This window comes from Cornus florida, unplaced genomic scaffold, assembly GCF_030987335.1.
Source record: "Cornus florida cultivar Cherokee Brave unplaced genomic scaffold, ASM3098733v1 CherokeeBrave_3.0.0_Hap2_Chr04, whole genome shotgun sequence".
Lineage (NCBI taxonomy): Eukaryota > Viridiplantae > Streptophyta > Magnoliopsida > Cornales > Cornaceae > Cornus > Cornus florida.
This window is the reverse complement of record NW_026775574.1, coordinates 88,021,962-88,082,909: the sequence shown is the minus strand read 5'-3', so window position 1 is coordinate 88,082,909 and position 60,948 is coordinate 88,021,962. Positions and strand designations below refer to the sequence as shown.

Here is a 60,948-nt window from a genome sequence, read left to right as displayed (position 1 = left end):
CCTTATGGACGCCACGTTGAGGGGCTGGAGTGCAACTTGTGGGCGCTGTCCACTAATATGGAACGATATGAAAATTTGGGAGAGATATTTGATTTTATACGTATATTTCAAAGCAAATCAACTTCATCACGCTATATTTTAGGAACTTGAACAGGGTTGTATTAACCTTTCTTCCATGATTGGCTCATACACACAGATATAAACTCTAGAGACAGATCATTGAATTTTCACCTTTTTTTAATTAATCCTTTTTTAATTAATCCATTAATCTTGAGAAGCTTGCTTTACTTACCAACCAAACTGCCTAGAGCTATGGAATCCCCGTAAAATCAGTAATCACGAAGCAGCTATGGACCCCACATGCTTAGTTCAATCACGCCATTTCGCACGCTTTTTTCCCCTTTATAAACCCCCATTACTTATTTCATTTCTCCCCATGCATACCCTCTCTTCTCCCCCTCTCCCTCTTAAAGTTTCTCTCACTACCCCACCCTCCCGGGAGAAAGAGAGCCAACAATGGCAGGTCCTTCACTCTCTCTCATCCTCCTCTTCTCTGTCCTCACTCCAATCCTCATTGCCTCCTCACCAGTTCATGACCCTGAACTAGTAGTACAAGAAGTACACAAGTAAGTGGATCCACCTCTTAGCTAGCTACTTCATATATATATATATATATATATATATATTTGGTGAATATGGTGGTGAGTACAAGCAGTGTGCCTGTGTAAAAATGCACGGGACAATTTTTACTTGTATACCTCACATTCCATAATTTTTTTTATAACGTGCCATATCTTTTTCTATGCAGGAGTATTATTAATGCCACTAGGAGGAATTTGGGCTATCTCTCTTGTGGGTCCGGCAATCCGATCGACGACTGCTGGCGGTGCGACCCCAATTGGGAGCAGAACCGCCAGCGGCTAGCCGACTGTGCAATCGGGTTCGGGAAGGGTGCCATTGGTGGGAAAGGTGGTAAATTTTACGTGATCACGGACTCCGGCGATGACAACCCGGTGAACCCTAAGCCGGGGACTCTCCGCCACGCCGTGATCCAGGATGAGCCATTGTGGATCGTTTTCGCTCGTGACATGGTGATCAAACTCAAGGAGGAGCTGATCATGAACTCGTTCAAGACGATCGACGGCAGGGGAGCTAGCGTCCACATTGCTGGAGGTCCATGCATCACCATACAGTTCGTGACTAACATCATCATACATGGGATCAACATACACGATTGCAAGCAAGGAGGGAATGCTATGGTGAGGGACTCCCCGGGGCACTTCGGGTGGAGGACCATATCGGACGGCGATGGGGTGTCCATCTTCGGAGGGAGCCATGTTTGGGTGGACCATTGCTCCTTGTCAAACTGCCATGATGGGTTGATTGATGCCATTCATGGGTCCACTGCCATCACCATTTCAAACAATTACATGACCCACCATGATAAGGTCATGCTTTTGGGCCACAGTGATTCCTACACTCAGGACAAGAACATGCAAGTCACTATTGCCTTTAATCACTTTGGTGAAGGCCTTGTTCAAAGAATGCCAAGGTAAAGTAGCTCTGACACACACACACGATTATTACTAGCATTCCTCAGTCTAACGAACTTGCATTTTTCCTACCCAAGTTTTAACTTACTAGCATTTCTTAGATTAGGTTTATATAGTCAATTTTGAAACTTGACACGTAAAGCGATTGTTACTAGCATTCCTTTAAAATGTAACGTGTAGACGACTGATACTTGCATTCCCTTTACTAAAGTTTTAGCATTACTCTGAAACGTATGTAATGAATTGGTAAGGTGGGAACATTTATTGTTTGATTTGATTGAGATTGTTGTTTTTCACTTTGTGCAGGTGTAGACATGGTTACTTCCATGTGGTGAACAATGACTACACCCATTGGGAAATGTATGCCATTGGAGGAAGTGCTAACCCCACCATCAACAGCCAAGGCAACAGATTTCTTGCACCAGATAACAGATTCAGCAAAGAGGTGAAAACCCTATTATAACCCTAGCTCCTTTACTTGTTCATACAAGTACATATCTATCTGTACATATAAATTTGCGTGTGATTAATATATATTTTTATTACCTATGCAGGTGACCAAACATGAGGTTGCACCAGAAAGTCAATGGAAGAATTGGAATTGGAGGTCTGAGGGGGACTTGATGTTGAATGGTGCATATTTCAGAACATCTGGTGCTGCATCCTCATCAAGCTATGCCAGGGCTTCAAGCTTGGGTGCAAGACCATCTTCTCTAGTGGGTCCTCTCACGATGAGCGCCGGTACACTCAATTGCAGAAAGGGTTCTCGTTGCTGATCAAGCCCTAAGTTTACTCAATTTACCGTCCAATTTAATTAATATGCCACAATATAGGTAATTAAGCAGAAAAATTAGAAAACAAATATATGAGGGTGAGAAAAGTACTCGAAGTAGGGTACAAGAAGTCAAGATTATGTATTTCTAGGACTTACTTTTATTGGGTTTGTTTTTATTTTTTACTTTTACTTTTGTGTTTTTATTTTTTGACTTGTTTGTAAACTACAACCTCGGCCTGTTTCTCTGACAAAACCATTGGAAATATTTGTGTTTGTTAGTCCCAATGGTTATAGAGAAAGCAAGTGCAGAAGTGTTGATACTATATTATCTATATTTAAGTTAAAGTTACACTTATTTGAATTAAAAGTTCTTTCTGTGTATAATATATATGTGTGTCTATATATATATATTGTCTCTATTGTCATAAGTATGGGATGTGAACAAAGCTCTACAGAGAAAAGAAACTGAGAATTCAAGTGAAGACAAATGTGTAAAGGCTTAAAAAACTACTATTCTTTTAATTCAAGTGAATACGTGAGGTTGGACTGCTACACAAGTCTATAACTGGTGAGAAAAGAACAAAAGTTCAATAGATCAACATTGGACAGTTTTTGGGAAATATATATATATATATATATATATATATAAAAGGGAATCAAATTCTAATGAATCGACCAAGGTGAATAGTCCATATATAAAGATTGGTCCATGTTACTACTTGGACCACGTTTCAATCTCTAATCATTTCTAACCATAGAATATTGAATGCTCTTTAACCAATACGCAGTGAAAAGACACAAAATAGACTACCAAATAGGCCAATTGACCATTTTGGGGTTCAGTCTCTTTTATGGTGGTCCAACTTTAGTGGATTAAGGTCTCATACAAGGTATAAAACTTTCAATAAAATCCCATTCCAAAGTACTCGAACCTAATTAGCTTTCAAAACTTTGAAATAAGATTGAATTTGGGTTGAAAAAATAGATCCAATTTGAAAATCTGTTTAAACAGGGTGGGACATGATGGATACCCATCGGAGTAAAGTAAATTGTCATTTCTAGAGTCAGCAAAATTTAAGTTGATAAGAGCATCTCCAATAGTCTCTCAAATGAACTCTTAAACTCAAAATATAACAAAGTAAATTGTCATTTCTAGAGTCAGCAAAATTTAAGTTGATAAGAGCATCTCCAATGGTCTCTCAAATGAACTCTTAAACTCAAAATATAACAGGTGGATGAAAATAAGACACTTCAATGACCTCTTAAAAGACCTCTCATATTTTAAGATTCTTAAATGTATTCTTAAATATAACAGCTCTCAAATGGCCTCCCAAACTCAAAATATAACAAGTGGATGAAAATAAGGACTCTAATGGACTCTCTCAAAAGACCTCTCATATTTTGAGATTGTCAAAAATTATTAAAATGAAAAATAAGTCAATCCAATAAGCTCTCAAAATATGAAATGATTGTTATGTCAAAAAATAGCATTTTGGATGAAATGCACCATTAGAGTAGAATTAAAAAAAATAGCATTTTGACACTGTACCTCCTCTCAAAATATAGATTTAACATGGAAATATAGCATTTTGTATTGAAAATGCTCTAAGATCAATTCGAGTTAGAGTTAAAATTGGTGTTAACCCAAATTTAATCGAGTTTAAAAATAAAATCGTCGTCATCATCATTGTCTTTATTCTGCACTAACTGAATAGACATATGATAATTTATTTGTAATTAACTTTCATCTTACACCCATCTGTTCTAATTAAGTTTTCTGCAAATATTGGGTTGGAATTAATACTTCTTTGATGCTTTATGCCTGTAATCAAGGAATAAGTTCTTAGACTACATTCTTTTTAGTCAAAAATCTAAATTAAATTAACATTTTAGGAAACACCTTTCCTTGGTCCCATCAAACCTATTGAAAGAATAATTCTGAAGGAATGACTGTCACTAAAAATCAGTTTTTTTTTTTTTTTTTTTAACCTTCTATACAAGTCAAATTTTCTTTCTCACCTCCCTATCTAGGAGACAGTTTATAAAAAAACTAACCAAATCGTCATAGATAAATAAAGTTGGATTCGTTTAACTGTCCAAGTGAGAACGCTAGTATCATTAATTTGTAACAAGTCAAAGACTGATTCGACAGTGTGGGGGGTTGCCACATGGTAGGCCCCACAAATTTTTTTTTCTTCTTAAACCACTTTCGCAACCGGCAACCAGCCATATGGCAATCCCTTCACAAATTTTTCTTGCTTATGTTTTTTTTTTTTTTTGTGTTATTTAACAGTTTGTTGTTATTGTTTTATTATTTTTATTTTTAACGGTCCATATGATTACTTAACGTAACTCTCTGTATTGACAAATGTAGAGAGGAATAAAGTGTTCATACCGGATGCTCTTACAGACAACGGACCGAAAATCTGGTAATTAGGCTTTGATGGGACGAAAGGGAAAAGTACATACCCATTAGTGTTCTTTTAACATAGCCCCCATATGTGGACTGGAATTAGTTACAACGCACAACATCTTTGATAAAGTTGCATCAACGTGATACTCTTTCTGGTCCATACCTCACACACCACATCTTCTAGCATACCCGGACAATAAAAAGGCTAAAATGGGGTTGTCATATATCTATATCTATATCTATATCTAGAGAGAGAAAGAGCGACCCTAGCCCTAAACAATGCCTGTATGCATGTTCATGTACAGTACTGAGCTTTGCAAGTGCAATGATCTCTTGTTTGAATCCTTGTGATTCATGTGAGTGCCTTGTTGGCTAATTTTGACCATGAACCACCTTTTGCTTAACTCAGCTCGCATTAATAGTACACACAAAATTGAGATAGAGTAGAAATGACTACCGTGTCTTAAACATGTGTTGTTTGTGAATTATTTGGAATCATTTCATTTCAAAAAAAAAAGTCCGATATTAAGTGCCCAAAATTGATGAATTGGTCTCACTATAATGAGATATATTTCGAATCTTCTATTAGAGGGTTGATATTTGGAATAATAATTAACCATGAATTAGTGGGGCTAATTAAATTGTTCTCACTGTCATGACATTGACATTTAAGGATCCAACCATGTGCTAGACAACTACACATTGACAAAAATCCATGATCACTGAGTCACAACTATGACCAATGGATCATCGATGAACCCATTGCCCACAAAACATGACTCGATCACGTGCATACACCGATCATTAGTCCGGACCATTAAAATCTTTCCAAGGGATTGAATTACGATCAACTCTAACAATATCAATTAGGCTTGTCACGAGTGAAAGCCTATTTTTAATTAGATTTTTTTCACTCGTTACATCCCGATATGGTCAACAGAATAGAGGTCTTGTCCTACATCAGTAGAATAGGAACGACAAGTTCTTGAACTTCTACGGTAACTCCATCTAACAATTTAAAATTTTGAAGTAGATACAAATATTTAATTTTTCCAAGTGGTATCATAGTAGCTTCAATACTTAGACACCAAACACTCACACGAAAGTGATCGACCTTGTTTGGGGCTCCTTGCCGGTAAGACAGATGGGTCTGCTAACAAAAATGTTGCATGTTCGGATAGAAGAGAATGTTAAAGGGTTTTGTCCCATGTATGAGATGGACAGGGAAGGTCTTGGTCTATGCAATGTCATGTCAAGTGTATTTCCACATGAAAGTATTACATCCGAGTCCTGCCTTTGGTAGAGTGGACAGGAATATTACTAACAAGGGCGTTGTGAGTTCTGGTAATTAAAAATGTCAAAAAAAATTTGTCTCACGGGATTTAAAAGGGCAGGTAGAGAACTCGACCTATGTTCCTAGATCACCTTCTCATATGTAGTCCTAAATGTATCACCCTATCCAACTTTCGGCTTTGTAGAAAATTGAACATAAACCAGTTCCTAACAATGTATAACTGTTCGCTTAACCATATTTTCATAGTCCAGCCTTTTTAATTGACCTAAAGAAGCAAAACAAACCATTTTTCCAGCATCAATAGTCATATTTCCAAATAGAGGATGCTATTAAAAGTGAATATATTAGAACTTAATTGTTGACAAATCTGTACTCAACTAAGATTAAAATTGCTTTGTTTTTCAATTTTAGGGGTTGTTCTATAGGCAAACCAATTATATTGTCTGCCTGTGCAACGTCTCATTCATTTTTTGTAGTATGCAAACATTACAAAGGTCAAATCTAATCAATGTCATGATCACATAATACATGTCTTAGCTTATAGAATCATTACTTCCTACAATGAGATTTCCATTTTTGACTTAATTAGCTAATCAACTATCCATCTGTGATTTATAATTAACTTGTGTCATTTGTAATGCATGCCTGCTAAAGCTATTTAAGTAGCTTGTCTAGTATCAAAACTATATTCTAGTTTGATGAACTGGCAATAATCAAATTGGTACAAGCCCACCTCCCCAAAGGGAGGTCGGGTTCAAGGCCTTGATGGTCCGCTTGGATATGTGAGTTTGCTTAACCTTCCCAATATATATATATATATATAAAGAGAGCAATAAAGTCCATATCAAAGCTACAAAAGACGTCAGTGTTGCACGACTGCTACATATGTGATGTAGTTTGTAGTATATATAATATATTGCATGTGTATTGCATGAATTACGTTGCAAGAGTGATTCATTTGTGATGCAGTTTGTAGTAGTGTTGTTACATGAGTTTTGCACATGTAATATAGTTTGTAGTAGTGTTGATTTAACGGTCACGATATGCTTTATATGTGTTATCGACCTCTACGAACGTATGATTCGATGTAAATGTATTGCATAATTAATTGTTACGTCACTGTTGCATGAGTGTTGCATGTGTGATGTAGTTTGTGGTAGTACTGATTTAATAGTAAATATGATGAACACATGATATGCTTTATATGTGTTATCGACCTCTATGAGCGCGCATAGGATTCGATGCAGATATGTTGTATAAATGTTACCTCACTGTTACACCAGTGCTACATATGTAATATAGTTTGTAGTAGTGCTACATATGTAATATAGTTTCTAATGATGTTGATTTAACAGTGCATATGATGAACTCACGATATGCTTCATATATGTTATCGACCGAGCATAGGATTCTATACTTCTCAACAAAGCTACAACATCATTTGATATTTAAACATGACAAGCCCAGTAATAATCTGTCTCCAAATCAAGATGGAAGAAGATTTGGATGTCCAATGAATCAATAATGTTATCAGTGATGTGACCAAATGGGCAATCCTTGATCGCCAAGGAGGATATTGCATAGAGTATCTCTACTGCAAAAACATATATAGTGCACACTCATAAGATGATAATAAATAATAAAAAAAAGTAGGGAAGAAGAGAAAAACCTAAATAAAAAAGTAATTTTAATGAAATGGAACCCGATAACACAAGGAATCAACATAATTTGGTTGAAACTGTTGATGCAAAAATCTGCACACTTCGAAGCCGGTGGCGATTCCTGTAAGACAAGAGAGAAGTGATGACTGGCGTGGTGCCAGCCGGGAGTACTCCGACGGTCAAGTTAGTACTCGACAATTGAATATCCGATAAAAGATTAAATATAGAATTTATGGCGTCCCTTTTTAGATTGCTTGATGACTTCTTTTATAGAAGTATTAATGGTAGTAGTCTTTTATCATGAAACAAGCTTACTTTCCTTGTCCATTACCGATTTAAGAGTCATAAGAAAGGGTAATAGTTGTTATTTCTATCTCCTTAAGTTTATTCATGCCCTTTGAATCTCTATGTCACTTGGAATTCTTATCTAATTGAATATTCCATATCAGTAACCCCCATTCCCGAAATCTGGCTTGTCAAGAATGAAAAGTCCTTCCAAGCTAAGCATACTTGATAATTACTTTCTTACCCCTTTTAATAAGGGAGTGGATTTGCTCAAATTTTGTGAGCTCATCCTTTAATAAGGGAATAGTTAACCCCTCGTCTCTTTATCGAGGGAAGAAGATGAAGTTGATCATTCGTTCCTTTACAGGGGAAAGAGGTGTAGTCTTAATGAGGGTAACCCTTTTAATATGAGAGGTAGTCGTCTTGTATCGCTAGTAAATGAAGGAAACTTTAATTATCTCACTCTTCTGTGTAGAGGGAGTAGTCGTTTTCTTGTTCCTTTAATGATAGAAGAAGGTGTTGTCAATCTCTCGTCCCTTTAATAAGGGAAGAAGGTGTAGTCGGTTTCTTGTCCTTTTAATGAAGGAATGAGGTGTAGTCGGCTTTTCATCCTTTTAATAAGGGGGCCTTTTAATACAAGACACATTGACTTGATCCCTTTTAGTACGGTGAAAGACAATTGCGAGCTCCATTCAGCTTGGACCCTTATAGTATGGGGCAATTTGATTTCGACCCCTTTTAATACGGAGGACCTTGCACTTTTATTTCAACCCCTTTTAATATGGGGGACGACGATTGTGAGCTTCATTCAGCTCGCCCCTTTAATAAGGAGGTTCGTAGTAATTCTGAGCTCGCCCTTTTAATAAGGAGGTTCATAGTCACCCTTTTATTTAGGGGTTGTCTCGAGTCTCACATTTTTTTTTTTTGATCGAGTCTTAACGTGACTGGCTAATAATATCCTCGTCGAATGGCATTGTACGCTAGGTATTGCTTCCTGGATGACTTTATGCTTCAAAAGTGTGCTCGTGAGTCGTGCTCAAGAAGTGAGCAAAGATGGACCAACCTTATAGTAATGTTTATATGTGTTGAAAATAATGTGCAGTAAATGATTTTTTCTTTTTTCTTTTTTCTTTTTCAAAAATCTTACTATTTTAAGAAACTAAGTAGGGACACAACATAGCCATAGAGTCTCTTGTGTTGTGTTGAATGTGAGAATCTCAAACCATATTACTTTTACTGAAGAACATTCAAATGCTCACTCTCATTAAACTATATATACTCCAGTCAGAAAGCATCTTTAAATGCTAAAGAGGATTTTCAAGTGCATGTAAGAATAATGCTCTCACTCTAATTAGTTAAATCATAAAAAGTAGTGATATGTACCATAACTCATGTCTATTAATGAGTATATTTAAATTTATAAATATAAACATGTCTATTAATGAGTATATTTAAATTTAAATTCTATATATGTATGAATATGTATATATGTACCATAACTCATGTCTATTAATGAGTATATTTAAATTTATAAATATAAACATGTTTACTTTACTTGCCATACTATAGACCTGAGTGATCTCACTGCTATATGCAATACATATGTCGCTCAAAGCATGCAACAAGCTATTGGACATATATTCTTGAAAATTTATTTTATATATAATAATCCCAAGACCCCAAGGTCTTGGACTTTGTGATCATATTAAAATTACAATGAATCGTAACCACTTCAAGACAACAAGAAGACAAGAACGGTTACCATTGGAAACATGTTTCTAATGTTCTTACTCATAGTTAGACAGTCGTGGTAATTTTCTTAGTCGGGCAACTCATGTCTCCAAGGTTCTTCAGTTTTATTGAATTAGCTAGTCAACTTCAAGAAAATTCATTCTCTTCTCTTCTTTTTTTTTTTTTTTCACAATTTTACAAGAGGGCAAGAATTACTTACACTAAAAATATATAAAGCTGTATATGACCTATCAATGGACATATGCAACAGTAATGTATCAATGGCGAAACAGTTTAAAGAAGCTAAAAGAATACACGTAAATATACGTCATATAAACAACTGTTACATTTGATGCACAATTTATATTGTTTCAGTTTTTTTTTTTTTTGGCCTCTGTAAAAAGATCTTCAGTGAGATGTACATTATCATATATTCTTGTCTCATCGATTTAATCTGATTTCCCTCTTCACATTTAAAGATTAATAGTAAATGTGTATTTAGAATCAGACAATCTTATTGTCTAAGAAGAACAAGAATACTTTTGAGATTGCGATTCATAGATTACATACTTAGAGATCGGTCGGTGAAATTTGTAGACCAGTCTGACTTTGCTGGTTACTTTGGATCAGCTTTAATGTTTTTAACAATGCAACTCCTAGATTTTCTATATGTTCCACTGATTTGTGGATAAAGATCTCATACCATGCCATGCCTTTGAAGATACTTACTGTTTACTATGATCTAATCTAACTCATGCTCATAGAAAGAAAAATGATCTATATATGCTCATCTATGTAGTATAAAATATATAGGGTATATATTTATACAAGATATGTAACAGAGCATATATGAGAAAATTGGATTTATCGAGTATGAATCAACCACAAATTTGATAAAAGTAATAGACATGGGTAGAGTTGACAGCACGTCCCCAATTTCTTGGTTGTAGATATCGATGGAGACAGAGACCTGTTCGTCACAAAACCCATGGTATTTTATTTATTTATTTATTTATTTTTGTGATCGATAATGAATGAAACATTGGAGGTGGCTAGTGACGACGACAAGGGCCAAGAACACGAACACCATTATAGATCAATAATTTCTACGTCGTAATTTGTTGGGACTAACACACGTTTCCAACAGACGGCGCCAACTGGCGTGGTGCTAGCCGGGAGCACTCCGATGGTCAAGTTAGTACTCGACGATTGAATATCTGATAAAGAATTAAATATAGAATTTATGGCGTCCCTTTTTAGGTTGACTGATGACTTCTTTTATAGAAGCATTATTGATAGTAGTCTTCTATTATGAAACAAATTTACTTTCCTTGTCCATTAAGGATTTAAGAGTCATTGGAGAGGGTAATAGTTGTTATTTCTATCTCCTTAAGTTTATCTATGCCCTTTGAGTCTCTATGTCATTTGGAATTCTTATTTAATTGAATATTCCGTATCAGAAACAATTTTAAATGATTGTCATTCGGTTATGCCTCAGTAAGAAACTATATAATTAATGACATTAACCGGGAAAAAAAACTATTAAAGAAAGTGTTTTTTTTTTTTTTTATTCAAATATTGTTTGGTTGATGAGAAAAATAGATATTGATAGCATTCAAACCTGCAGCTTGCAATAATAAAGAGTGGAAAACTAATCAGTGTTGTTGATCGCAGAAGTTCACTAGTTTTGTCATATACTATTAAGTATTTTGCTAAGAATCCAATAATAAACTCTATTCGAGTGGGTGCAAATAATATTTTAAGGATGGTACATTCTTATCAAGGATTTTTTATGTTACATGTACATTTGAAGTACCTCAATAAATACTCAACAAAGAGGGTGAGACTATGAAGACGACATTCTAGCTGGAGCGAAGATGTGATAATAGGAAGGGAAATTTTGGAAGATCCGTGCCTCAATAATTTGATGCGCAAAAAGCGTGAACTCGCATTCTCAATTATTGGAGGTCCAATGATTAATGACATAAACCCCAATAAAAGAAAGTATTGATATGATATTACATATTGATAGCATCACGTGACGGACCACTGTGACAATTATTACAGTTACCAGAGGAGTTTCTAAATTGGAGTAATTTTCAGTTTAGTTGGTGATTTGACTATAAATTATCACATCAAATGCAAATTTAGTTTGGAAAACAAAATGATTGCTACAAAACTGAAAATCAATCATTTAAACCCATAAGGAAGATCGTTTTCTTTTGGGGTGATTGTTTGGAACAGCGTAAACAAAACAAAAAATTTAACATGACAATAAATATAAATTCTTCAAACAAAGAGGCAAAGAAAAAAAAATTACTTAAAATAATATGTCAATCAATAAGTAGTTTAAGAAACATAAATAATTAACAAATAAAACGAAAGAAAAGAGAGAGACCTTTGAAAGGGAAAAAAATTAGAGTTTGGTTCAGAAAGGAAAATTTGATATTTTTTTTTAAAGGAAATTAAACGAAATTAAAATGTAAAAAAGAGAAAAAAAATACAAAATATAAGAGATAATTTTAAAAAATAAAAATTTTAAGGGGACATGAATTTATATATGTTAAAGAGTAGTAATCTCTTGTTGCTCCACGAGGAGTTTATTTACACTTTTTATAGTGATAGTTAGATTAAATCTAAATGTCACATTTCAAACCAACTTATTTAGTTTCCTTTTAATACAAAACAACTCTCTGCTTATTTTTTGTTTCCAAATTTAATATACCAATACTACAAATTCTAATAGTAAAAGGTAATTATCAAATATGAAGCCAGCCTTCTCGGTATATGAAGTTTTGGTTTAGTATATAAAGAAATGCTTTTAGCTGGGATGAATATTGCAATTAAGGTTTTCAATTCGCAGTTAGAAAGAGCATTCAACAGTTTTGATGTTGAATGTGAAGTGATACGCAATATTTGCCATCGAAATCTTATAAGAACCATCAGCAATTGCACTAACATAGATTTCAGAGCCTTGGTACTAGAGTACATGCCTAATGGTAGCCTTGACAAGTGATTGTATTCTCACTACTATTTTCTGGATGTCGTACAAAGACTAAACATAATGATAGATGTTGCGTCAGTCTTGGAAGCTCTACATCATGGTCAAGTGACACCCATTATTTCCTGTGATTTGAAACCCAGCAATGTCCTGCTTGATGAAGATATGATTGCACATGTTGCTGATTTTGATATTGCAAAAATCTTAGGGGATGGGGATTTTATGGCACAAACCATAACCTTAGCAACAATTGGGTATATGGCACCAGGTTATGTTACTTATATTGATTCAAGTTCTCGTATTTATTTTTGAACTTGCTATTTTTTTTTTTAATTGTATTTTCATTTTTTATTTTTTAAAAATAATGTTGATGTGGTGCATGGAGTATGGAATGGAAGGAAGAGTGTCAACAAGATTTGATGTTTATAGTTATGGTATCATGTTGATGGAAATGTTCACGAGAAAAAAGTCGACTGATGAAATGTTTTATGAAGAGAAGAGCTTGAAGCATTGGGTGAATGAAGCATTGGGTGAATCAATGGTCGAAGTTGTGGACACCAATCTGATACGAAGAGATGATGTCCATCTCTATGTAAAGGAGCAATGTATATCATCAATCTTTGGTTTGGCGTTGGATTGTTCAAATGATTCACCTGAGAAGAGGATCAACATGAAAGACACCTTGATTACACTCCAGAAAATTAAAATCTCCTTTCTTGCAAATGTTGGAATGGCATGAAAGATAAAGCTTTGGTTTAACAGGTACCAAATTTAGTAGTATTTTGTATTTGTCATGTCTTCTTTATATCAAATTTTACTATAGTGAATATCCATCAACAGTTTTATAAATCTCTTTAGTGGACAGTTGTGTTAATTCTGCAAAATGAATGATTTATTAAAAACCAACTTTTACTACTACTATAAAATCTAACTTTTAATAGTAGTTTGCTTTTAATATATTTTTTTTTATTGTAGTGATAAGCGTGAATTTCTAAATTTATTCCTATTAAAAACAAATGAGTATTTTATTATTAGTGCACTTGTCAATATCAAAACGGTAATATGAAAATGTTATAAAAAATTGTACATCAATTCTTGAAATGTTTCAACATGTATTTTGGGGCATTCTAATATCAAAATATGGATACAAATTTTAGGATGAATATAATATAACTGTATACAAACATATATGTATTAGTCTATATTATTATATATATAGTGACAGTCTATCATGAGATCCACCTAAAAATTTGTTTTAATTTGTCATATGTTTTAAATTATCATGATTAATTTATAGCATGAAAATTAGTGCACAAGTCACATCATTATAGTGTCCATACTCCATATTAAAGCAGTCATATTAAAACATAACAATTCAAATTGATCAAAAATAAACAAAAAGTAAAGTTTGATTAAAAGTGATTTAATTGCGTTTGGCTGCATAAAATTGGAGTTTTAGAATTCGAATTGGTAGAATTAGAAAAAAAATTATTTCTATGTTATTAATTATTATTTTTTAATTTCCTCAATTTTAATTTTAATACTTCAATTTCATACAAAAATAAATAAATTTTGCCATGAATGCTAAGAGTCTTAATTTATCAATATTTAAAATCCAACCCAACCGAACATGGTGGGGGTAATTCAAATACAAGTACCTTCTTGGCCCAAACCCATATATGGCTCATGTATTCTTGGGCTTCACATACCTTCTTTGCCCAAACCCAAGATGGTTCATGTATTCTTGTGCTTCAATACCTTCTTGGTCCAAACCCATACATGGCTCATGTATTATTGGGCTTCACAAACCTTCTTTGCCCAAACCCAACATGGCTCATGTATTCTTGGGCTTCACAACCTTGTTGGCCCAAATCCATATATGGCTCATGTATTCTTGGGCCTTTTTCTCATTTCCAGTACAGCAAGCCACAGACCCAACTTTTCTTTGATGCACATGGTAAAATATCATTTTGTTTTGTGCAACGGGATCCAAGTCTAAAATTGTGGCTAGCTAAATAATGTGACTAACCGATAAGTAAAATAGATATCAATAATGTTTTAGTAACCAAACAAATATCACCGAATGGAGATCCAAACGCTCCCCATCTGGTGAATGGTTATGGTGAGATTCACGATTGGGCTTACTTTCACTCCAAATCCTCACCGGATTCGGTTATATATATTCGGTCAAAACATCAGTGCTCAATAGGCATATTTCTAGTGGTGTCTTCTTTCCTTTCTTCCCATAGTAAAAATTTGAGTATTTTGTTTGGGTGAGAGTATTTAATAACCGTTATCCCGAAATATCCGATACCTTATGACAGAAGGTACTTTCATCGAAGGTGAGAATACTCGAAGAAAGTCCCGACCAAACCCAATCTTGGATCTCACCATAAATTTTTTTTCTTTCTTTTTCAAGTATTTATTTCAATAATTATCACATCATTCGATTCTAAAAATACCATTACTCTATTATTTTGCCTATAAAATCCATGCCAACCAAATAATGCGACTAAACAATACACAATGACTATATTCTTGTTTGGTCACATGATTTTGAATCACTTAAATATTCATTGATCATCTTGTATTAGCATTGAATTGTCGGTTAAGTTTTTCTCTCTAAAAAGAATGTTTTTATCGTTCTTTAGTGAGCTTGGTCAATTTTTTCGACAAAGGTCTGTTTGTTTATGTTTAAAATATTTTAGCATTTTCATATGTTTGATTGATTGTAAAATATTTTACACATTTTGAAAGGAAAACATTTTCTGAAATTGCAATAGAAACTCACGTGTTCAAAATTGTGAAAAAAAGGCAAAAAAAGTACAATAGTATACGTCTATTCACGCTCATATACATATATATATATACATACAAATTCAAATGATTGTACATAAAGATATATTAAACATATTCACACACATGCCTATGAATCCTTTTGTTTGGGAAAGCATACTTGGCAATATATATAAAGATGATATAAAATGCTTATACTCGTGTTTGTGTACCTACTTATATAATTATTTATTTATTTATTATTATTATTTTTTAACAAAGCGTAGAAAAGTAAAAAAATGGAAAATAGTTTTCTCATGCAATATAGTTTAGGGAAAATTACATATACATGGAGTCAAAGTTCCATATTTACTTAGAGACTGAGTCAAAATTCCATATTTCTCTAAAATGGATTGCTGAGGTGGCACATGGTTTTTTACTGTTTAGAAAATTGTGGTGCCTAAAATGCCCTTCCCTAACAAAAAAGTAGTACCTTCAGTGCAAAAAAGTAGTACCTTCAGTTCAAAAAAGTAGTACCTTCAGAGAAAAAGTAGTACCTTCGCGGGTGTTTAAAAAACATGGTACCTGGACGCCAAAAAGTAGTACCTTCAGTTCAAAAAAGTAGTACCTTCGAAGAAAAAGTAGTACCTTCGTGGAAGGGTATTTTAGGCACCACAATTTCTAAACAGTAAAAAACCATGTGCCACCTCAGCAATCCATTTTAGAGAAATATGGAACTTTGACTCAGCCTCTAAGTAAATATGGAACTTTGACTCCATTTATATGTAATTTTCCCTATAGTTTACATGAAAAATAATTTTTAGATTGCTTTTAGATAAATACATTTTATGTCGAAATAAATGAACTAACTTGGGCTAATTATTTCATAATTTCAAAAACTTGATAAACCATAACCGAAGTACCAATATTAAACACATTTGACCCAGCTACGAAAAATAAGAAAGAATGAGTATATAAGTAATAATGTTGTTTTTGGTAAATCAAATATATTCACGCATCATAGTGCGTTTTGAATCAGGAGATTAACTTTTATCCATAGTTTCATTAAAAGAAACAAAAAAAATTAGGCCGAATTCCGGTCAGGTGTTGTCTCTGTCGATTTTGGGGCAAGTCCCACCACCTCATTAGTTTATATTAGCTAGCTTTGAATTCGTCTGAATTTGTAACACCTAGTTAATCTCAATTAGTTCGCTTTCAATTGTAGTATTGATATTTTGTAACACCTAGTTAATCTCAATTAGTTCGCTTTCAATTGTAGTATTGATATTTTGTCGAGGTCTCTAAAAGCAACGGCCGAGTGTTTGTGTCTGCTTATATACAAGTTGATAGTATCAGGTCTCTTAAAGCAACTCAAACTCCGCCGTAGAGACCTGATACTATCAACTTGTTTATAGGCAGGCACAAACTCTGTCGTAGCTATACTCAAAGCTCGACTCTTGAAAATAAATACAACCTGATTTGATGTGAGTTTTGCACCAATAGAAAAGCTCTTTAGTATTATTACAATGCTAATATGTACGGCTAACCTAAAAGACATTGAATGTGATGAATTTTGATAACTATTTGAAGTTGGGATTTAAAACCTTCCAAAATCCCAGTTAAGGTGAGTTTATTTTTATTATTATTAATTTTTTTTCCACATATTCATTGTCTCTATTGTTATGTTTTGGATTACAAAATCGTTGTTTTGGATTTAAAATTGAGAAAAATTTAGTTAAAAATTTGTATTAAATTTTCTTTAATTCTAAATCCATGCCCCCAATTTGATGCTCCCAAACATAAGTATATGGGATACTTAAACAACACCTTTTTTTTTTTTTAATTTTTTTCTTCTTCTCAGCAAACAATATAATTATCATTCAAAACTATAGAAAACCATATCCCCCACTAAAATAAAATTTTATTTTTTTGGTATTATATACCTATTATTTTTTTTTTTTAAACTTTATATCAATAAAATTTTAAATTACTCCCACTGAAAAATAAAAAAAAAGCTAATTAATTAACCATGTTTGAACCTAAGTCACATAAAGCGAGTGCCAGTGCTAGATCGCGAAAGTGTCAAAATCTAAAATTATTTTGAAAGCGTCTGTATATTAGGTTTAAATAAAATTATATAAAGTCATGACATATATATTTTGTATTTTTTATTTATTTAAACCCATATATAAATATATTCATTAGGATTTATTCCATTAATGATATATATGTAATAAATAAGCTAATTTTTCTCACTAATAGATGCGTGGTTTATTTATAATACAGCTAGGCACACGGTTTAAGTAATTATCTATATATTGAATAATAGTGTAAGTAATAAATGCATATATTGTAATATAGGTGTTCTAGTAAGACTCTAACTGTATAAAGTCAATTTCTATGAAAATCATAAATTAAAAAACAAATTTGTGGATTGTAAAAATTGAATTCTCGAATTTTGTACGAATTCAATCCCAAATTCACATACAAAACTTGAAAGCGAGATCACTTTAGACAAATTGTGTGACTAAGGCACAAATCCTCTGCTGTTTATAACCATGCGGTCCTTTACAGTCCACATTCTTGAGGCGTTGCTTTGGTCACGTATTTTGTAGTTATAATATAAGAGGTGGGGTCCATCCGTTATCCTTAACGGAGAGAACTTTTTATTAAAAAAAGAAAAAGAAATAAGAAATAACAATTGATGAGTCATCAACACAATCCCTAAACAAAACAAAAAGCTAAACTCATCAAACAAAACAAAAATTCATCTTTTGCCATCCAAAGAACCCTAAACTCATAAAACGTCCTTTTCTGCCATCCAAAGAATCTTGAACTCAAGGGGATACATAACCTTGAAATTGGAAGCTTTAGGGAAGAAAAAGGTCCAATTTCGCAACAAGTGTTGTTCAAATCTTTGTTTGCTGTATCAACTTCAGCAACCCACAAACCTTAAATTCAAGCAAGGGTTTCAAACAGAGAACAACAAAACCATAAAGCAAGATTTTAGGGAAAAAGGTTTAAATTTACAACAAGATTACTGGTGAGTCTCTAGTAGCATTGTTTATGTTTAATTTCATTTAATCAGATTTGATCTCCTGAGAATGTTACGAATTGGGTTGTTAAACTAGTGAGTTGTGTTATCTAGATGAGAATGTCAATGATATTGACTATAATTATTTTGGTTGGATTATTTAGTTCTGCTTGACAATATTTTAAACATAATTCATTATTTATTCTTGAGAGGAATTCTATCAGCAGTAATAAAACTCTCACATTGTTGTTAATTTTTAAATACTCAGATTAATCAAGAATACTAAGGTGGTTGTGATGATTAAAATCATTCATAGAGTTACAGTCTTCTCTGTGTGTGTGCGAGCGTAATCCAAATAGTTATATTTACAAAGGTATGGCAGATGATGGAGCTTCAATAGAAATGGAGTTGGGTGAGAGTATGGTTGTGCATAAAACATAATTTTTATTTTATTTTTCCTTTTAAATTGCCACCCCAGCCCTCTCCTTTTGTCAAAATTTAAACAATGTCCTTTTTAGGTTTGTTTCAACTAAGATCAATGCATGTTATAGTTGAAACAGTGCCATTTTTTTATGTCTCTTTTAACTATAGGGAGGACATGAAAGATGACGATTGTGTTTAAGTTTGTGGTTATACTATTACAAACCAAATTAGATTCTCCCTTGTAGCATTGTCTATGTTTAATTTCATTTAATCAAATTTAATCAGATTTTTTATGGATATCATAAGCATACAAAGGTGTAACCTTAAAATCTTGTCACATTAGTTTATCAGTTCTTCTATTTAAAACAAAATTCTAACTGACCCATTTGATCCAGAGAGCAGAGAGCAACAAAACCATAAAGCTAAGATTTTATGGAAAAAGGTCCAAATTTGCAACAAGATTACAGGTGAGTCACTTGTAGCATTGTCTATGTTTAATTTCATTTAATCAAATTTAATTAGATTTTTTATGGATATCATAAGCATACAAAGGTGTGTTCATATGTATATATACTCTAATCTGGTGTAACCTTAAAATCTTGTCACATTAGTTTATCAGTTCTTCTATTTAAAACAAAATTCTAACTGACCCATTTGATCCAATTTTAAAGGATATAAAACATAAATCTCTTTTAGCCAAAAATATGTATCACTATCACAAGATCATAGCCCACTGAAGTCTAGGATAGTGTCCCCATTGTCATTACTATCTATGTGTTGAGAAACGTGCAAGTTTTAAAACTTTTTGAGGGATTTTGAAACATAGATCTTGATTCATCACATAGAGACAAGTTTTATGCAAAAATAAAATATGATGTATCATTCAATTAATAGATTGAATACTTACATTAAAGGTCTGAGTAAACCTTTAATTCTTTCCTTTAAAGTGAATGTTTTCACTTATTATAGATCCTTTAGCAAGATGCCTTCTCCTTATATCTCCATCTTCTTGGTAATTGTTTTACCTTTAGGAATCACTCATAAGCCTCCATGAATGACCTTGAAAAATTAAGCTTGTGGGAGCCTCCATTAGATGAGAACATAAACCCTAATTTTCTAGAGAGAGAAAATATATTCATTTTTCCTTCTCATCAAAATCACACTAAAATATACATGGACCATGTATATATATAGGCAACATAAAGATAAAGAAAAGGAAATAATAACTCATTCTCAATCTCTAATATACATGTCTCAAATCTAATAGGATTCCAATATCAAGTTGGGCTATGAGTGAGAATCATTTGGGCTTATTATTTTATTGGCTATAATGAATTAATAATTGGCCCCGTCCATGGACCCAATTCAATTAATTCATAAATTAATTTCTACTCCACTAAAAAAAATTAATTGAACTCCAATTAAATAATAAATAACCTCTAAGTCAATGTTGCACTTTGACCCCTCTATACATAATTAATTATCGGATAAATAAAGCCATCAATCCGACTACTTAATTAATATATTTATTTTGGTACTTTTGATTATTTCTGGCTTGATCACAATAAAATATTTATTTGACAAAAATAATAATTTAAATACATAAATATATAATAAATCATTTTGTCTAAAAACATATGAAGGCCTTCAAATTTACTTTGTGATCAACCATAATCAATACAAAATGAATACAAGTAGCAATGATGTAAATATTGAAAGTATAACTCTCTAACTATTAATTACATAATTACCCAAAGTGTCGATCTAAGGATCCCGAAATATCCGCCGAACAAATCAAAGTAATTATTAATTAATAAAAGAGTTTATACTTTTCTCATGCTTAAGAGTCAAATGACATGACGATGATAGGGAGCAATTGCATACGACGGCTATCGCAATATATCTCAACCTAACGCGGATCCAGTTTAAGTCTTAATTAATTATGAGTCCATCCATAATTACCGACTATGAACCATTTATAATTACTATTTATATTCATGTATTGATCGCCATCACATACATATATAAATATCTCTTGTAATCAAGTGGACACTATCAATTCTATAATGAATCGAAACATAATACATTGAATTCACCAATTGTATAAAACATAAATATTTCAGAAACGTCAGGAACTTATGTCACTATAATCCAGATAGGAATTTGCTATGCTAGGGCATATAAATCCCAACACTCTGTCCACCATGCACCATGTCATACCCTCTATGATCTTTTCCTATATCCTACTAAAAAGCCGTCTCCTATAAAGATATTTCCTTTCGTATGGCATACTTTAAATAAATTCATCCACATTTCCTGAAATTACGATTTATTAGTGTTCATCTATTTCCATTTGGACTTGGATGCATTAACACTAATTATAATAAATATATTTTCTCGCATTATGAATTGTGAATCTTGTGGAAAAAAACCCTTAATGTAGTATTTAACTTAGAAGCATTGGCTGGATGGCTTGAGCGGAATTATCACTATCAGTAGTATTTAACTGAAAATCATTGGTTGGATGGCCATTGAAGAAATCATATGCTGACTGCTTTGGTGGCTGGTTTCGTCCCATGTAGCTGTATCGAATAAACAAGATCATAGTAAGAGCTATAATCAACACACCTCCTGATCATTTCTTCATCTTCAAAAACTTCTTGAATCTCAAATATTATGTATAACAAACTATTTAACTCTTTAATTGTATAGGTAACAAATAAGCATAGCATGTAGTGGATCCAATGATTCGCCATTTTCCACAATCATCTTCTTTTTTCTAGTCGATATATAAATAACCCCTGCCATGATATTTCTTCAAAAATTTAAAAGAAAATCACAATGTTCATAACCCATAGGTAACCAAGCAAAAGGAAGTAAGAAAATGCTAATTTTCTTCTACATCGCACACACACACATATATATAAACACAGATAAAAGCATAGACATAATTACGAATATTCTGAAAAATCATAAATGCATAAAATACATAAATATAGTTAAGGCTAATCTGAAAGCATAGAACTTTACAATAAAAGCTAAATCACTTGGATTACAGTAAAGATTCTTCCAATTCTATACAATGTCTTCATTTGCATAGATATTGAAAGTATTTCTCTTAACTTTTGGGAAGCAAAATCTTTATAGAAAACAAAAAACAAAAAATAAAAAAAGTTTTGCTTTGAAAAAGTAAAGAACTGTGTTTGACAATTACACCACCATTTATAAGTAACATTTCACCACCATTTATAAGTAACATCATAGGAGTCTAAAAGTAACATCACCATTTGTAAAAAGATAATATCACCACTTAGGTAATATATAAGTATATATATATGTATATGTGTATATATATATATATATATACAAGAACACTTTGAGACTAAGAAACTGAATATATATAACATCACCATGTTTAATTGAGTTAGATTTATGTGTGACTATTAATTTTTCAACACTATGTGAATACCTTTTTTTGATGGTGAAGGTGGTGAGTGTGGCAATTATTATTAAACTTTACCAAATATATTCTTTTGATGGTGAAGGTGGTGAATGTGGCAATTAATATTAAACGTTGCTAAAAAAAAATCAAAGATATGTTAAATAATTTATATCTAAGTGTATGTTTTTTTAATATTTGGAAGAAAAAATAAAAGATATGGCTCTTTTCATTATTTTTGGAAACATAATGAAAATAGTCATAGCCTATATATATATATTTTTTTATTCCCATGTATCAAAGAAATAATAAATTTAGTTATTTTCTAAAAGTGAATCATGGAATTCTTTTATAGTGTTCCAATTACTTTCGTATCAAACAAAATACTTGATGTTTAAAAAAATTACAAAAAGAACCACATCTGTTTTTTTTTCTCTTTCTTCGAAATATTAAAAAAATAATTACATAAAAGTGAAAATTGTTGATAACCACATACCTCATAATCCCTTTCAAAATTCTCTTTAAATTAACACGTGACTGTGTTTTTTTGAATACTTTTTTGATATGATAAAATTTAACTTTTAACTTCAAATAAAATATAAATAATAAGATCTTTTAAGCTTGTAACTTTTAACTTTTAAGCTTCTAAATTTATTTAAAGTCTTGTTATGATCTCTATTTTTATAAGTGCAACATTTCATTATGAACTCATAAACTAGGAACATCAAATGGGAAGGATTAAGCATGTGGCCAAGCGCGCTGAAAAAAAGGGAAAAAATGCAGCAAAAGCCAAAGGAGATGAACCAAAAAAAAAAAAAAAAGATGTGGCCAAATGCGGTCTAAAAAGGCAGACTAATGTATCCAAACGCGATGGAAAAAAGAATTATTTTAGATAGTGAAAGTAATTCTGATGATGCTTCATACTCTCCTTTTGCCAGTTCTCCGTCTTAATCATCAAGTAGTGCCGATGAGATTGAAGATGGAGCTCATTTAAAGCGTAGAAAGGTTATTTGTCGATCGAGACAGAATGAGAGTTTGAAAAACAATGTAGGAAGTTCAAAACTGAAGAGGAAGGGAGGAACTGCAAGCCATCATGGACCTTGCTTCTTCAAATTTACGTATAGTTTCAAAACCCTGAATGACAATGAGATCAAATTATTATAAAATTCATGTATTCTGTTATTATTTAAAAAAAATTCTTTTTGTAATGATAAATTATGTTATTGATATATATTTTTTATTGAAGTTATTGATTTAATTAATACAAAAATTGATTAGAAAGAAATAGAATAAGAAAATATTGAGACTAAGGTAGTGAATATATATTGATTAGAAAGAAATATAATAACTCAATATATGCATATATATATATATATATATATATATATATATATATATATATATATATATGTATGTGTGTATATATATACAAGAATACTTTGAGACTAAGATACTGAATATATATTAGTATATAAATATATATATAACATCACCATGTTGAATTGAGTTAGATTTATGTGTGACTATTAGTTTTTCAGCACTATGTGAATACCTTATTTTGATGGTGAAGGTGTTGAGTGTGGTAATTAATAATAAACTTTGCCAAATTTTTTCTTTTGACGGTAAAGGTGGTGAGTGTGGCAATTAACATTAAACTTTACCCAAAAATTTTCAAAGATTTTAAATAATCTATACCTAAGTGTATGTTTTCTTAATATTTGGAAGAAAAAGAAAGAAAGAAAGAAAGAAAGATAAGATGTGGCTCTTTTCATTATTGCACGTCAAAGGATTCGTGCCCATTTAAAAAAGCACTTGCAAAATTATTTGTGCTGGACTTATTTTGTGGAGTGTGATGTTATCAAGTAATGTTATCAAGATCCTTGGTACTAATTTTAACTTTTTTTTTTTTTTTTTTTTATTTAGAAAACTTGATTTAATTATATATATATTTTTAAAAGTGATGTATTACACCAATGTTTTTATCTTAGTGATATATATGTTGATGTATGGAAAACAAAGTGGCAATGTAATAAAACAATAAAGTTTAGAAAAATTTAAATGTATTAAATTTTGTAATTATTCATTGTGTTTATAATTTCAGGAAATATTATCAAGATAAGTGCAAAGCAAAAAACCCTTCCAAGGATTGGTGAAGACTTGATTATGCACAAATCAGTAAAAATGCCGGAAAAGTTTGGAATAAAATGAGTGAAAATGAATAGCAACATTTCAAGGATGAGTAGGAAAAGGAAGAAGCGGAAAGGGAAAAAAAAATGCACCAAAACAAGTCCCCAAACAAAAGGTATTATGTCATTTTGCTTTCCCTTCCCTCCTATTATTGTTTAATTATTTGAGGCATGCTCCATTGTTTATATTATTTTTGTTTTTTAATTTATCCTTTAATTGAAATTTTATCCATAGAAAAATCAGAATCATTGGCACAGATGCTCGATTGATCAATTTGTCAAATGTGTATCCCAACTTGGTGCTGAGAAGATCAAGGCGATTGAGGAAATTGGCTTTGGGTAGTTGCTGAACTTGAAATGCTCGCGTCTGGATCGTAACCTCTTTCGTTATATATTTAGTAACTTCGACTGCCACACAGGTCTTCTTAGAGTTGGCCATAATGAATATATCTCTGTATCGGCACATGATGTCAATTTTATCTTTGGCTTGCCTTGTGGAGAGATGGACGTGCCGGAAGGTTCTGATGTTGAAGCGGAATGGATAAATAACTATGGATTTCATAATCTGGGAGGGATGCACATAAATGCTTTGCAAAACAAGGTTACACAACTTGATGTTGGTGACGATTTAAAGCAAGCATTTGTTCTATTTGCATGTGCAACAATCCTTCGGCCAAATGGTCGGAGTAATGCCCACCTAAGAGGGTTTGAATCTGTGAACAAAATCGATTCAATTAAAACTTACAATTGGTGTGGTTATATTTATAAACATTTGGTTGAACCCCTGAAAAAGCCGGGAAAAAGAAAGACAGACTTGGATAGGCTGTTTAATTTTTCTGCAGGTATAATTTTTTTTTTTTACTGAATGTTACCTTTTAAAATACATAGTATATTGGATAAAGAAAAGCTTTTCCTTAAACCTCTATATCTCAGGCCAAGTGTATATATGTTAATTATTTGATGTCATTGAATTCAGTTACTATATCTCATCCGAGTTGATGTGAAATGGCCTGGTAAAGGGGATGTCCAATCTATGAGTTTTTGGACAGATCAGAATGTAAAGAAACGCCTTCAATGGGAGGAAAAAATGGGAGGCTTTGGACATGGTCAGGTAATTTAATTTTTTTTCGTACTTGTAGTTTTTACTATATCTCATCCGAGTTTTTAATTTTTAATTAATTAAAGCATACACCTTCATAGTTGTATTCATTTATATAACCGAGTATAAAACACTTTTGATAGGCTCGTCCCACAACCAATTGTACAAGTGGTCATGAAGTCCCTATCACTGATTATTATTCGTCACCCTCACATTCTACATCTCGTATGACCAATCCAACTACCGATACAAGTTCAGACTCAGAATACGAGGTAAATATACATTCCATTAATAAATGAATTATTTTTATCAAGTTTACATTACATTATGTTTATTTTGTATATTTGTTTTTATTGTCATAAGATCGCAACTTCTTAACCTGTTATTTGATGTCTGCAGCGCTGCTTTCAAGAATTAAGATGCAACTTCAAAATACTGACCAAATTTTTAGGAGACTTCAATCCATTTGTGAAAGGCGACGGGAGAAATGAAGGAAAGATAGTGTGGAGGGTAACACCAGTTTAGGTCACACAAGTATTGGAGACGAAAGTGGTGAGCATTTGAATATGCATCCGCAAAGCAACTCGTCTGATCCCCATACGGTGATTCATGTAATAAGTGGTGAAGAAGTAAACATTGATGAAAATGACATTGTTGAATCTGACTATGAATGTGGAGTTGATGATAGATTGAACAATTTTGACCAAGTTCAAAGGTCCTTTAATAATGTAGAAGAATTAAATGTCGAAACCAGTATCTCAAATACTGACCAATACATGGCTCATGCTGGGACGGGTAATAATGCAACAGGGGAGGGTGTTGAAGATGGTTAAATGTTGTGCAAGAGGCACAAAAGGATATCAATTTCTCAAACATCCCTACAGGTATAATTCTTTAAATGCTCAACCATATTTTCATTTATCCTATTATGATTACCTTAAATTAATAATTGATATTGATTATACATGATAGAAGTTGTGATTATGTCCCCAATGAAACTGTTATTGGTCGTCAACGAGGTATGTCACAATATGTATGCTCTCCCTGGGACCAAACAGAGTTTAAGAAAAAATTTAGACTCAGTACTGATGATAAAATATTGTTGAAATATGTCAAAGCCCCTGACCGTGACAAAACGTAAGTAATGAATAAAATGGTCTATGATAGCTTCTAGGCATGCCCTTTTTTATGCTTAATCTTTTGTTCAATGTATCATAAATACTTTCTTTTTTTTTTTCCTGTTATGTTAGTGAAACCTTGGTAAGTATTGATGCTGCACAACTAAATCGGGCTGACGTTCTTATGATGTTCGGTGATGAATGGGTGGCAAATGTTGTGAGTAGATTACATGAATATTAACCCTCATTCATATTTTTAGTCCATGTTCAATTTGGCTTTTTTTTTTTTTTTTTTTTTTTTTTTCTCCTTAATATATGATTTTCCTTTCTTATAGGTAATTGATTGTTTTTCGACGCTTCTAAACAAAAAACAGGATGAGAAGAAAATGAAGTACTATTTTTCCACCTTTGTGGTAAGTTGCATTAAAGATGAGAATGTGGAGTTTGTAAGCAATAAGGAGGAGCGTAGGAAACGCTTGGTGAGTGCTTGGGACAAATACTGCAGAAAATTAAAAACAAAGACCAGCTACTTTCATAAATCTGAGTTTATTTTCTCATAAATATCAAATAATAACCTATGAAATGTGTAATTGCCGCATACATTTAATACCAAAATTTTTGGATAACACATTGGTACCTAATGAAGCTAAGTCAGTTCAAAAAATCAATTATGGAATATTTTAGATTCACTGCAATGCCAGATGATAAATGAAATAATCATAAATTAAGTTCTAAATCTACAATGTTCAGCTCAAAATAAAAATTTCACTGTATTTTGAACAAATAATGAACAATACTATTAAATGCATTATATTAATAACATGAATTAAGACTTACCAACCATCAAGCATTAATTAGGTTAATTGTAGAACCAGTTCAGGTCTATTGTAGATTTCTTTCCTGTAGACAAAGAGGAGAATCTTATTGAAGAAATCACCAATTTCTGGAAAGAAATCACTGGGTTTTGATTCAAAAAAGAAAATAAAAAAGTAAAAATAGAGGAGGGATGAATTAGGGTTTTAAATAAAAAAGGAATTCAAAAGTAAGGGTAAAGTACAACCATACCCTTTGAGGTTTGGTAAAAGGACACTTAGATGAAATTTACTTATTTTTTGGACAAAGACACCCCCTGAAGGTTCAAAAATGGACAAAGACACCCCTTTACATGAGAAATTGACAAATTACCCTTTGACCATTTATGAAACTTTTTTAACTTTACAATTTAATAAATTGGACCAATCTACCCTCTTGAACAATTTATGCATAAAAAAAAATAACCAAAAAAAACTTTATATTGTTCACTTTATAAATGTCCCAACTTCTTAAAATGTAGACGTCTAAAATGATTTTTTGATCCAATACATATATTTCAAATAAATTATATTTTGTTATTATTTCTTTTCTTTTTCTTTTTTATTTTTAAATTAAGATGCTTAATTCTTGCATCTAAAAAAATTAAACCAATTGCTTTTCCTTAAAAATAAAAAATATGGTACCAGTATAACTTTATGCATCTTAAATTATATATCAAATATTATGCATTTTCCAACATAAAAGGGAAAAAATAATAATAAAATAAAGGAAAAAAATAATAAAACAAAGGGAAAAAAAAAAAAAAAAACAAAGGCATGCATAAAGTTATACTGGTATCTATTTTCTTTTATGCTGAAAAATGCATAATATTTTATATATAATTTAAGATGCATAAAGTTATACTGGTACCCTATTTTTTATTTTCAAGGAAAAGAGATTGGTTTAATTTTTTTAGATAAAAGAATTAAGTATCTTAATTTAAAAATAAAAAAGAAAAAGAAAAGAAGTAATAACAAAATATAATTTATTTGAAATAAATATATTGAATCAAAAAATTATTTTAGACGTCTACATTTTTAAGAAGTTGGGACATTTATAAAGTAATTAACAAAAAAAAAAAAAAAAAAAAAAAGTGAATAATATAAAGTTTTTTTTTTACTCTTTTTTTTGTGCATAAATTATTCATGAGGGTAGATTGGTCCAATTTATTAAATTTTAAAATTAAAAAAGTCTCCTAAATTGTCAAAGAGTAATTTGGTCAATTTTTTAGGTAAAAGGGTGTCTTTATCTATTTTTGAACCTTCAGGGGGTGTCTTTGTCCAAAAAATAGGTAAGTTTCCTTTTGCCAAACCTCAGGGGGTGTGGCTGTACTTTACCTCAAAAGGAATATGTTTTTTATGGAATAAGGAGAGACGAATTAGGGTTTGGATTAAAGAAATTATAAAGAAGTAATGAATAAAACGAAAAGGAAAGGAGGGAAATAACAAAACCAAAAGAGAAGAAAGGGAAAGTGAAAATTTTCAACTTATTTTAACTTTTCTTTTTCGTATTTTATTATTATTTTTTTTCCTTCTTGTGTCAAGCCAAACACGGCATTAGGTACTGAACTGCTGGGACTGTAGGTTAGGAACAGGGGATTCGCGCCCGTAGGGCTGCAAATGAACCGAGCTATTCATGAACAGCTCGGGCTCGGCTCGGGCTCATTTGTTAAGCAAGCAAGCCGAGCTCGAGCCCAATTTATGGGCTCGTTTAGTAAACGAGCCGAGCCCAAACAACGTTGGGCTCGGCTCGCATAGGCTTGTGAACAAGGCTCGTTATATATATATATTAATCAGGCCCAACTCACATCTTTTTATTAATCAGGCCCAACATAAATCTTTTCAGCCACATCTCACCATCTCAGCTATTGCGTTAAATCCTTTCATCTCACCATCTCAGCCGTTGAGTTCAGAGATCAAATTAAACCCTAAAAACACGACAACCACAAGACGCATAATATTCTACAAGCCAGCTCTCTCTTTCGGATCAACAGATTCAACACCAACACATAGCTATCTCTCAAACGGGGATCAACACCAACACATAGCTATCTCTCAAACAGATCTGAAGATGGAACTACAGTGTGGAAACCTGGTAATATTTGATTTTTATCTTGAAAATTGTTCTTTATTTATTTATTTGTATTTTGTTTTTTTCTTAGAGATTTAGATGCGATCTCATGTAAGAGATTAGTTCCTTTCTTGAATCTGGAAATCATTTTACTACTTGAGTAAATTGAAATTTTTGCAGAGAAAAAAAAAAAAAAAAAAAAAAAGAATCGTAGATGCAGTGGTTCTTGGCTGCCTTCTATGGAAAATTCTCTAGTTGCAGATCTTAGTAGAAATATGTTTTCCGAATCTTTGACACATCTCTGTGTTTTTTTTTTTTTTTGTTTTGTTAAATTTGATACATCTTATTTATGCATAGAAGGCACAGTTGGAAAGCAAATTTGGAAGGTGTATATACACGAGTCCGAGCCGAGCCGAACCCGAGCTTCATGAAACTCATCCGAGCCCGAGCCCTGCGTAACCAAGCTCGCTCGATCCCGAACCGAGCCTGAGCACCTTTCCAACGATGACGAGCTGAGCCCAAGCAACCCAAAACTCGGCTCAGCTCGGCTTATTTGCAGCCTTACGGGCCGGTGTGACTATGGTTTAAACATTGAAGAGCAAAAAACTAATCAGCTACTACGACCCACTGTGTAGCCTATTACGTCAGAGGCAAATTGGGCTCCGTGAAACGTACTTATTGGACAGAGGCTAACGTGTTTTTGTACTGTATTACCTTCTGGCGGTTTATGAACTTGCCTTCGTGACACGTGTCTCAATGCATCCGCATTCTGAATTATCAGGCTGCAACAGTTTCCATCTTGCAAAGCGTGTGCAAATGTGGCAACAGCTTGAACGATACAAGTGTTACTAGTGTACAGCTGGAAATGATCAAATAATTGTAAATATGAGGCTGAGTCATGGGAGATTTTAATTTAATTTAATTAATTAATTTTTTTTCGACTTACACCGAAAGCATCACTTTTTAATCAGAAGAAACAAATTTTTTTATATAATTTTATACATATATTATAAGAGCAGTGAAACACAACATAAAATAAATTTCAAAATTTGCATCATGAATAGTATATTCTAATTAAAATAAATTCAAGAAAACAAAGTGTAAAAAAAAAAAAAATTTCCATCCATGCAAAATATAAAAATATACATGCAAAAATTGGAGTTTGATTCACAAAAGGGAATTTTGACTTTTTTAAAAGCAAATTAAACGAGTTTAAAGAGTAAAAAGAAAAAAATAAAATAAAAATTTCAGGAGGGACATTATATGAATTTTTTTATATATACATGCAATATATATATATTTCTTCCCGCCAACTTATTTTATTTTTCCTCAAATCATCTGGTTACTTTGTATCAAGGGATATAACCCTATCTATTAGGTCACTTTTTTTTTTTTTTTCCATCCAACTTATCTATTTATTTCTTCCCGCCAACTTATTTTATTTTTCCTCAAATCATCTGGTTACTTTGTATCAAGGGATATAACCCTATGGTTCCGACCCAGCTTCCAACATAAAAAGTCCAGAATTTATGTCTCATTTGGACTCGTAAGGGAGTGAGTTTCTTGACAAAAAAACTAAAAACCAAAGTACCATTTACATCTAAGTTTTACAAATCTCTACACTACACTATAAGCTCTAAAATTTAGATTACAACACGCAACCAATTTCTCAATCCAAAACCTATTACTTATGGCAATTATTAATTTTAACTTCAATAGATAAACAAAAAACAATCACAGGAATATGATACAGAGAGGAGAATCATCAGAACATAAAGTAAATCAATGACTATCCATTAGGCCTCAATCCAGTATTATTGTAATATAATTCAAATGTTCCATTAATACATGCCAGTACATTATCCATTAAATTAACAAACTAGAGTGACAATCAATCATTAATATGAAAGGAATTCAATACATCATCAAAATATTATCGTAAATTGATAATCAAATGTCATGGTTGTGTGTGTTTGTTTAAATTTCTAAAAAATAATGAATAAAAAAAAAATTAAAAAAAAACTGATAATCAAATGCCAAGCTATTGAATATTAATACATTAATATAGAGATGGCAGCATTAACAACAAAATAAGATGAGATGAGAGAACCAATTAAACTGGTTTAGTTCCATACAAAAAACTACTATCTTTTTGGTTTATTTGGATTGCATTGATTTCTTTATTAATGATTTTAAATGGGAGTTGATATTGACGTTCTAATATTCTCTTATGGCACTCTAAATTTGACAAAATTACTAATATGTCTTCTCATCTACAAAACACTCTCTCTAACCCTAAATTAATATTAGAAAGATTTATATAAGATCAGGCACAAGATAAGGAGTTGCAACATTATTGCTGCAAAAGGCCAACATTAATACAGTCTTTTATTTTAATAATAAAGGGAGTTGTAGCGCGATAAAAGAATGGTGGAGCGCCAATATCAGTTTCCTTATAAATTGACACAATACCAACAACTTCAAACTTCAGAAAAATTATTGTCAAAACAAGTTGCAATTAGATGAATGCAACAAATAATAAATATGTTGCTCAATGTGAAACACTAAGTAGATCACCAAGGTATATAAAAATTTAGCAACAAATTTACACAGAGTAAACCTCTGAGCTACAACAAACACAGATGTAATAATAATAATAATAATAATAATAATAATAATAATAATAATAAAAGAAAACAAACTATAGGATCAAACAACTATTTGGGGTAGAGTGGTGGAAAATAATCTCCTTTCCAATAGCTTTTTTATCTTTTTTCCAAGAATATTGTATGCTTTTCTCCGGAATTATTTGGAATATGGCCATTTTTAATCTAATTACGCTGACTCTATTTTGTATGTTATGTGATTGTAATGTTGCGGCCTCAGATTCTTTATTGTTTATACTTATCCATCAACCTGGAATCTATTTTTTAAAATTGAAACTAAAAGTGATTGTAATATTACACTACTAAAAATATACTCCGTAATTAAAAACCACAATAGGGTAGGTTGCGTATATACATATATATATTTTTGTGTAAATATAATGTGTCATAATATATTTATACAAAAAATTTGAGTTATTTATTTTTAGTTTCAGTGTTTGTTTACTTGTTTTGTTTTATACATGTAAAAAATAAATCTTCCAATAACAACCAACCAACGACATGACTGGACCCCCATAATTTATACAAACCTAGTTAATATATAATTGATTCGTTAATGAAATGAGAAAGAGGGAGAAGAAAGGAAATATATGATGTACCTGTGTAAAATACACAACAACATTTGTATATCTTAACAAACTGCTGGAGATAAAAAAAAAAATTACACATTATACGTGGTAGTGTATATTTTACACCAAACCGTGTTTTAAGATGGGAGATGCTCTTAGTTGTGTTTCATTTATTTATTATTATTACTAGTAAAATTGTAAATGCCTTTGAGTAATATTTAATTAAAATTAATATTTAATAAAGTAATTAAATAATTATTAATTCTAAAATATAATAAACATAAAATTGACAAATGGTAAAAGAGACACATGGTAAAAGAGATAAAAAAAAATAATTTTTAATTGAACATCACAATAAATTTTCAATTATTGATAGGTGTATTTCAAGCTCCTAAAACAATATCAAAATCAAGAGTACGTATATTTTTTACTACAATTTACTAATATTTTATTTACTAAAAAATTATTTATATATTATTTATAAAATTAGAAAAGATGTCAAGACTAAATAGACTAAATTATTTATATATTTTTTCTTGTCTAATTAGAAAGACTAAATTAATTATTTTCTTTATATATTTACTTATCTAATTAGATTTTCTTTTATTGAAAAAAAAACTCATAATAAATAGATAATTTGAGTTTTATATTAACTCTTCTAAACACCTTATATTAATTTTAAAATAAAAAGGCAAAATAAACAGGTAATTTATGTATTATAAAGGGAAACATATAAATTTATTATTTAAAAATAATGTTCCGAAAGACTTTAATATACTGAAATACATTAATGTATTGAAGCACAATAAAGAATTTACTAATACTTAATTTATTTATATTTTAGAAAATTATTTATATATTATTTATAAAATTAGAAAAGACGTGTAGACTAAAAAGTCTAAATTTTTTATATATTTTGTTAACTGATTAAAAGGACTAAATTATTTATTTTCTTTATATATTGAAGTCTAAATTATTTATTTTCTTTATATATTTTCTTATCTAATTAGATTTCCTTTTTTTTAAAAAAAACCCATAATAAATAGGTAATTTGAGTTCTATAGAAACTCTTCTAAACACATTATATTAATTTTAAAATAAAAATTCATAATAAATAGGTAATTTGTGCTATTCTAAAAAGAAATATATAAATTTATTATTAAAAAATAATTTACTGAAACACTTTAATGTACTGAAACACATTAATATATTGAAACCCAATAATTAGTTTACTAATATTTTATTTATTTATATATTAGAAAATTAGTTATATATTATTTATAAAATTAGAATTGATGTGGAGACTAAATCGACTAAATTATTTATATTTTTATATATTTATTTATATATTTTCTTGTCTAATTAAAAAGACTAAATTATTTATTTTCTTTATATATTTCCTAATCTAAATAGATTTCTTTTTTCGGAAAAAAAAACTCGTAATTGGAGTTTTATAGAAACTCTTCTAAACACCTTATATTAATTTTAAAATAAAAACTCATAATAAATTGGTAATTTGTGTTGTATTAAAATATTAAAAAAATATTAATATATTATTTATAAAATTTGAAAAGATGTGGAGACTAAATAGACTAAATTATTTATATATTTTATTTATATATTTTCTTGCCTAATTAGAAAGACTAATTTATTTATTTATTTCTTTATTTAATTAGATTTTCTCTTATTAAAAAACTCAAAATAAATAGGTAATTTGAGTTTTATAGAAAATTTCTAAATACCTTATATTGGTTTAAAATAAAAACTCATAATAAATAGATAATTTATGTTATTCTAGAAGAAAACTTACATATAAGTTGAATTGTAAAAAGAAACATATAATTTATTATTAAAAAATAATATACTGAAACATATTAATGTACTAGAGCACAATAATGTACCGTAGTGAAATTTTTTGCACTTTTAATAATAGTAAGTTTAGATATAGATTATTGTTTAGTCCTCTTTCAAGTGGTCAGAATCATGACAAAAAAGGGAGAGTTCATGAGATATCTTATAAATGAGAACTCACAGTAATATTACTCTTCTTATATATTAGTACCATGAAGCTTGATGTGAAAACGAAAATAATAATAATAATGATACGGCTATATATGAAAAACTAATATCATATTCTTTTTCCCTAGTTGAGGCCGGATATATATTAAGTATGAAAAACTGAAAAGGTAAGAAAGGGGAAGGCACATATTTTTGAGTTAAAATTTTAGAATAACCACATCATATTTTTATCTAGTTTTAAGGGATATTAAAGTTAATAATATCATTTTTTTTTTTCTAGTTGAGGCATGCTATATATTTACTCTGATAAATAAAAACTTATTACCTCACCGAGTCTATACAGTTACTTATGTGTCAAATATTATCGAATCCATTTTAAATTATAAGGTAATAAACTATTTGGAAAGTTATCAATTATATCATTTTCCTAATATCATTTTAAGACGTCCTTTTTATTTGGTTTTAAATCGGGTATTAAACTTGTCAATAATATCATTTTCGATATCATTTTTCTATTCGAAAATCATATATACTATGTCCCAAATTAATTGTCAAATTTATAAAGTCAAACAAATTAAATATAATATTTTCATAGTTACCTTTCTAGCTTATCAAGAAATTTTTAACTTGTATTTGAAGACTGCCTAGTAATTTGAAAAAGGACAAAATGCATTAATTGCATTTCCCTTATAAGGTTAAAAAATCAAAAATTAACCAAATGGTATAAAAATATTAATTTGAGACATATAATTGATTTTACGCGTATCTTTCAAAGCAAATCAACTTCATATACGTACACCCTTATTTAATTAATCCTTCATTTTGGAAAGCTTTCTTAACCTAATCCAGAGCTATGGAGCCCACATGCTTAGTTTAATTTCCGCCCATTTCGCACGCTTTTTTATCCCTTTATAAACCCCATCTATCCCTTCCTACTCTCTCTCTCTAAAAGTTTCTCTCAGTACCCCGAAGAGCCAACAATGGCGATTCCTTCACTCTCTCTTATCCTCCTCTTCTCTGTCCTCACTCCATCCCTCATTGCCTCCTCACCAGTTCATCATGACCCTGAACTCGTAGCACAAGAAGTACAACAGTAAGTGGCTCCACCTCTTAAGTCTTAGCAATATGCAAGCTACATGATATATATATATATATATATATATATGGTGGCAATAGTAGTGTCGCGTTTTTTAAAGAACGCACCCTATAATCTATCATCTAGTAGTACTTCGTCAAAATGCATAATTTTTACTGTTATACATCGCATTCCATTTGTTTTTTTATTTTTATTTTTTATATATGTGACACTTTTTGTATGCAGGAGTATTATTAATGCCACTAGGAGGAATTTGGGCTCTTGTGGGACCGGCAATTCGATTGACGACTGCTGGCGGTGTGACCCCAATTGGGAGAGGAGGCGCCGGAGGCTGGCCGACTGTGCAATCGGGTTCGGGAAGGGTGCCATTGGTGGAAAATACGGTAGGTTCTACGTGGTCAGGGACTCCGGTGATGACCCGGTGGACCCTAAGCCGGGGACACTCCGTCACGCCGTGATCCAGTTTAAGCCAATGTGGATCCTTTTCGACCGTGACATGACGATCAAGCTCAAGGCGGAGCTGATCATGAACTCGCACAAGACGATCGACGGCAGGGGAGCTAACGTCCACATTGCTGGTGGTCCATGCATAACCATACAGTTCGTGACTAATATCATCATACATGGGATTAACATACATGATTGCAAGCAAGGAGGGAATACTATGGTGAGGGACTCCCCACACCACTACGGGTATAGGGGCATATCGGACGGTGACGGGGTGAACATCTTCGGGTCGAGCAATATTTGGGTGGACCATTGCACCCTCTCAAACTGCCATGATGGGTTGATTGATGTCATTTATGGATCCACTGCCATCACCCTTTCAAACAATCACATGAGCCACCATGATAAGGTCATGCTTTTTGGCCACAGTGATTCCTTCACTCTGGACAAGAACATGCAAGTCACTGTAGCCTTCAATCACTTTGCTGAAGGCCTTGTTCAAAGAATTCCTAGGTAAAGTAGAAAATGCTATATAGTCACTCTTACTTGATAGCGACTGTTATTAGCATTCTTCTATTAGCATTCTTCATTCTAACGAATTTTGAGATGTATACTTGCATTCTTCCGGAAGTTGTATACTTGCATTCTTCCTACCAAAGCTTTATCCTTTTTTATAAAACTCGTAAGCGGCTGTTACTAGCATTTTTTAGATAGTCAATTTTGAAACCTAACACATAGATAATGAATTGGTAATTAGGTGGGAACATGTATTGTTTGATTTGATTGAGATTGTTGTTTTCACTTGTGCAGATGTAGACATGGTTACTTCCATGTGGTGAACAATGACTACACCCAGTGGGAAATGTATGCCATTGGAGGAAGTGCTAACCCCACCATCAACAGCGAAGGCAACAGATTTCTTGCATCAGATAACAAAGACAGCAAAGAGGTGAAAACCCTATTATAAGTACCCTAGCGACTATATTACTTCATATATGTGTGTGTGTGTGTCTATATATATATATATATATAAATTTGTGTGTGAATATTTTTTTATAACCTATATATATATATATGCAGGTGACCAAACATGAGGTTGCACCAGAAAGTGAATGGAAGAATTGGAATTGGAGGTCAAATGGGGACTTGATGTTGAATGGTGCATATTTCAAAACATCAGGTGGTGCATCCTCGTCAAGCTTCGGTAAGGCTTCAAGCATGGGTGCAAAAACATCTTCTTTTGTGGGTGCGATCACGGGGAGCGCCGGTGCACTCAAATGCAGAAAGGGTTCTCTTTGCTGATCAATTCGGCCCTAGCTAGGTTTATTCAATTCACTGTCCAATTTAATTAATATGCAGAAAGGGTTCTCTTTGCTGATCAATTCGTCCCTAGCTAGGTTTATTCAATTTACTGTCCAATTTAATTAATATGCCACAATATGGCTAAGTAGAAATTTAGAAAAACAAATATATATGATCGAGGCTCAGAAAAGTACTTAGAGTAGGGTACTTCTAGGGCTTACTTTCTTTGGCTTTGATTCTATTAATTTTTTACTGATTAATATCTTCATTGTTGTTTGGATCGGATTTCACTGTGAATTAGTTGAAGAAGATGTATTTTTACATATATATATATATATACCTTTGAAAGACACTTTTTCTGCATAGTGCAAAAAAGGACGAAAATTGAACCATGAATTGATTAATGTACCCCTTGAAATAAAATACAAGGAAAACTGCCACCATCACTAAAATTGTGCTCCATTTTTAATTGCAACCTGCATGGGAATATATAGGTAGTTTTAAAAATAAACCCTTCTCCCCCACCTTCTCTTGATCGTTAACCTCACCACAACCAGCGGGCGGCCGCCACCGCACCACCAAAAACCAACCCTTCTCCCTCACCTTCTTTAGATCGTTGCACTCTATGTTCTTCTTATGTTCTTCTTCTGTGGGTTTGTGTGGATTTTGGGTTTAATGTATATAACTGTGTGGTGCTCGATTGGGTCAGTCTGCAATGGAGTTCCAGTTCTGTTTGGTGTTCGCCGAAATCAATGGAAGCTGTTGCCGAAATAGTTCGTACTCTGTAACTCGCCAGTGCTGTTGGGTTGTTATGAGCTTCTGGGTCTCGTCGATTGAAGCTTCTGGTTGGTGGTTGGGACTGAGTTGGATCAGTCAGAGATCTCAGTCACCATCTTCAATGGAGTTTCAGTTCTGTTCGGGGTTAATTGGATTCAATGGAAGTTTCTGTTCGGTTCACTCGTCCATGTCCATGTTCATGTTCAGGCACAAGTGCCTATTTAGGGTTTGCCAGTTTGGTACCTATCTGTAGGTGTTGGGTTCATTATGTATAGTTATATAATCTTGAAATTTTAAATTTATTGTAGGTGTTGGTACCTATATGTAGGTGTAGGTTTTTCAAGCAATTTTATAATTGTGCAAAACCCCCCCTTAATTAACAAATGGCCCTCTGAACTATTAAAAAGTTACATTTAATAGGCAAGTCTCCAGCACCGGAAAATAAGATTACAAAATTACCTCTTGTGAAACGATTTTGGTGCTTTATTATATACATGGTTATTTATATAAAATGTAAAATAGGAAGATGGAAGAGAGAGTCATAACACATGCAGCATATACATATATATATTCTTTTGGTGCTTTATTACATACTCTATATATTATACATATATATAAATATACACAGGCATATATATATATATATATATATATATATATTATACACATTACAACACCACCACCACCGGTGGGGAAGGCACAGGGGTCGTCAGCCGCTGCCGCCACCACACCTTAGCCTCTATTGCAGCCGCCACACCTACCCACAGCACTCTCCGGAGTGGCGCCACTGCATCCCCCAAAGACATCCCCCAACGACGAAAGATCAAGGTCAAAGTTTGTATTACTCTCATCATCTTTGGCGTCGGTGTCAGAAGATTAGCGGTAGTTTCGCCGTCGTCTTAGAACGAGTTGTGGGCACTGAGTTGAATAGAAAGCGAGGCGTGAACGAGTCGACTAAGCCGGGACCATTAGTAGACTTTGATCGGATCTCTTGAAGAGACAGAAAGGGCGGCTGTGAATGGGTGGTGGATGAGAGAGAAAGGGGGTGTGCACATATATATGTATCAATCTTTGCAAAATCTGGGTTCAAGGAAGAGGCCGTGGACTTGGTGGTGGGTTTGAGAGGCGATGATTGTGTGGGTGGTGGCGGCGGCGATTGGTGATGGCTGGGATTATCATAAAACTTCCTGCTGCAACAACCAAGTCAGGTAGGTCTCACCATCGTCGAAACACCATCATAATATTCTCACGGCTATTGCCATCACCATTCACCATTTTGGTCAAGGTTTAGGGTATGGAGACGCCTGCAGTCGGAAAGTTTGCAGCGGTGGTGACAGGTTCACAGCGGTGATAAGGTCGTGACAACGATATTGAGAAAGAGAGAAGGTGGTTGAGGACGCGGCGGTGATGAAATTGAAAAAGAAGGCGGATGAATTGGAGGCATGGCGCAGAGAGAGAGGAGGTGGGAAACGAAAGTGGGTTACCAGAACGGATTTAGGGTTTTAATTTGGGGTTTAATTTTTTTTTTTTTCCTCAATTTTTACCTTATACATAAGGGTTAGATGAGGTTTGTCCCATATGGGTACGTGACCCAATCAGGTTATGACACGTGTTCATCAGCACTATTAAATTTAAGTTGGGTAATACCCAACTTAAATGGGTCCGACCTAACACACCCTTTACTCTCTCTCCTAAAATCTACAGCGATTGCCCATTAGTTTGCCACATGAGTAAAAGATAAGTCTCCCCGACCTCTATATACATCACAATTTATAAATAAATAAAATAAAACGTTCAAACTTACAGACACATACGGAATCATTCTTCCAGATAACAAATTCATCATACATTACACTTATTTAAGAGAGAAAAAATTAAAGTTGCACATAGCCAAATGGCTGTGAACGGAGCCGAGCATCTTTTTCTTTTTGTCTGTCTCCGCAACTCGTAAGAATCACGAGACTCCATGGGAATGAAACTTGTAAATCAACTAAAATATGAAAAAAACACTGTCATACATTCTGAACTTCTGATTCTGAGCAACACATTCAGATATCCACATCAGGTTCCTAATCTCCTGCTCCCTTAACCTCAAGTATGCAAAGAACATGCCACAATGGAACTACCATCGCCGGACTGAACTTCTCCGACCACTCGCCGTCACGCACTCATACGAGTAGATCTAACGCGTTTTCACGCGCTCACGCGCCTCTTCTTCTTCGGCTATTGCAATACAGGCTCAAATCCAAACCCTTCACAAATTGCTTCTATCTAATCCGCTGCAAATCCTCCATTCTCTCCGATGCCGTGAAGATATCGTTCGCCTACCGCTCCTATACAGTTCGCACACTTGTGAAGATCTCAGCCGTTAATTCGGAAGCCAACCGCTTGGAACGGCTCCGGCCTCTAGTAACAGGAAATGGTGGCAGCCATCAGAGGCGACGATCGGATCTTGGGGTTACAGGAGATCTTGGACGCCGTATCGGACGCTAAGGTGAAGGACTGGGATGGGTTGTGAGGAATTAGGACGACGTGGTGAAGGAGATTGAGGAAGATGTATGCATGCAGAGAGAGAAAGGGTAGAATCTTACATAAACGGGTTTTACCCGAAAATAGATGGGCAATGCTCAATTTAATTTTATATTATCATAAACACGGCTCATGCCCTAATTGAGCCACGTATACAGGTTAGACAGACTTCATCCAATCAAAATATTTTTTTGGACGCGCCTAATTGGCTAGAGAAATCAAATGGAACTTCACCGGTGTGTTATTTTTGCAATAAAATTGATAGTTCGGGGATTAATTGTAAAAAAAATAGTTTAAGGGGTTTTTAGAGAGAGAGAGAGCAAAGTTAAGGGGTTTTTTTTTTTTGGTACTTTATCCTATATTTTATATAGAGAGAAAAAAGAGAGGAGAGAGAATTATTTTTTTATTGCTTGCATAAGCACTTATGGGTAGTTTGGGATTTTTATAAATAAAAAAATTAGTCAAAATTGATGTTTATGGGATAGTTTGCTTAGAAGATTGATAATATATGAATTTATTATATGTACTTAATTTTTAATAGGGATGTTTCTTGCACATTTTTTATATAATATGGTTTTGTTGCATTTAACCTTTAATTAAAATTTGATCTAACTTCCCAAATTAAAATTAAACAAAGAGCATAATCATCATTTTGAAAATATATATTTGAATCTTAAAATAAACATGGAGGTCAATTTGATCATTTAACTCACTTATCGGCTCAGTCACGTAATAGACGCACCAAGGAAATATGTCATTTTTGTTTTATGATTTAACTCTATATACTAATTAAATAATTATCTATATTTAAGTTAAGTTATACTTATTTGAATTAAGTTTTATGTCATAAGTATGAGATGTGAACAAAAAGATCTAGAGACAAAAGAAACTGAGAATTCAAGTGAAGACAAATGTTTTAAGTTGGACTACTTCTACATAAGTCTATAACTGAAATATTAGTCCCACTCTAATACGAAATATATTTCAAATTATAAAAACTTTAAAAATTATTATCTAATAAAATTCAAATAAAATATTTATTAAAAATCTAACAGGAAATATATTTCAAATTATATATTTCAAATTATAGAAACTCTAAAAATTATTTTCTAATAAAATAAAAATAAATGCATGTATGCCATGTTCATGTACGGTGAGCTTTGCAAGTGCAATGATATCTTATTCGAATCCTTTTGATTCATGTGAGTGCCTTGTTGGCTAATTTTGATCCATGAAACCACCTTTTGCTTAACACATTAATAACACACAAAATTGAGAGAGAATGGAAATGACTTCTGTGTCTTAAACAAGCGTTGTTTGTGAATGATTTCGCTTCACTTACCAAGAAGAAAAAAAAAAAAGTCCGATATTAAGTGCACAAAATTGATGAATTAGTTTCACTATATAATTCGAATCTTCCATTAGAGGGTTGATATTTGGAATAATAAACCTTCAATTAGTGGGGCTAATTAAATTATTCTCAGTGTCATGGCATTGACATTTAAGGATACAATCATGTGCTGGACAACTACAGATTGACAGAACTAAACTACATGATCACAAGTCACAACTCATGACCAATCCATCATCGAGGAACCACCCATTGTCCACTAAACTTGACTCGATCACGTTCCCATTAAAATTTTGCCAAGGGAACTTGAGATCAACCTTAGCAATATCAATTGGGCAGTCACTAGTGAAGCCCATTTTTAATGAGATTTTTTAGCTAGTTACATGCATCTTGATATTTTCAACAGAATACGCGTTAAGAGGAGTCTTCTAATCTTTAACTTTTATTACAATTATATCTAATAATTTAAACTTTTCAAATAGATGATACGAGTATGTAATTCATCTAAGAGGTATCAGAGCAACTTCAGTATCTTATGTGGTGTCATACCAGGCACCTATACAAAAGTTATCGGTTAGGGTCTCTACACTGGTACGGATGACAAGTTCTGATAAAAGAGAATGTCAAAGGGTTCGTCTCACATCTGAGATGGACGGGAAAGGTCTTGGACCATGCGATTTCAAAAGAAGCGTTGACAAGGAAGTTCCCTATCCGAGTCTGCCTCTAGTATGGTGAACAAGAGTATACTAATGAGGACGTTACGAGTTAAAATAAATAAAAAAAAATTGTCAAAGTATTAAGGGTTAACTTCAGTTACACCCCCTGTACTTTGTCCAATCTTCAAAGAGAACTCCCACATTTGTAAAAATTCAATCACACCTCGTCAGACATTATCTTTTGACAAAAACAAATAAATAAATATAATAACTAATTTACCCTTTGTTGTTTTAGAAAATAACAATAACAAACCAGCTCACTTTTAACTGATTTGCTCTTTTACGGCGAGCAAGAGCGGGACGGAGAGAACTGAACGGCATCGGTCGTGTTTGACATCTTCTCTCTTTATTTTCTCATCTTCTCTCTTTGTTTTCTCTATCCAGTAAACCTTCTAAAGTACACGTTGTGCATAATCATACAGATGTGTGTGTGTATATATATATATATATATATATATATATACACTCCCAAATGGGTTTGTTTCAGAATTAAATCAAAATTAAGCACATGCAAGTACATATGCATATAAGTAAATAGTATATTTCTACTATATACTTTATACACATACATCCCAAATGGGTTTTGTTTCAGAATTGTAGCAAAATACATACACAGTGGCAAGTTTAATACAATGATCTCAAAAAGATCATTTGGGTTGAACTTTGAAAAATTGCGGTGGGGGGAAACTGATTGGCCTGTGAAAAAAATTGCCTTTCACAAATTTATTGGGATAGAGTTTAGGGGATCTGCAATTATTTTTATTTTTATTTTTTTGAAGAGTTACAGACGGTGAACAGAACCGCCGATCAGCAGCCATCCTTTCCATGCCGGTGAGAACAAGACCCACTTCTCACAGGAATGCGACCAATCACACTCGCTGCTCATCGTATTTTCATCTACTGCCGGTCGTTTCTTTCTGGTGATGTGGGTTTGTAACATGGTGAGACAAATATATATATATATATATATAAGAGAACCACAATTCTGGTACAAAGAGAGAGAGAATTTAGAGAGAGAAAGGGGCCTGCTGAGAGATTTTTTAGAGAGAGAAATAGAGGATCGGAAGAACGTAGCAGCGGAAACTGTCTGTCCGCCACCGCAGCAGCCTCAGCCTGAAACAGTATGTTTTTGCTGCTGCACCCCTTTATCTGTCCCAATATCCAAACATGACTGTTGAGGTGGATTTTGATACGCTGTGTAGACAAACAAAACCGGGGTAATTTGAGTAGTAAAATTTAAGTTTTTGTTGATGTCCGTAAAAAAGTGTCTTTAACTATCTTTGACCGTTGACTGAGAGAGAAACTAATCTGTGTTAGAAAAAACAAGGGTTTTAACTGAATTTTTGCAAATTGCAAATGTGGGAAAGTCTTTTTTAAAATTGGACAAAGTACGATAAGTGTAATTGAAGTTAGTGCAATATTAATCTTGTCTCACATCAGATGAGAATGTGAAGGAATTGAACTTAAAAGGATAGGTAGACAACTTTACTTAGGGCATGTTTGGATTGACTTTTTAAACGCTATTTTTAACTTTCAAAGTCCAAAAGCTATTTTCACAGGTGTTTGGATTGCTTAGCTGAAGAGCTTTTGACATTTTTATGCTCTTCTAGGCGAAGCTGGTAGGGGGCAGCTTTTGGAAAACACTCTTCCAAGAGAAACTCGGGAAGCCGTTTCTTATTTTAATGAAACTTTTATAATTCCCATCGTGCCCTTTGTTTTATGAGTAAACAAATGTTTATTCCAATCATGTCCCAAGCAAAACCATTGCCATTGATGCCAACTCACGAATGTACCTTTTCTGCTCTTGTTTTCTCCGGCGATTTCTTTTAATCTTTAGTTCTAAGTTTTTTCCGACGATAGCACCAACGCTCACATCCACCGGCGGCATTCACTTGGGAAGGATGACCATCCACAACCACAAATTTGGGAGAACATCATGTCACCAACTTCGGCAATACTTTTTTGTTTAATTTCGGCGATTCTCTCTTGAAGACGTCAACTTTTGCTCACGCTGCCTAGTTTCTCACGATTCCGTTGATTATCTCTCGACACCGGCAATGATTTTCTCACCCGACTATTTCTAATGATTCCGGTGATTATGGCTTGTATTCCGGCCACAATATTCTCATATTGGCTACAAACATGAAATTGAAATGCCTTTTGAATTTTCTAGTGTTAAATTGATGAAGTCAGATTAAAAATATGTTTGAGTTTGGTTTGTACAGGTAGACTATTATGATTTTGAATTCTTAACTTCACATTAGGATTCAATCTACATTATTATTTTTCCTATTTCTTAAATTCTTACATGGTTTTTAGCTTGGTTCTTGATCACAATCGATCCACTTTAGAGACCATGTCAATGGCAATTGATTTTCTTTTCATTATAAATTTTGGTGCACACCATATGTTTGATGAAAGAAATATAAAAAAAAGAGTGAATTGGTTTCCTTTTCACTTCCCTCCACCTGTTTGATTAAAATAACTATAATAGAAAGAAGAGTGAATTGATTTTCTTTTCACTTCCCACCACCTTTTTGAAGAAATAACTATTAACAGAAAGAAGAGTGAATTGATTTTCTTTTCATTATAGTTTTAGATTCACACCACTTAGGCTAAATGTTGATAGTTGTGATGGTGCTTGATATCAAAGGTGGGAATGGTTGAGTAATGATATGGAGTGGTGTTCCAACATCTACCAAATTGTTTAGTCTTGCATATTCTATTTCTTGGCAGATTTGGAAAAGTAGGAATATAATGGATATAACATTTGATCAGAGGTTTTATGTGGACCTTTATGGGATCCAGTTGCTATAATGGATAGAGCAGTTTTTCATTTACATGAGTTCCATCCAGCTAATATGTTTGCTGCAACTTTGTTAGAACCTAGTGCTTGTATTCAGGCTCAACATTGGCAGCCTCATTCGTGCCTTTGACCGATTTAAGTTGAATGTGGATGCTTCCTTATTTATCATTAAAAAATTAAGATTGTATTCTAAAAATATAAAATTAATGATAAGTTGTATCCCAAATATCAATTTTTTGATTATGGTGTGCGTAACTTATTTAAAGAACACTAGTAGCAATTTTGCTTTGCATATTTATTTTGATGATCTATTAATTATCTCAATATCTCTTTCACAGTTGAAGACGTGACCAGCAATGTATCATTTCAAGGACAAAATCGTTATTTCAATAGTAAAAGAGCTTTACTAAATGTTGTGCCAAACAAACAAAAAAAAGTCTTGTATCCATAAAAACTCTTTTAAAAAACAGTTTCCAAACACTAATTATAAGCCAGATAGAAGTGCTAACTTCTGCTTCTCTTCCTCTTCAGAGTAAAAGTAGAAGCAAAAATTATATCAAACGAGCCCTTAATAGCTTAAAAGCTTAAACATACTTTCAAATTCAATGGCAACAATGAGTTACAACATAACCTATTTTCCTGGATCACTTTGTAGAAAATTGAACATAAACAAGTTCCTAAAAAAGTATATGTTCTCATTATATATAAAAAGATTGTGTATTTGATTATTAATATTCATCTATTATTTGACTCCTAGAAACAAACACAAGGAGTGGATTATTTTAAAAAAATAAATAAAAAATTGCAAAGCATTGCAAAATTGTAAAAACATTGTAGTATTTGTTCTCAATTTTGTACCCAAAAGAAAAATAATTAAAAAAAAAATGATACGCCTATATATGGAAAACTAAAATATAAGGAAATTATGGAAAATCTAAAAGATAAGGGAAGGGACTTATTTTATGGATAAGTTGAAATTTTAGAATAACCACGTCATATTTTTATCTCTGTCGATTTTAAATTGGGGTATTAAACTTGTCAATAATATTATTTTCCTAATCGAAAATAATATATATTATGTTCCAAATTTGTGGAGTTTATAAAGTCAAACAAATTAAATACAATATTTTCATAATTACCTTTCAAGCTTTTTTAAAAAAAATTAAGTTGTATTGGATATATTTAGAATTTAAAAGACAATATAGTAATTTGTTGAAAATGAGACAATGCATGTCACCTTAAAAAGTTAAAAAATCAAAGATTAATAAAAATGTTAATTTGAGAGACATATAATTGGTTTTATGCGTATCAATCAACTTCATCACGGTATATATATATATATATATATATATATATAGGACAGCTATGGACCCCACATGCTTAGTTTAATTTCGCCATTTCGCAAGCTTTTTTTATCCCTTTACAAACCCCATCACTTAGTTCATCTCTCCCTTCCTACTCTCTCTAAAAGTTTCTCTCACTACCCCCAGTCTCCAGAGAGAAAAAGAGCCAACAATGGCAATTCTTTCACTCTCTCTTATCCTCCTCTTCTCTGTCCTCACTCCATCCCTCATTGCCTCCTCACCAGTTCATGACCCTGAACTAGTAGCACAAGAAGTACAAAAGTAAGTGGCTCCACCTCTTAAGTCTTAGCAATATGAATATATATATATATATATTTAGTGGTAATAGTAGTGTCGGGTTTCACCCCCATAATCTATCATCGAGTACATTCAGTGCTTTGATAATTTTTACTGTTATACCTCACATTCCATTTGTTTTTATTTTTATTTTTTATAATGTGTGACATTTTTTCTATGCAGTAGTATTATTAATGCCACTAGGAGGAATTTGGGCCCTTGTGGGTCCGGCAATCCGATTGACGACTGCTGGCGCTGTGTCCCCCATTGGGAGAAGAAGCGCCAGCGGCTGGCCGACTGTGCAATCGGGTTCGGGAAGGGTGCCATGGGTGGAAAAGGCGGTAAGTATTACGTGGTCACAGACTCCGGTGATCACCCAGTGAACCCTAAGCCGGGGACACTCCGTCACGCCGTGATTCAGGATAAGCCATTGTGGATCGTTTTCTCTCGTGACATGACCATCAAACTCCAGGCGGAGCTGATCATGAACTCGTTCAAGACGATCGACGGCAGGGGAGCTGACGTCCACATTGCTGGTGGTCCATGCATAACCATACAGTCCGTGAATAATATCATTATACATGGGATCAACATACATGATTGCAAGCAAGGAGGGAATACTATGGTGAGGGACTCCCCAGACCACTACGGGCATAGGGGCTTATCGGACGGTGACGGGGTGAACATCTTCGGAGCGAGCAATATTTGGGTGGACCATTGCACCTTGTCAAACTGCCTTGATGGGTTGATTGATGTCGTTGCTGCATCCACTGCCATCACCCTTTCAAACAATTACATGAGCAACCATGATAAGGCCATGCTTTTGGGCCACAGTGATTCCTTCACTAAGGACAAGAACATGCAAGTCACTGTTGCCTTCAATCACTTTGGTGAAGGCCTTACTCAAAGAATGCCAAGGTAAAGTAGAAAATGCTATATAGTTACTCTAACTCTAGTGTGAGCGACTGTTATTAGTGTTTCTCCAAGAAAATATTATTTGATTTGATTGAGATGGTTGTTTTTACTTACGCAGATGTAGACATGGTTACTTCCATGTGGTGAACAATGACTACACCCGTTGGGGAACGTATGCCATTGGAGGAAGTGCAAACCCCACCATCAACAGCCAAGGCAACAGATTTCTTGCATCAGATAACAAAGACAGCAAAGAGGTGAAAACCCTATTATAAGTGCCCTAGCTCCTATACTACTTCATATATGTACATATATACATATATATATATATATATAAATTTGTGTGTGAATATATTTTTATGACCTATATATGCAGGTGACCAAACATGAGGTTGCACCAGAAAGTGAATGGAAGAATTGGAATTGGAGGTCAAATGGGGACTTGATGTTGAATGGTGCATATTTCACAACATCGGGTGGTGCATCCTCATCAAGCTTTGGTAGGGCTTCAAGCGTGGGTGCAAAACCATCTTCTTTTGTGGGTGCGATGACGAGTAGCGCCGGTGCACTCAAATGCAGAAAGGGTTCTCGTTGCTGATCAATTAGGCCCTAGCTAGGTTTAGTAAATTTACTTTCCAATTTAATTAATATGCCACAATATGGCTAAGTAGAAATTTAGAAAAACAAATATATATGAGGGAGCACTGACGGTAGGTTACAAGAATGTATTTCTAGGATTTACTTTTATTGGCTTTGATTTTATTAATAATTTTTACTATTAATAAAGTCGCTTCGATTCTACTAATTTTTTACTTTTACTTCTATTAATATCTTCATTATTGTTATTGTTTGGATCAGAAGATATTTATATATGTGTATAAATTAATTAAAGAGTTAACTGCAAAAATACCGCTATTATATACCATGTCAATAAACACCCCTACATTTTCCAATTGTGCGAAAAAGGACTTACAAGGAAATTAAACCATGCCTTGGAATAAAATAAAAGAAATAAAATAATATATATAAATATAAGGAAAACATCACTAAAATTGCTCCATTTTTATAAATAAAAAAAACCCAATACAACCTGCCACCACATCTTAAAAAATGTTCACATCTTAAAAACATATGGACTTACCATTCTCCCCCACCTTCTCTTGATCGTTAACCTCACCACAACCAGCGGGCAGCAACATCTCCTCAACCACACTGCATGTATTGGTTAGCTATTGCTATCCTCCTCTTTTCTTTTTATAAAATTTATCATTTTATCCTTAAAAAAAAAACATCTCCTCAACCACCGGCCGCCACCGCACCACCAAAAACCAACCCTTCCTCCTCACCTTCTCTAGATCAAGTGAATAGTCGATCAAGTGAATAGTCTATATATAAGATTGAGCCATGTCACTAGTTGGACCACGTTTCAATCTCTAATCGCTCGTTAACCAATACGCAGTGAAAAGGCACAAAATAGACTACCAAATAGGTGTGAGTGCCTTGTTGGCTAATTTTGATCCATGAAACCACCTTTTGCTTAACACATTAATAACATCACACAAAATTGAGAGAGAATGGAAATGACTTCCGAGTCTTAGACATGTGTTGTTTGTGAATTATTTCGCAAAGTCCGATATCGAGTGCATGAAATTGATGAATTGGTCTCACTATAACGGGATATAATTCAAAGGGTTGATATTTGGAATAATAAATCTTCGGGCTAATTAAATTATTTCCACTGTCATGACAATGACATTTTAGGGTTGATATTTGGAATAATAAACCTTCAATTAGAGGGGTCTTTCTCGTCTTGAACTTTAAAGAGAACTCTATCTAACAATTTAAACTTTTCAAATAGATGCATACGAGCATTTAATTCATATAAATAGCAACTTTAGTATCTTGTGTGGTGTCACACCAGGGATCTATACAAAAGTTACCATATTCAGGGCCCTTTGCCGATGGGCAAGTTCTGATGGAAGAGAATGTCAAAGGGTTTGTCACTTTGTCCCACATCTGAGATGGACAACAAAGGACTTGGGCCATGAGGTTTTGCCTCTGGTATGGTGGACAAGGGTATGCTAACGAAGACGTTATGAGTTAAGATACAAAAAAATGTCAAAGAATTAATTCAAAGAATTAATCTTGTCTCACATCAAATAAGAGTGGAGAAGAATTGAATTTAAAAGGACAGGGAGACAACTCTACTTAACAGCTTAAACATACTTTCAAATTCGATGGCAACAACGAGTCACAACATAACCTACTTTCCTAGATCACCTTCTCATATATAGTCCTAAATGTATCATCCTGTCTAACTTTCGGCTTTGTAGAAAATTGAACATAAACAAGTTCCTGAAAAAATTATAATTGTTCACCAAACCAAATTTTCAGTCCAAACTTCTTATTAATTGACCTGAAGAAGCAGAAGAAAACGTTTTTCCTGCATCAATAGTCATATTTCTAACCAAGCAGATCAAAACCCTAATAAAAGAGGCTATAAAAAGTGAATTAGAACTTCATTGATGACAAATCTGTACTCAACTAAAATGAAATTTTCTTTGCTATTCCGTTTTAGGGGTTGTTCTCCAGGCAAAACAATTCTATATATTGTCGGAACGGTTGCCTAAGGCTCCAACCAATAAGAAGGCTCCAAAATTTTAAAATTTGCATATATTAATTAAGTTATATTATAATTATTTCCTTATATTATTAAACTCTAATGAATACAAAAAATTTATATTAGAACTCCAAAGATTTATATCCTAAAATAACTTTTTTTTTTTCTCTTTTTTTCTCCTTTCTCATTTCGATTTTATATTAGTTCTCAAATATCATATCCTAAAATAACTTGTTCTTTTTTTTTTGCTCTTTTCTCTCTCCTCCCTCGTTGGGATTTTATATTAGCCTTCAAATATTTATATCCTAAAATAACTTTTTTTTTTCTCTTTTCTCTTTTCTCTCTCATTTCGTTGAACTCTAATTAATACATAAATTTAATATTAGGCCTCAAAGATTTACATCTTATATAATTTTTTTTTTTCTTTTTCTACTTCTTATTCACGTTTTCCAATACATCCTAATCAATATAGAAATTTAATATTAAGCCTAAAATTTTGTTTGGGGAAGTAGCGAAAACTTTCCATATATATATATTTTTATCTTTTATCTTCTTCTTTTTTAACAAGTCTTCTCCTCCCCCTCTCATTACAAGTTTACAGTTGTCTTTCCTCTCTACTCCATACTCATTATATACTCTCAATATGAAAATTTTGTAGGACTATTGAATTTGGATTTTTTAAATCAAATTCTATGGGTTTTTTATTATTATTTTTTAGTTTTATTAACTTTTGTTATTATATATTTATATATATATATATATATATTTTGTTGGTGAGTTGTGACTATTTTTATTTATATTGTTAAAAATGTCACTTTTTGTTTTTTGGCCTAAGGTCCAAATTATATGGGGCCGCCCTAAGTACCAGGATGGGTGACCTCTTGGAAAGTCTCTGATCTCAGGGAACCAAAAGCGGATAATATTATGTCTAGTTAAAGTGAGAGTTGTTACAATAGGATTCAATATAAATGTGTTGCATAAATGTTACATCATTTCGCATGAGTGTTGCATAGTAATGTAGTTTGCAGTAACTTTGATTTAACGGTGCATACGATGAACACACAATATGCTTTATATGTGTAATCAACCTCTATGAGCATAGGATTCGAAACTTCTCAACAAAGCTACAATATCATATTTGAAATTTAAAAATGACAAGGCCAGTGATAATCTGTCACCAAATAAAGATGGAAGAAGATTTAGATGTCTAATAAGCAATAATGTTATCAGTGATGTGACCAAATGGGCAATTCTCGATAGCCAAGGAAGATATTGCATATACCGGCCATATGTATATATTTATTTCAAAAACATAAATAATGCATTAAAAGGAAATACAGTAAGAGATGGCCTCATTATTATAAGAAGAAATGACATTGATAATATTCAACACAAGCGATTGTTTAGTTTTTTGATTGAATCATATACAGAATTAGGAGTCTTGTAGATATAACAAAATCATATATGGTGAGAACCTACTGTGTTAGAAAGTTGTAGAAATGTTATATAAATCCAATATATATTTCTGTGATTACATGATTTCTTCGCACCAAACAAAGTTACAAAAATCTAATTACCCACAAAATATATATATATATTGACATTCTTTTATGCTTCAGTAAGAAACTATATAATTAATGATCTACTATGAAAAAGAATTAAATAAATGGCCAAGAAATCACAATTCACTCATCAAAAGGAGTATGAAGGGCAAATTAGACAGATAAGTATTCTTTGCGTGCTATATCAGTGGTCATGGATGATGCAAAATGTAAACAAAGTGTGTGTGTGTGTGTGTTTTTTTTTTTTAATTTTCAAATATTGTTTGGTTGATGAGAAAAATAGATATTAACAGCATTCAAATATGCAGCTTGCAATAATAAAGAGTGGAAAACTCTTCAGTGCCTTTTTTTTTTTTTTTTTTGAAAGGTAAATAAATTTTACAAAAACCAAGAAAATTACAAGCTAGATAGTTAGTCCAGGCTAACCAAATATTACAAGCCCAAAAGTATAAACTCTTCAGTGTAGTTGATTGCAGAAGTTCACTAGTTTTGTTGTCACATACTATTGAGTATTTTGCTAAGAATCCAATAACAATCTCTATTCGAGTGTGGTGCAAATAACATTTTAAGGATGGTACATTTTTAACACACAGAATTTTTTATGTTACATTTACATTTCAAAATGCTTCGAAAATACCCCTATCAAAATGGGGTGGGACTATGAAGATGACATTCTAGCCCAAATGAAGTTGTGATAGCAAGGGAATTTTAGGAAGATTCGTGCCCCAATAATTTGACACGAGCTCTAATCATGAACTTGCATTCTCAATTGTTGGACCTTACTGTTGATGTCATTATACTCTACATCCAATGGTTAATGCACAAACCTAGATGAAAGTATTGTTAGAACATCACTAGAGGTACATTAAAAAATCATTTTGTGTAAAATATACACTGTCACATATAATTTGTAATTTTTTTTTCATTTCTAATAGTCTATTAAAATACACTACCACATCATCAATGTATAAAAAGGTTGTGTATTTTACACCATTCTTTTACACAATTACGTAAGCATATTTTCTCTTTCCTCTCCCTTTCCCACTCAGGGTTCTCTTTCTTCTCTCTCATTCCTTTACGCCTCTTTGTTTTCCACTTTTCTAGACTGCCATATAGAAGAATCTACAACTGGTGGCAAGGTTTTATTTATTTATTTATTTTTAATAAACATAATTTGATTTATCACTTTCGTTTCATCTGATCTTTTGCAATCATCGTAGTAGATTTTAGAGATTTTTTAAAAAAATTATCCTTTTACATTCTATTCTAATGAGATAAATATGTACTAGCCAAATATTAAATATATATTTTAATCTTTTTTATATAATTGTTGTTTGATACAATTATACAAATTATATATTTTTTTTTCTTTTTTTTGGTGATTAGACAATTCAATCGCAATTGTTGTTACATATTTTTGCTTTTTGTACTCGAATTTTTATGTCAATCCTTGTTGGCGGGATGGGAAAGTGAAATATTGGGAATTTTTTTTTTTTTTTTTTTCCTAATTGAGGAGGATTGGGACGTGAGGTTTAATCGTGAAAAAATAAAGTGAATCAAGTAAGTTTTTAAAAGTTATGTAGGACGTTGGGTATGACACATGGTTGGTTGTTATTTGGGGATATTTTTTTACACAAACGGTATAAAACAATTACTGGAGCTAAAAATAAGTGGTATAAATTTTTTATGTAAATCTACTCTAACACATCAGATTTATACAAAAATATATATACAACGGTCAGAGATACTTTTATAATAGCTTTTTCTCATTGGCATTATGTGACAATTATTATAGTTACTAGTGGACTTTCTAAATTGGAGTAATTTTCAGTATAATTGGTAATTGACAATATATATTATCACATCAAATGCAAATTTAGTTTGGAAAACAAAATGATTGCTACAAAACTGAAAATCAATCATTTATACCCGTAATAAAACAATCACAAACAGGGTTTCAAAACAATGTGAATACACTCTCATTCAAATACTCTTTCTAGATGTTAGACTCTCGCCCTCCAAAAGCTATTACAAAACATGCATACTTCGTACACACACTTATATATTTTACATATGATATCTATATACATATACTTACATATTCATACATATGTCTTAGTCTATATTATTATATATATAGTGATAGTCTATCAAGCGATCGACCTAAAAAACTGTTTTTATTTGTCAGATGTTTTAAATTATCAAAATTAATTATATATCATGAAAATTAGTGCACAAGTCACATCATTACTGTGCATACACCATATTAAAGCAGTCATATTTAAAATAAATATATATACCATAGAAGAAAATTATACAAATTGGTCAAACATAACAATTCAAATTGATCCAAAAAAAAATTAAAGTAAAGTTTGATTAGAAGTGATTTAGTATAAAAATCAATATTCAATACCCAACCCAACTTGGTGGGGGTAATTCACATACCGTCTTGGCCCAAACCCATACATGGCTCATTTGTTCTTGGCCATTTTTCGTTTTTTCCGGACCTTCAACTTTTGTTTGATGCGACGGGCATACTGGTCTAAAAATTCTGGCTAGCTAGCTAAATAATGTGACTAAAAGATAAGTAGTAAGTATGAAGAATGTTTTAGTAACCGAACATATAACATCGAATGGAGATCCAAATGCTCCCCATCTGATGGATGGTTAAGGTGAGATTCTCACTTCCACTCCAAATATTTGCCGAATTTTGTTCTATATATTTGGTCAAAACGTCACTGTTCAATCAGTATATTTTTGTGTGGTTAGACAATGCCATCTTTTTAACACTATCACAAAAATACGTGGTCTAGTGGTATTGGTATCTCCCCTCCTTTCAAGGAGCCCTTCACAGATCCGTCTTGTCGAAAAAGAGGGAAAAAATATAGAATATTCCAATGATAACAGTTATTGAATACCTCCACCCAATCAAAATATGGGATGTTTTGCTTGGGTAAGAGTATTTAATAACCGCTACAGGGAGAATATCCAATAACTTTTGAAAGAAAGTACTTTCATCAAATGTGAGAATACGGAAGAAAGTGCTGTCCAAACCCAATATTGTGACCCAATTTATCAATGGACCCACCCAACATGGTTAGGTAATCCTCATAGCTTCCTAGTGCACTGGTCCTGTGTTGGGTGGGTGCCTGATTCTATATATTCTGTCAAAACATCAAGTTTAATAGTGGTATATTCTCCCAAAAGAAGGAAAAAAGCTTAGGTATTTTGTTTGGGTGAGAGTATTTAATAACCTCTACCCCGGAATATCCAATACCATAGAAGGTGAGAATACTTGCAAAAAAAAGTCCTGACCAAACCCAATCTTGTGACCCAATTTATTAATGGACCCAACCCAACATGGTTAGGTAATTCTCATTTCCTAGTCCAAACCCATACACATGCCTCATATTTACTTGGGCCTATATCTCTTTTCCACTACAAGAAGCCACCGACACAATTGTTCTTTGGTGCACATTGTAGTATCATTTTGAATTGCACAAGCTTTAGGGTGCATTTAGTAACGTTTTCGTTTTCTGTTTTTGTAGTCTTAAGAAAGCAGAAACATGATTTTGCTTTCTTGAGTGAAAATAGAAAACAGAAATGATATATATTAACACTTGTTGTTATCACAAATTTGAAAACATAAAACAATAACTGTGTTTAGTAATACAATATATTTGTTACAAAATGTACATAATATTCTTTAATTTTTTATTTTATTCATTTTTATTTTATTTTTTTCATGGCAAGCTTTTTAGGAGTTATTGATTAGAGGGGAGGGTGAGGGGAAGGGTAGATGACTTGAACACGAACTCTCGGACACAGGGAGCAACCCAACAACTCAGACACGACACTTGCTTCCATTAATATCAAAAAGTCATAAATCTAGAAAAATCTAATTTAAAATTATAAATCTTAAAAATACCCAATACATCATAAGTACAAAATAGATATACCAAGACAAAAATATTCCCACCAATTATGTATATAAATACATGTATATGCATGATATATACATTTACTATGTGATATATAATATATTTAGCATATGATAATTTATTATGAATAAAAAATATTAAATAATATATCTTATTTGTAATAAAATATATATTGTGTTATAATATTGTAAATTAATTATAATATAATATTTACATTTAATATAATATAGATATGATATAAAATAATATAAAATATCTACTGCTTAATAATTTAATAACATTATATTCTATATCAAAAATTATTTTGTCACAAAAAATAATTTACATTATTATTTAATATATTATATATTAAAATATATTTTTATCAAATAAAAAATAATATACAATATTTAATTTATTCTATATTAAAAATATATATTTTTATTAACATTTAATATGCAACTTAGTATATAACACAAATAATATGAATTTTAATTGAAATGAATAGTGCTAACATAAGTGAAAACGTTTCTGCGCTATAGTGCCGAAAATATAAGAATTATCATTTTGATATTTTCTGTTTTCTTCACAAAAATTGAAAACGTTTTATGTAATAGAAAAACAAAAACATTTTATTAAACACGATTTTTGTTTTCGTTTTGCCTTTTTAAAGGTTGACAATAGAAGATAAGAAACGTTTCTCGCTACTAAACACAGTCTTAAGTAATGCTACAAAATTCGATCTGTTTTTAGGCAATTTCAATAAATAGTGTATGGGATATGGTTTATTGTATCAGTGGATATGCGAGGTATCAATCCGTTTGTACATCTTCATAAACCGATTGATTCAGCAAGTTTACACCTATATTCGCTTAAATTCATTACACCGCAACTGCGTGTTATATGGCGAATAATACCGTAATTACGAATTATATTCTTAATAGAACATCTCTTTTTTAAATATTTATTTCAATAATTATCACAACGAATAAAGTCTAAAAATATCATTCTCCCTATAAAATCCATGCTAACCAAATAATGCGACTAAACAATACCCAATGAGTATATTAATGTTGTTTGGTTCACGTGATTTCATCACTTAAATATTCATTGATCCACCTTGTATTAGCGTTGATTGTCGGTTAGGTTTTTCACTCAAAAAAGAATGTTTTTATCATTCTTTAGTGAGCTTGGTCAATTTTTTCCGACAGAGGTCTGTTTGTTTCTGTTTAAAATATTTTTCGCATTTTCAAATGTTTGATTGATTTTAAAATATTTTACACATTTTTGAAGGAAAACAGAAGTAGAGTCAACTTCCAGATTTCTCTGCCCAAGTCATTTTCTGAAATTGAACTAGAAAACTCACGTGGCCAAAAGGGTACAATAGTATACATATCTATTCACGCTCATATAAAAATACAAATTTAAATGAATGAATAAATATATAGATATATTATACATATTCACATGCTTGCCTATGAATCCTTTTGTTTGGGAAGCATACTTGTCAATATATCAACCTCCATATAAAGATGATATAAAATGCTTGTACTCGGATAAATAAGAAAGGAGGAGTATATAAGTAATAATATATTTTTTTGGTAAATCAGGTATATTCACTGATCATAATGCGTTTTGGATCAAATTAGGAGATTAAATTTTATCTACATCCATAGTTTCAAGGGGATAGAAAAAAATTAGGCCGAATTCTGGCCAAGACGATAGAGACAAATAGGTGTTGTCACTATCGATTTTGGGAGCAAGTCCCACCACCGCATTAGTCTGTATTAGCGAACTCTGATTTGTACCACCTGATTACTCTCCGACCACTAATTTTGAATTCGTACAACTTGATTTGTCTCATATACTTATTATTTTAGATTTTTTGAACTATATAGCTATAAAATTTTAAATTGCTTGCACTCAAAAAAAAAAAAAAAAAAAAAAAAAAAAAAAAAAAAAAAAAAAACCAATCACTATTGCTCCCACTCCATGATTTGAATTTTTTTTATTTTGTTGTTAAAGGTCATCCCTAACATAATTTTTTTTAAGTATGTCCATATATATATATTTGGAGAAATTATTATATGATCTCAGACCAATCCTTAATGGATAGACAGGTCAAAAAAAAAATTACAAAAAATATATATTTCTTTTATTGGGCATAACAAGATAATTTCATTATTCATGTTTGTCTATCACACATTTCTTTTATTGGCATAACAAGATAATTTCATTATTCATATTTGTGTGTCACACATTTCTCACACCCTAAAACTCACTCCATGGAACTTATCAATAATTGAGCAATTAGGTCATGTTAATTATGATTCAGGAATTTAGGTGTTTATATACAAAATTACAAATTATGTGGACCAATCACTAATTGACAGACAGGTCAGAAAAAAAAAATTCAAAAAAATATATATATTTCTTTCATTGGGCATGACAAGATATTTTCATTATTCATATTTGTCTACCACACATTTCTTTTATTGGCATGGCAAGATATTTTCACTATTCATATTTGTATGTCACACATTTCTCACACTCTAAAACTCACTCCATGGAACTTATCAATAATTGGACAATTAGGTCATATTAATTATGATTCATGAATTTAGGTGTTTATATACAAAATTACAAATTATGTGGACCAAAGATATATTTACAGAACATGAACCCTAATGGTCCATTTCTTTTTATCAATCAAGTAAAAATAGACTAGACCAAATTATACTGGTTAGTCAAAAAGTTGTAGAATATTCATAGCCACTATAAAATAATTGATACTGACTATTGAATATTCCTTGTCAGTGTAACAATTTCAACCAACAAAAGTAACCAAAAAAAAAAATAATACAAAACATCGTAGCAACATGATAACAATATACGTCGTGGCCTAAACTAATATTATATAATAATAGATAATTAATCTACGAATCATGTTTGAATTTTACAAATGTCCCAGGTTTGAATTTTACAAATGTCTCGATATCTCGGTGAGTTAGTGCCTTTTATAAATTTTGAAGTGTTACATTCAAATTTTGAACCTCTACATTTACTAATTTAATTTTTAATTGTTCTTGCATTGTAAAAATAAAAACATAAATAAATAAATAGATGTTTGAACTTTAAACGGCAAAGCTAATCAACTACGTACATCACGTGCAAAGGCAAAATGGAAACAACTAGAACAGTATACTTCTTAGCGTACAACTGGAAATGATCAAATAAGTCAAAAACATAAAAGCATCTCTTTGACCCATGGCTTCAAATTTCATACCTCAAATTTATAATTTGATAGCTATGATTCGTTGTATACTCTAAGCGATATGTTAAATTTATTAATTTATTAATATTTAAAGATTAAAATAAATGTCAAGTTTGAATTGTTTGTGAAATTTATAGATTAAAATAATATAAATTTTATTTGATGTCACTTTTTGATTTGACAAATTTGTTATATTTGAATCAATTGATGGTATGCGAAATGACAAGCATCTAAGATATCAATTGGAAGCGTTCTTAATGTCAAAAATAATTGTTGCAAATGCCAAAATAGAATTCGAGAGATTTTAATTTAATTTAATTTAATTATTTTCTATTTCTTGATGTTGGTGTTAGAATTCTTAAAACACTTTCACATAAAATCCTTTCATCCAAAGAAATTATTTCCTACACCGTAGTACCATATATAATACCATGTGTGGCTGAAGGAATGAATGAGAGGGTAACAAAAAAAAAAAAAAAATTGTTTCTCTCTAGAGCCGTAATATATTTTTGGGTTAATTTCACCGACAGCCCTTCAGATATGATCAAATATCACATAGAAATGTCTTTCGAAAATTCATTCATACTCCCAAATGATTTTTCCGTCAATGACACCGTTAAAAATGTTTGAAAAGACAATTTTATTCCTAATTTTTTTTAATGACTTTTATTGTAAAATGTCAAAAAAAAAAAAAAAAAATTAAAAAGACTAAAATACCCTTACCCTCAGTGCAAATTTCACACTCCCCCTCTCTCTCACTACAAACCCTAATTATCATAAAGTCTTGACATTGATGAATTTGGGTTCACCCAAAAAGGTCGTATTGACCGCAACGCACTGATCTTACTGTGGGTCGCCATTATATCAACCCATGTTACAGATAAAGGTCAGTGACCACCGGGTCGCGATCAAACCAAGTCACCGCCGGCGACCTGGTACAAGGAGAAAGGGCAGCGAACAGCACCAAGAAAGAGATAACCAGGTTGGTGGTGTATGAGAAAAAGCAGCGACCATGGTGGTCGCTGTTTTC

The 60,948-nt window shown here is 32.2% G+C and overlaps 2 protein-coding genes across 5 annotated transcripts; both read left to right on the top strand.

Annotated features, from left to right (window-relative positions):
* The first annotated feature begins 426 nt into the window (after positions 1-426).
* Positions 427-37,808, top strand: LOC132303819 (probable pectate lyase 18). 3 transcript variants are annotated; one of them, XM_059801247.1, is made up of 4 exons: positions 427-626; positions 809-1,552; positions 1,860-1,998; positions 2,108-2,695. In XM_059801247.1, exons 1-4 carry the CDS (start codon positions 517-519, stop codon positions 2,327-2,329), a joined length of 1,215 nt encoding a protein of 404 aa, XP_059657230.1. In that variant the 5' UTR covers positions 427-516; the 3' UTR covers positions 2,330-2,695. The 3 variants fall into 3 exon arrangements, with proteins under 3 accessions (XP_059657230.1, XP_059657232.1, XP_059657231.1); XM_059801249.1 differs by lacking the exons at positions 427-626; positions 809-1,552; positions 1,860-1,998; positions 2,108-2,695 and adding exons at positions 35,944-36,056; positions 36,288-37,019; positions 37,317-37,455; positions 37,587-37,808; XM_059801248.1 differs by lacking the exons at positions 427-626; positions 809-1,552; positions 1,860-1,998; positions 2,108-2,695 and adding exons at positions 35,944-36,056; positions 36,285-37,019; positions 37,317-37,455; positions 37,587-37,808.
* A 9,694-nt stretch (positions 37,809-47,502) lies between these two features.
* LOC132302304 (probable pectate lyase 18) lies at positions 47,503-49,140 on the top strand. 2 transcript variants are annotated; one of them, XM_059799146.1, is made up of 4 exons: positions 47,503-47,612; positions 47,814-48,545; positions 48,661-48,799; positions 48,919-49,140. In XM_059799146.1, the coding sequence occupies exons 1-4, from the start codon at positions 47,503-47,505 to the stop codon at positions 49,138-49,140; spliced, it is 1,203 nt and encodes a 400-aa protein (XP_059655129.1). The 2 variants fall into 2 exon arrangements, with proteins under 2 accessions (XP_059655129.1, XP_059655128.1); XM_059799145.1 differs by having other exon boundaries at positions 47,811-48,545.
* Positions 49,141-60,948: the final 11,808 nt, after the last annotated feature.

Bases quoted from the DNA above. Each gene is read 5' to 3' on its own strand.
- LOC132303819 (XM_059801247.1), top strand. From the start codon at position 517: ATGGCAGGTCCTTCACTCTCTCTCATCCTCCTCTTCTCTGTCCTCACT. The intron at 627-808 runs GTAAGTGGATCC...TTTTCTATGCAG, and splicing joins GTAGTACAAGAAGTACACAA to GAGTATTATTAATGCCACTA. The intron at 1,999-2,107 runs GTGAAAACCCTA...TTACCTATGCAG, and splicing joins ATAACAGATTCAGCAAAGAG to GTGACCAAACATGAGGTTGC.
- LOC132302304 (XM_059799145.1), top strand. From the start codon at position 47,503: ATGGCAATTCTTTCACTCTCTCTTATCCTCCTCTTCTCTGTCCTCACT. The intron at 48,546-48,660 runs GTAAAGTAGAAA...TTACTTACGCAG, and splicing joins CTTACTCAAAGAATGCCAAG to ATGTAGACATGGTTACTTCC. The intron at 48,800-48,918 runs GTGAAAACCCTA...CTATATATGCAG, and splicing joins ATAACAAAGACAGCAAAGAG to GTGACCAAACATGAGGTTGC.